The sequence below is a fragment of the Phascolarctos cinereus genome, unplaced genomic scaffold, assembly GCF_003287225.1.
Source record: "Phascolarctos cinereus isolate Bilbo 61053 unplaced genomic scaffold, phaCin_HiC Scaffold_726;HRSCAF=1367, whole genome shotgun sequence".
Taxonomy (NCBI): domain Eukaryota; kingdom Metazoa; phylum Chordata; class Mammalia; order Diprotodontia; family Phascolarctidae; genus Phascolarctos; species Phascolarctos cinereus.
Genome location: NW_027556098.1, coordinates 128,850,159 through 128,922,247, shown reverse-complemented (window position 1 = coordinate 128,922,247; position 72,089 = coordinate 128,850,159). Strand labels below are relative to the sequence as shown.

The 72,089-nt window shown below is 36.7% G+C and overlaps 1 long non-coding RNA gene across 1 annotated transcript; it reads left to right on the top strand.

Annotated features, from left to right (window-relative positions):
• Nucleotides 1–37,275: 37,275 nt before the first annotated feature.
• Nucleotides 37,276–57,796, top strand: LOC110208227 (uncharacterized). Its single transcript, XR_002324430.2, has 3 exons — nucleotides 37,276–37,375; nucleotides 39,744–39,825; nucleotides 57,413–57,796. It is a non-coding gene; the product is annotated as an uncharacterized LOC110208227 (long non-coding RNA).
• Nucleotides 57,797–72,089: the final 14,293 nt, after the last annotated feature.

Below are 72,089 nucleotides of genomic sequence, written 5' to 3'. Positions count from 1 at the left end.
TACTATTCACTGGATTAGAAATGGTCTTTAAAGGATCATTCAGACTTTATCAAGAAAATATTGGGGGAAAGGGAGCTATCATTTCATACCTCTTTCCTCTTCCTTACCCAGACTTCTGAAAAAAAAATGGTCTATACTCATTGCCTCCATTTACTATCCTTATTCACTTCCCACGCTTTTGCATTCTGTATTTAGGCTACTTCACTCAACTGAACCCTTTCCCTCTAAAGATACCAATGACCTTTCTGCTGTATTTGACATTTCATCATCCTCTTCTCCTGGTTATTCTCTCCTCTCTGGGGTTTCATGTCACTATTCTTTCTTGGTTCTCATCCTCCTTTTTTGAGTACTCCTCATTGTGTTTTGCTGGCTCATTGTCTATGTTAAGTTCCCCAAGTCTCTTTCTTGAGCCCTCTTCTCTCCCTACATTCTCTCTTTTGATGATGTCAACAATTATCATGAGTTTAATCATTATATTTATGCAAATGACTCACAGATCTATATGTTTCTTATTTCTCCCCTAAGCTTCATCACAATCTGCACATTAGACATTTCAAAATGGATATCCAAGGACATCTCAAACTCAACATGTTCGAAACAACTTACTGTCTTTCATTTCAAATTCACTCATTTTTCACACTTTCCTATTTCTGTTAATGGTACAAAAAATTTTTCACTGATTAGTTTTGTAATATCAGTGAAATCCTGGACTGCTTACTCTCCTTTACTCTCGTTTATTTAACCAGTGGTCAAGCCTTGCCATTTCAACCTCTACAACATCTTCCTCATCAAACACTTATTCCCTACTCACATAACAATCACTTTATGAACTCATAATCCCTTGCTTGGATTACTCAAACTATCTCCTTTTTTCTCACTGCCTCAAATCTCTCTTCACTCCAGTCTATCTTCCATGCAATTACTAAAGTGATTTTTCTTAGGTACAAATTTGACTAGGTCATTCCTCAAAAGCCCCCAAAAGTAAGTTTTCTGTTGCTTATTCCCTCCCTCCCTATATTGAATTGCATTTAACTGCCTTGAATTTATTATTTCATTTATACTTATTCTCTCTCTCTCTCTCTCTCTCTCTCTCTCTCTCATATATATATATGTACACACACACACACATACACACATATATATATGTATGTATGCATGTATGTATATCTTTATCCCATAAAACATATTATGTCAACACATACTGGTTATATGACCCTGAGTAAGTTATTTAACTTCTCAGTGCTCTAGGTAATTCTTTAACATTATAAGTTTCAGAGAAGGCACCAACCTGCATTGGTAGAAGGTCTTTGCTTACTTGGGAGTTACCTACAGAAATACCAAAGAAAGTACCAAAGAATACCAAATACCAATACCAAAAGTACCAAAGAAATCATGGGTGCAGGCTTCATTCCTCTCAGAGTTTCACTCTTGGCTCTTCAGACTTTCTCCAATATGCAGCCTTCTCTGGAATTTCATCTACCTCTGGCCTTCTCACCCTGAAAGGTCCTTTGTCTTTTCTTTTGTATGATTGGATGATTCCTCCCAGGTCCTCTGTTTTAAGGAAAATGCCCAGGTAGCTATATCTTCGTTTCTCTTCAAACTCTACTCCTCACTCTTTGACTTTTCTCCTGCATGCCCTTGTGCTACAACTTTCTCCAGACCCTCCCACCCCCATCCCACCCCTCATTTTTCAGCTTTCTTTGTTATCTTTCACCATTAGATTTCTAAGCTCTTTGAGGATAGAGACTATCTTTCTTTCAGTTTGCATTTTTATTCCCGGTATTCAGCACTATGGTATACTGCAAGTGTTTTACAAATGTTTCTTAACGTGTCTTATTTGCCATATGCTTATATATGTACATGTTTAGAATGTAAGCTCCTTGTAAGAATTTTTTCGTTCTCACAATTTCTATTCTTATTACCTAGTACAGTGCTTGGCACATAATAAGTACTTGATTAATTGATGAATCAGCCACGTGTCATTTGAATTACCATGATTTAATCTTATCCTGGGGGGGGGTGTTATCTTTTCATGAAGAGTTCTATATCTTTGGGACCTTGTAAAACAAATGAATGAGAAGAAATAACCACAATTACAGTTCCACTCTTTCTGTAGTTCATCTTCTCTAGTAAGGTGGGGACATAGACCTAGATATCTGCCTTATGATTTTTACATGCAGTTTTACCCATCAAAGCCTGCATAGCTTATGTATCCCATGGGGGAGCCAGTGAATGCTTGCATTGAGTTTTGCCTAGAATCTGTCCTTCCCCTTCCCATCTACCATGCCTTAAGATTTCAGCTGAGATGTTAATATCTATTTCCTTTGATCTCTTTTGTCTCTAAAATAGAAGTGCTATTATTTGCCTTTTTTTCTGTTTCATATGTATGTCCGAAGTGATCTAGCCTGTTCCCTTGCTTTTGGGAAGGAATGATTGTCTGTCCATCTGATACAGATGGTGGTATGGTCTACTTTCATGCTGCTCTGGGGAAAGGGATTTCACTACTGTCCTTCATAATACCTGTTCTAGTCTCACAATCCTTGCAATAAGAATTGCTCTCTTATTGTTAGTAAAAATTTCCCTGGCTGCAATTTAATTTCATCTCCTTAGAGAAAGGCAATATATAAATTGAAGAAATAAATGAGTATGTAAAATGCTATAGAAATCTAACATAATTTATAAAACTTAAATACCAGGATTTTCCATGTCTTATAATTATGTCCCCCATGTTAATTCTGTCTAGCTTTCAGTGTAAGCCTCTCAGTATAAATACCACTTATTGTATTTCTTTCCTAAGAGACACTATTGACAAGGCCATCAAGTGGTTAGATTCCTCATTGGGAAGGGAGATCAAGGATTTTCTCAAACAATTCAGTCCTTGACTGCTAAATTCACATTCCCTATTCATTTTCTGTTTCCAAGTGAACAAAACTATTATGGGCGCTATTAGAATATGAAAACCAGCCCACAGACCTGGCTTCCGTAGGGTAGGGACCTGGCACTGCCACCCAACCCCATCTCAAATCACAGAATAAGAATCACAGAATCTCCAATTTGGGAGGGACCTTGAGGCCAATCCAATCAAATTCATTGCACTCACTCCCTTAATTTAGTGATAGATACTGTGCAAGAAATAAGAGAAGATGATACATTCCCTGCCCTCAAGGATTTTACATTCTAGCTAGGGAAGGAGCCAATTCACACACATGCAACAGATCAAAATGAATAAGAATAAGCATGGCATTTTGGCAGCACTAATGAAGAGACTTACTGGGTTGGAATAGATGGTCTTGATCAGGGAATAGTGGAAGGTGACATTGTCAGATAGGTTGTACCCAAATCATGAATGACATGAAGAGTTTGTCCTTGAGCCTATGGGCAATAAGAAGCTAATAGAGATTTTCCTTTGATATACAAGCATATTAAGCCAAAGTGATTTAGGGAATCCTAAATCTCCAACTGACATAACCATTTGTCTGTAATTTCTAATCTCAGAGGATCCTAACTTACTAGCTTAATTTCTCTTACATTTTTTATGGAAAGGGATTTCTAATGCTCTAGCTTTATTTTTCTGTTCCTCAAAACCCCTGTAGAATGGGTGATGATGTGTAAACAAGCACCCAACATTTCTTTACATGTCTATAAAGTAATTTAAAAGGATTTAGTCACAAAGGTCCAATTAGTTTGAATACCTAGCAGAGGTTAATAGATACCCCCAAAATTCTTTTAATATGTCAGTCTTTTGACTTACTTCTGATGCTTCATGCTATCTCGTTGAATCATTATGTTTGTTTAATTTAATTTTCATGGATTACACTACTTAAATCATTTTCCACATTTTCTTCTAAGCTATTTATTCACCATCCAATTTTTTTCAAGGGCTCTAATTTCACTTTGTATCACTTGCTTCAAATCTTCCATTCATTTGAATGCTTGTAAACAACTTATCTCTTTTTTCTGAGGTTCTACTTCTTCTTTTAATGGATCTCAGTCTCTTCTTCTGGATTTATCTCTTGAGCTCTTAACCCATAATATTTCTTCAGTAGATTAGGATTTTTTTCCTATTTACTCATGTCTCCAGCCTCAGTTCCTGGACTGGGACTATATGCTTAGGTCAGATTCTACCCTCTCTCAGATTCTTGAATGGGATGCCACTGCCCTACTACAGTTCTGCAAGGGGTGATTGGCTTCTATTCTCACTTTCAAACTTGTTTAAAACTTTTTTACAGTTAACAAGCATTTATTTTTTTCTCTATCCCACTACTCTTACTTCATTCAGCCTTGAGCTGGTTCATGAACTGAGACCACATTCCTACATTTGCCTTAATCCCTGGCTTCTGCTCATGTCTTTTGGTTACCCAACATAGAGACTAGTCTTGGCACCATCTCAGTCTTCTTGTACAGTCACCAACAAAGACTTGACTTTCTCCTCTGCTTCAGTTCCAACAGGATATCCAAAGATCACATTCATTTCAGAATGCCTAGCGAGGGGCGTAGGCATGCATGCACTACTAAGGCCCTGTCATCCCATCCCTAGCTCCTTGTACAGTGATTTGCTGAGAGGTGGCTTTGTCCTCTTCTTAGATGTGACACATCAGAGCTAAGATTCTGCTGGCTTGAGGCCCTCTTTAATGGGAGGTCCCACAGCATTTTGGCTATTAAGGGAGCTAGCTCAGTTGTAACCTTTTACTTTACCATCCCCCCCAACCCCTGGAAGTCTCAGGTTTGGTTTTCATAATGCCAAATAAGGGTTTAGATTCAGTTTTTCACTATTTTCAGGCATTTTGGAGACAGGTGCTACATTTTGGCCAAGAGTGATAGGATTTTGTCCTCTAAATTCTTTGGAATACTGCTGTGGAGAGAAGCTCACCTAGTTGACTAGAGGCTTCATTTTGTTGGTGGAATCCTGATGAGATCATCCCCTTGCTCTAAATTAAATCCTCAGTTTTCTTTCACTTTAGCATTTGTAAGACTTTTTCAAAACTGTTTCTTTCAAATTAATCCTTATAGCCTTCTGAAATTCCTCTGACTTTTCTTGTTTAGTGTTGTGCTACTTTCCAGGGAGTCCCAAACTGAATTCTGATCTCCAGTTTGAATTTCACCAGGGTGGCAATGTTCCTCTAAACCACCAGACTTTGTAGCCTGATAAATTCTTATGATGACAATTTGTGAGTTCTTAGTCTGGACACCATCTCTAATCTCTTTAGGGATACTTACTTCTGTTGCTTTCTCAATTTCACCACAGATCTATATGTCTCTTTCCCTGGATAGCTTTGCTTATATTTTATCCAAGGTAATTTTCCCCCCATTTCTTCTTGCCCTGCATCCTAAAGAGTTTAGCTCCTGGCATAGCATTTCTATCCAAGCTGATGTTTATTACACTCACCAATGTCATTATCAGAAATACAACAATGGTAGATTTGCAGCCTCATTATACACAAGGTTCTGTGGCATCGAAGAAAGAATGCCAATGGCATCCTACTCTCATTATATAGTGAGTTAGAAGCCTGGCCTTTCTCACCACGTGTAGTTTGTAGGATTGTGAAAAATATTGAGCCCAGAGACTGGTACTCTCTTATAAGCCAATTTCAATTAATTTTCCACCTTTTTGAAAGATGCCAAATGCTTCCTCCTTCCAGGCATACCTCAAACCTAGCACAGAGCCTTGCATGTGGTAGATGCTCAAGGAATTTTGAATTGAGTTGAATTGACAGAACAACGGCTGTGATCCTGAAAAGTGTTTGCTCGTTCTTATTGTTTGCTTAAAGAAATCATATTAAAAATGTTAGGGAACCTCACTATTTAAAGAAACCCCATGGCAAATTCATAGGATCACAGTGTTAGAGTTGGGAGGGATACTAGAGATAATCTAGTCTAGACTCCTCCCTTTACAGATAAGGAAACTGAGGCCCAGAGAGGTTAAATGACTTGCCCAAGCTCACAGAGGTAGTAGATTGCAGAACAGGGATTAGAACCCAGGGCTTCCAACTCCCAAATCCAGAGTTCTTTCTATTACACCATTCATATAAAGTCTGCCAAATCTAATGTAAGAACACTGGATTTGAAGTCAGGAAAATTGGATTGAAGTCCCAGGTCTGAATGTTTTTAGCTAAATGACCTTTCTGATCCTGGGTTCTCTGACCTCTCTGACTTCGTATCTTGAAGAAAATGAGAATACCCTCTGCCTAACTCACTGGATTGTTGTGAGGATGGAATTTTGCAAATGTTGGAGTACAATGTAAAAGTGAGATACTGTTAATAGGAGCATAGAATGTGAAACTGGAAGAAATCTTGGGGATCATATACTCCAACTCCCTCACTTTACAGATGAGGAAACTTAGGTTCAGAGATGTTAAAATGACTTATCAAAGACCACTCTTGTACTACTGTAAATAGCAGAATTGGAATTCAAACCCAGGTCCCCTGACTACAAAGCCAATGTGAAATTAATAATAGTTCTTTAATTTTTTTTAAAAAATTCAAATATGTATCCTTTCATATGTCAATTTTTAAAAGAGGTTTTAAAAATAATTCAAATTAATTTTCCCCAGTTGTACTTTTTGATCTGCACCGAAGTATTTGTTTCTTCCATTGCAGTCCTCTTCAAGATCATTTCTCACTAAAGAAAAAGTAAGAACTTAATCAGGAGGAAAGGATGAAATAAACTGAATCATCTTTACCTAAGTGGACCTCAATGAAGTAGATGAGTTAGACTACAAAATCACCTCCTCAAAGAAAGAGTTAAAGAATTAAATCCTATCACATTGCCTTTTATTTTATATTGTTATCTTTTTGATGCATTTCCCCCCATTTATACTTTTCTTTCTCCTTTTACCCTGTCCCTACTCACCAGTGTTTTCCTTCTGACAATCATCTCATTCAATCTTACCTCCTATCTGTCAACCCCTCCGTTCTCTTTTCTTTTTCTTTTCCCCTCCTACTTCACTATAGGATAAGATAAATTTCTATACCCAACTGAGTGTGCATATTGTTCCCCCTTTAAGCCAAATCCGATGAGAGTGAGATTTGAGCAATGCTTACCCCCTCTTTTCTTTCCTTCTACTGCAACAGGTCTTTTATAGCTCTTCATGTGATGTAATTTACCTTATTCTACCTCCCCCTTTCCTCTTCTCCCAATATAATTCTTTTTTTACCTCTTAATTTTTTGTTGCACTACATCAAAGTCAACTTATGCCCACACCCTCTGTCTATGTATACTCCTTCTAACCATCATACTAAAGATACAGATCTTAAAAGAGTTACAAGTATAATCATCCCATGTAGGGATGTAAATAGTTTAACCTTACTGAATAACATGTTTTTTTTTTTCATTCCTGTTTATGCTTCTCTTGAGTCTTGTATTTAAAGATCACATTTTCTGTTCAGCTCCGGCCTTTTCATTGGGAAAATTTGAAAGTCCCCTATTTCATTGAATGAACATCTTTTCCCCTGAAAGATTATGTTCAATTTTGCAGGCTACTTGATTCTTGGTTATAATCCAGAAGATCATATTCCAAGACCTCTGATTCTTTATGGTAGAAGCTGCTAAGTCCTGTGTAATCCTGACTCTGGCTCCTTGGTATTTCAACTATTATTTTCTGGATGCTTGCAGTATTTTCTCCTTGACCTGATAGTACTGGAATTTGGCTACAATATTCCTTGGAGTTTTCATTTTGGGTCTTCTTTCAGGAAGTGATCCGTGCATTATTCTTTCCATGACAATTTTACCCTCTGGTTCTACGATATCAGGGCAGTTTTCTTTGGTACTTTCTTGAAAGATGCTATCAAGGCTCATTTTTTGATCATGGCTTTCATGTAGTCTAATAATTCTTAAATTATCTGTCCTGGATTTATATATGTAAAGGAGGATGGATTAAGGGAGATGGTGGTTAGAAGCAAAATTGTCTTTTGGAGGAATGGGATAAAAAGAGAGAGGAAGAAACAGAAGATAATGGGATGGAGGGAAATACTCAGTAAACATAATTTTAAATGTGAATGGGATAAGCTCGCCTATAAAACAGAAATGGGTAACAGACTGGATTAAAAATGAGAATCCAACAATGTGCTGTTTATAAGAGACATACTTGAAGCAGAAAAACACAGAGTTAAAATAAAGGGCTAGAGCTGAATCTGTTATTCTTCAGCTAAAGTTAAAAAAAAGAGGCAGAGATAGCAACTATGATCTCAGACAAAGCAAAAACAAAAATAGACCTAATTAAAATAAATAATCAGAGAAACTACATTTAGCTAAAAGGTACCATAGACAAAGTAATATAAAACAGTTCACACTAAGTTTCTCTGATAAAGACCTCATTTCTGAAATATGTACTAATTATAGAATGGAGTCAAATTTATAAAAATAAAAGCCATTCCCCAATGGATAAATAGTCAAAGGATGTGAACAGGAAGTTTTCAGAAGAAGAAGACAAAACTATCTAGAGTCATATAAAACTGCTCTAACTATTAATTAGAGAAATGCAAATTAAAATAACAACTCTGAGGTACCACCTCACATCTATCAGAAATGACAAATTCTGGAGTGAATGAAGGAAAAATAGGTACAGTAATATACTGTTAGTGGAGTTATGAACTGGTCTAACCATTCTGGAAAACAATTTGGAAATATGCCCAAAGGGCTATAAAACTGTGCATACCCTTTGAACCAGCAATAACATTACTAGGTCTGTACCCCAAAGAGATCAAAGAAAAAGTAAAAGGACCTATATATCCAAAATATTTATAGAAATTATTTTTTGGTGTCAAAGATTTAGAAATTGAGGGAATACTTATCAATTAGGGCATTACTGGACAAGTTGCAACATATGATTACAATGGAGTGTTATTGGCTGTAAGAAATGACACAGGGGGTGGTTTCATAAAAACTTGGCAAGACATGAACTTATGCAAAGTGAAGTGAGAAGAACCAGGAGATCATTGTGCACAGTAACAACAATGTTGTAACAATGAGCAACTGTGAAAGCCTTGGCTGCTCTGATCAATACAAAGGTCCAAGACATTCCAAATGATGAAAAAAATGATATCCACCTCCCGAGAGAGAACTGATGAACTCTTAAATGTGAATTGAAGCATAATTTCTTACTTTATTTATTTTTCTTGCTTCCTTCTGAACCAATTCAGATAAGAGCAAGGTTCAAGTGTTTTCTTCCCCCCTCGACATTTTCCCTTTCACTGTGCTTTTTTTTTGTGAGATGCTTCTTTTTACGTGAGATACTTTTCCCCATTCTTCCTCTCCCTTCCCCCTTCTCTCAGTGCATCCCACTTTCTCACCCACCCTTTTCTAGATCATCCTAACATGATTGACTCATCACCATGACCTCTTCAAACTGCCCTAATAATGATAGAGTTGTTAGGAGTTACGTGAATCATCATCCCATATAGGAATGTAAACATTTTAACCTGAGTCCCTTATGATTTCTCTTTTATATTTACCCTTTTATGCTTCTCTGGTGTCATGCTGGAAAGTCAGATTTTTTTTTCATTCATGTCTGGTCTTTTCATCAGGAATGCTTGAAAGTTCCCTATTTCATTAAATATCCATTTTTCTCCATAAGGATTTTACTCTGTTTTCCTAAGTAAGTAATTCCTAGTTGAAATTCTAGCACCTTTGCCTTCCAGAACATTATATTCCATACCCTCTGCTCCTTTAACATGGTAGCTACTAAATTTTGTGCAATCCTCACTAGCTCTGTGGCATTTGAATGATTTCTTTCTAGCTGATTTGACCTAGAAACTCTGAAATCTGGCTATAATAATACTGGGAGTTTTAATTTTGGGACTTCTTTCAAAAATCGAACAATGATTTGTTTCAATTTCTAGTTTACTCTCTGGTTCTTGGATATCAGGACAGTTTTCCTTTTTAATTTCTTGAAGTATTATGTCTAGGCTCTTTCTTTGATTATGGTTTCCAGGTAACCCAATAATTCTTAAATTATTTTTCAGGTCACTTTTTATGATGAGATATTTTACACTGTTCTATTTTTTTCCATTTTTTGACTCTGCTTTGTTTATTGCTGTCTCATGGAGTGATTAGCTTCCACTTCTCAAATTCTAATTTTTAAGGAATTATTTTCTTCAGTAAGTTTTTGTACCTTTTTTTTCCATTTGGCCAATTCTGATTTCTTTTTTTTGCTTAGTTTTATTTTTATTTTCTTTTTAATTTTTTTTCCATATGCTTTTGAGTTGAAATTTTTTTCTCCCTTTTTCTCCTCCCCCCACCCTCCCCAAGATGGCACACAATCTGACATAAGCTTTACATTTACATACCCATTAAACATATTTTCACATTAGTGAAGTTGTAAGTAAAAATTAAAACCAATAGGAGGAACCATCAGAAAGATGAAACAAAACTCAACAGAAGGTAAAAATAAGTGAGAGCGATTCAACTTCCATAGCTCTTTCTTTGGATGTGGACAGCATTTTCCATCCCCAGGCTTCTGGAGATGTCTTAGATCCTCATAATGCTGAGAAGGGTTTAGTTTAACATTCTTAGTCACTGCATAACGTGGCTGCTATTGTATACAAAGTCCTCTTGGTTCTGCTCACTTCACTCAGCATCAGACCATATAAGTCTTCCCAGGTTTTTCTGAAGTCAGCCTGTTCATCATTTCTTATAGAACAATAGTATTCCATTACATTCGTATACCACAACTTGCTCAGCCATTCCCCAATTGATGGCGTCCTCTCAATTTCCAATTCTTTGCCACCACAAAAAGAGCTGCTATGAATATTTTTGTACATGTGGGTCCTTTTCCCATTTGTTCGCTCTCTTTCAGATATAGTCCTGGAAGTGCTATTGCTGGATCAAAGGGTATGCACATTTTTGCAGCCCTTTGGGCATAGTTCCAAATTGTTCTCCAAAATGTTTGGATCATTTCACAACTCCACTAACAATGTATTAGTGTTCCAATTTTCCCACATCCTCTCCAACATTTATCATTTTCCTGTTTTGTCATGTTGGCCAATCTGATAGGTGTGATGTGGTACCTCAGAGTTGTTTTGATTTGCATTTTTCTAATCAATAATGATTTAGAGCATTTTTTCATATGACTATAGATGGCTTTAATTTCTTCATCTGAGAACTGTCTGTTCATATCCTTTGACCATTTATCAATTGGGGAACCAATTCTGATTGTTAAGAAGTTATTTGTATCTGTGAAGTTTTGTATTTCTTTTTACACTTAGCCAATTCTGTTTTTTAAGGTATTTTTTTCAGTATTTTTATGCCTTTTTACCAAGCTGTTAAGTATCTTCTCTAGTCTTCCTTGAGAAGACACTATTAAGGTCTCTGTGAACAACTTTGGAATCAATTGTGAGACATGGGAGACATTGGTACAGAACTGCAAAGCATGGTGTGTTCACATTAAAGAAGGTGCTGTCCTCTATGAACAAAGCAGAACTGAAGTAGCTTTAAAAAACTGAGATGCACAATTGTAGATTCATCCCCACTCCAAATGTTCACATGGATTATATGCACCCAACTAGTGTTAGAGTCTTCCAAGCTCATGTTGGTCTGATCAGCTAGTCAGATACACTGTACCTTGACCCCAACACAGTCATTTTGGGGCTCTTCAAGAATGAACGACAACAAACAACTGTCTTTTCATAATTCTTCTTACATTGCTCTCATTTCTTTTCCCAACTTTTCCTCTACCATTCTTTTTTTGATTTTTTCAAAAATAATTTTAACTCTTTCAGGAATTCTTGTTGTCCAATTAATTTTTTTCTTCTTTGAGGCTTTGCTTCTAGTTGTTTTGATGTCATTGTCTTCTACTGAGTTTGTTTTTTGATCTTCACTGTCACCATAGTAACTTTTTACGGTTGTTTTGTTGTTGTTTGCTAATGTTTGAGCCTATTTCTTGGCTTTGACATTTATGTTAAATTTGGGCTCTAGTTCTAGGACTGAGTGGGAGGGGAACTGTCTCAAGTTTAAGGTTTTTTCATGCTGCTAATTCTATGGGTTTGGAAGTTTTCTCTGCTTACAAAATGGTGTGATCTGGGGAGAAGTGTGGACACTGCTTACCTGGTCGGTGCTCTGGTCCTTACCCAAGAAGGGCCCTTGCTTTCTTGTAGCCAAATGTGATATTGCTCCTCAGGGCCCCTGATCCTTTGTGACTGCAAGTGATCCTCTCTGCCGTGGAATTGTGACCTGTGATCAGGAAGTGGGTATAGACAATAAAGTTGCCAAATAGCACCCTGTCTTACACCCACTGTTAGCACATGGATCCCCTTTAATGTCTATCTGACCATTGCCATATCCCCTTACTGTATCTGGTTTAAGAGATGTCAAAGTTGCTTCTGCTGCTGTTGCTGTCTCTAAAGCCCACAGCTGGTGTTACTGACACATGGACTCTGGGCCAGCTCCTACCCCAGTATCACAGACTTCTGATCTCCTATTTTGCTTGGGCTGGAAAAATGTTTCATCTCAACATTTTATTGTCTCAGTCACTCCAGAATTCAATTGGAGAGGTTATTTTAAAGTTGTTTGGAGGGGAATGTTGGGATACCTTGGCTGTTTCTATTCATTTTCCTAGTTTTTCTTATAGGATAACAATACATATTATTTTCATCAAGATTTCTCCTAGGTCTTGGCCTTTCTCTCACTACCTTTTGTTTTCATATGGTATTAATTTTCTTCTGCTTGTTAACTACTATCTACTACATAGAGATTGTTCAGGAAAAGAGCTACATCATATGAGACAATTCTAGTGTACAAACTCTAGACAGCTGAAGTATGTCAATAATACAACTCATTATTCACTTAACTTTGTGTTAGTTTTATGTACCAAGGAACATTCTTTCCCAGGTACCGTCTCTTGCCACTTTATATGACTTGTATATGCCTCCAATAGGCCTTTACCCTATTCTACCATATTCACACAGCGGTCCTGGTTTGGATACCCTTTTGGTTCTCTGGAAGAATAAAGCATCTTTTCTGTTTGGGTCCCTGTTAAGCTTCTGATCTGAATGTCTTCCAGCATAGCTATTTCTATCACTAACTTAGCTTATCTCTGTCAATTCTCTACATTCCAAGAATCTATCTACTCTCCATTTCTTCTCTCTGTTCTTTTATATGGACTCTCTTCTGATTGTGCTAGACATCCTGTATTCTCCTAACCTTTTCTTTTTCCTATTTTCCAAAAAAAGTATACTTTAGACTTTCACACCTGGGCATCAACCCACCCATCCATACTAATTTGGGACCTTTTCTATCCCCTGCCTGCTCAGCATAGTCTTCATTACAATACTCTTCTTCAGTCATTCATAATGCATATTAGCATGATATTGTCCAGGTAAGTTGTCTTGAACGTTTATTTCTGCCATCACACACACACACACACACACACACACACACACATGTGAATTATCCATGTATGTGTATGTGCACACACACACACACACACACAAATATATATGCATATACATGGGGAGAGAGAGAGAGAGAGAGAGACAGAGAGAGAGAGAGAGAGAGAACTAAATCTTTTATTTGTCTTTGAACATATTTTATTTGACCATTAGAATGTAAGTTCTATAAGCAATAGAACTGTTTAACTTTGTATTTCTATCCCTAAGACAATACCTGGAATATAACAGGTACTTAATAAATACTTGTTAGTTGATTCACTGATTGATGATTCACAAAGAACTTCAGAATCTTCATGGATGATTATTATAAACATTGGCTATTACTATAGTTAACAGAATGTCAGTTTCGATTGGGGACAGGGGATGTTGAATAGAGGCCTAGCATTAAAATCAGAAAGAACTAAGTATAAATTCTGCCTCTGACCCATACTTCCTTTTCTGCTTATATGCTTACTAAATAATATCTTTCATGAGCATTCTCAGATACTCATAATCTTTAACAACATGCCATGGACTACTTAAAACTACCATTCATATTTCTAATATCCTATGGATTATTTGTAATTTTGATTTTGCAGAAAGCATGATGTTCCATAATTCAGAGCCAAATACCTGTATATCCATAATACAAGTAAATACAAGACTCAAAATAGAGCATGTGTTTGCATTCTTATATGATGGAAAAACAGAGTAGATGAAAAGTGCATAGATGTCCCATATCTTGACTATTAAGCAATGTTCAAATAACTTGAACATTCTATTTTCTGGGTTTATCTTAATTCGTATTAATTTATATTTATTCATAAACCATAGAGAAAGCTATCTATGTTCATTGTATACTCAAAGACAAGAATAAGGGTAGTATTAAAGAAATGCCTTTTGGGGATATTAATTTGTGATCTTTGAAAACAGTGCCACTTCTTTCAATCTTAATACATTTGTAAGATATGTTTGTATCTATTCATCTATCCCTTTTTTGTACAAGAATACAAAGCAGACTCTACTTGGGTCTTAACTGTTTAGATTCTAGATGCATAGGGATTTATTGTAACTGAATCAAGATGGTAACCAGAGAAAGGAGATGATAAGAGTCATGAAGGATTGATCTAGGAGGATTTCCTGGAGTAGATATGTTCTGAATACTTTTTAGAAGGAGGGAAGAGATGTAGGTTGGCAAAGAATAATGAAAAAGGAAGTGAAGCATGTACAAAGGGAAGAAGGCAGAACTGTCAAGAAGAAATGTATCTATATAGGAGAAAATATACATACGTATATGTATAGGAAAAAAAAAGATAAACCTGTATTGAGAAGAAAGCATTTCTCCTGCATCTTTCTTGCTTACTGTTGATATATGTTTCATTGTAAATTTAGCAGAGTCCCCATGAAAATGGGGAGGGAATCCTATGATATAACAAATATGTTTCACTAATACATAGTGAATTACATGACCATACCAGAATGAGACTGAAAGATCTACTGGGTTTGCTTTTGCTCCTCGTTAATATCTACCTTGACTCAAATTCTACGAAAACTAGATGTACTAGCTGTGAATGTACTTTAGAAAAGAAGAGAGATTTTTACTTCTTATGATAATTTTAAAAGTATCTACAAAAGTCCTACTATGTTTCTCTGTGGAAGTAATCATTAGTTCATGAAGGCTATTGCAAAGGAATACAAGCTCTGTACTTTCTATCCTGTTGAAAAGTCTGTGACCATGTTCCTAGCCATAGACTATGTCTGTTTTCCAAAGACCAGCCTAGTTTTGTACAGAAAGGCTAACACCAATAGGGTGGCTGGTACTTGGTCATGGCAATGAAAAACTTTGCCTCCCCTTATGTTCTGTTAGTGTCAGAAAAGGGGGTAGAGGATGCTAAGAATCACTATTTTTCACCATCAAAAAATATGAACTTAGATATTACTCTCAAAGTGAGCAGTCTGGTAGCCAGTGAGCACCATAGTATTGGTGGAAATGAATCATATAAAAATGGATATTTTTGATTTAAAAGAAAACCAATGGCTATAGGGAGGTTGCAGCTAAATGTGAATATAGTTCATAGATTCCCCTCATAGAAACCAATCAAGCAGTTGGAAGAGTTGCCTTCATTATGAAGCTGAAGGAAACAAGAAATATCATTTCACAGGACATGTGATCAGCTCACTTTGTTTCTCATGATAAGAATAAGCAGAAAGATCAACATAAAGATGATCTTAGCATGTGTGCCAAAATCTACTTTAGAAAATGAAGAGACATTTTATGAACAACTTGATTAAAAATATATTTTAAATTCAATCAACAAATACTTTAATACTCCATGACAGGTGTGGGGAACCTGTGGTCTTAAGGCCACATGTAGCCCTTTAGGTCCTCAAGTGCATTTGACTGAATCCAAACTTCACAGAACAAATCACCTTAACAAAAAGATTTGTTCTATAAAATTTAGACTCTGTCAAAAGGCCACATCTGAGGACCCAGAAGGCCATATGAGGCCTCGAGGCCACAGGCTCCTCACCCCTGCTCCATGACTTCAATCCAAAGATGAGCATAGGTAGTGCATAAAAAATACAATGGAAAATACGTGTCAGGATCAAGTTTAAAAGAAAAGCTTATAGATGTCACAAATTTCACACATGAATATCATGAATGTGAATATTTCTTCAAGAACTGTAAGAAAGTACTAGACAGTTAATACTGAACAAGATTACAAAAAAAAATAGGCTATATTTCATCAGGCAGGAAATGACTGGTTACATATCTGGGGAATATTTGCAAATCAAATTTATTCATATTATTGACTTATTGGAGTAAAGATCAAAATCAATACCATAAAGAAGAAAGATCATGATAAAAAAAAAAGATATGAATGCAAAACTTCTCCAAATTGACTTAGACACTTTATCCATATTGAAAAATGAGAAATTAATAAAGAAATAAAAATCAATGTAGACTATCATAATTTCCTATGGAAATTTAAGCAATGTAAAGCATTTGTCATAAAAAGGAGGTCAAAAGAGCCTAGAAACCAGCTTAGCCAATAAACAGTTGATATCTATGCCAATCAATAGAGTATGACAATTTCTCTGGTAGTAGATTTCATAATTAAAAGGTTACTGATAACTTTAAAGAAGTTAGTTTCAACTGAGTAATGACGTTGATACATCCCTGGCTTCTCCAACTTATTATATCATATGCCATTTTTGCAATGAGATGATCACATCCCCAGTTCTAATATGATGCCTCTCTTAATGCATTAGCTGCCTCAATAGAAATGTTGGCCACTATACCACAAAATTGACTCATAATGAACTTGAAGTCTATTGGAGAATGATTCTTTTCCCATTATATTTGCATCAATCCCTTATACCATCTAGGAGATTATACTTGTACCAGAGATATTGGTCATGAAGTTTTCCAAATGGGGTCACAAAGAGTCAGACACAACTAAAAATGACTGAACAATAATAACAAAAATTCTTTGTGATGTTCTTTGTCATCACTTTTTTAGATGTTCACTAATGAAACCTCTATATGTTCTAGAAATTTTCTAGGAATCAGAGTCAATCTAAATCAGTAACAAATACAAAACCATAACTAATGATTCAGCACATGGGCAAAAGAGCACAAAATACAATCATCTTTCTCCATGCTGATAAGTCCATATTACCTTTTTTTCTCCCCATACCTTCTAAGTGCTCACCTCTACATAACCATCATTGCTATTATTACTCACCTACTATGAACTACTACAAACTACAGAGGCATAATTCTATTTATAACTCTCAGAGTTTTAAAGGTCAAAGATAATTGCAGCCAAAATCTGCAATCTAATAAGCTGGGAGTGAACATCCTAAGTATTATAATTTGGATTGCAACATGCATAGTGTAGCTTTGGCCTTCCACACCATCCTTGGTTAGTGATAGCTCAATTACCAAATCAACTAGAGACAAAGAAACTTTGAAAATAGTGAGACTGGATGCAGAAGGAGGTAGAAGAAATTCTAGTGTTCACAAGACTAGATTGATATTTGTGACCTTGGTGTGTTGGGCACTTAAAACAATTTTGTTGACTAGATGAATGAAGGCCTGAGCCCAGCTATGAAGGTGCTGCACTCTTAGGGCTCAAGCACCTACATGGGAGGTCCTTCCTGATTTAAGGCCATGTTTGGCTTACATCTTACTAGATACAAGTTGTTCTGAGAAGCAGGAGGGTCTCCAAATAATCCTGATGGATCCATAACCAATCTCACTTGGAGACCAGGCAAGAAGAGAAGTGCTCCCTCTGTAAGGCAAATTCATATCCTAGAACATATCCTTGAATGTTTTACCTAGTATCAACCTCTAATGATAAGAACTTAAGAAGAGGAAAGAGATACTTTTTGCAATGATACTGTTCACCAAAATACATTTTTATGATCACATGATTGCATGGAAGGTACAGAGAACACAAGCTTCCACTTTGCTTTTTGTTTGGTAACTATTAAAAAAAAAAGCATTTTATTAAGTAGAATAAAATGCAGTCTTGTAGGCTCTTCCCCAATAAGGAATCTGCCATGTATATGTTAAGATAACAAAAAATTTCTTGGCAGATGTAACAGACAAAACTTTGTTCTACAGTCTTAGGTTTATTGATACCATAAGGCATAAAAAATGAAGACATATGCTCACCAAAGATGTTTGTATACATTGTGGAGGATATCCTGTACAGAGTCCAAATCAGGAGCGGGGAACCTGTGGCATCGAGGCCACATATGGCCCTCTATGTCCTCAAGTGTAGCCCTTTGAATGAATCTAAACTTCACAGATAATAATAAATAATGTATATGAATATATATAATAAATATAACTAAATTAAATAAATAAATAATTAAAGATGATTTGTTCTGTGAATTTTGGAATCAGTCAAAGGGCCACACTTTAGGACCTAGAGGGCCACATATGGCCTCAAGGCCACAGGTTCCCCACCCTTGGAAATGGAAGAGGGAATTCCTGTGGACAATAAGATCCTCCAGTTATTCCTCTTTGTGGAGAACCTTGTGTTGATTAAATCAAGCCATGAATACTACTGAGTCTCCTAAATACGATTCACAATTGTTTGAAAAAGTGTAGCCTAACCATCCACAGAGGATAATCTAAATGGGTAAAGAATGTCTACTGTCCATCCTGTAATACACATTTGGATGTTTAGCCTGTGCGCTGTTTTGGACAGACACTGCAGACGGACAACAACCTGGCCCAGAATTGCGTAAAAACAAAGTAGCCTGCATTATATTTGGGAAATTGTACTTTTGGTAACCTTAAATGCAAAAAAAAAAAAAATCCATCCTTTCAACACCAGTATTCCTCAGGCATAGGGCAGAGACTAATAGAGTTTTGTCAAGGTAAGTCACTGGTCATAGCAAACACTCTTTTTCAACCACCCAAAAGGTGACTGTACATATGGACATCACCATGGTCAATATAGAAATCAGACTGATTATATATTTTGTAGCCAAAGGTAGCGATGTGCCATACAATCAGTTAAAACAAGACCTAAAGCTGACTGTGGCTTAGATCTGCAAAATTCATACTTAAAATGAAAAAAAGTAAGGAAACCCATCAGAATACATAAGTATGATCTAAATAACATCCTTTATGAATATGAAGTAGAAATAATGAATAGATTTAGGAATTAGATCTGGTATATAGAGTACCTGAAGAACTATGGACAGAGCTTCACAGTGTTGTACAAGAGGCTGCAGTAAAAAACATTCTGAAGAAAGAGTAGAGCAAGAAACAAAATGGCTATCTGATGAGGCTTTACAAATAGCTAAAGAAAGAAGGAAAGCAAAAAGAAAAGGGGAAAGGGAAAGAAATACCCAACTGAATAAAGGGAAAAGGTTTTCTTAAATGAGCAATACAAAGAAATAGAAGAAAACAATACAATGGGAAAGATAAAAGATCTCTTTGAGAAAATTAGGGATATCAAGGGAAATTTTCACGCAAAAATGGTTATGATATGGCCTCAGACACTTGACATTTCCTTACTGTGTGACCCTGGGCAAGTCACTTAACTCTGACTGCCTCACCAAAAATAAAACCGGTTTTGATAAAAAATGAAAATGGTAGGGACTTAACAGAGCAAAAGTGATTAAGAAAAGGTGGCAAGAATACACAAAAGAGTTCTACAAGAAAGATCTTAAGATCACCTTTAACCAGAATGGTGTAGTTACTGATCTAGGCCAGATATCCTGGAGAAGGAAGTCAAGTAGACCTTAAGAAGCATTGCTAATGATAAAGCTAGGGGAGGTAATGGAATCCCAGCTGAACTATTAAAAATCCTAAAAGATAATGCCATTAAAGCACTGGACTCAATATGCCAACAAATTTGGAAAACTCAATAGTGGCTACTACATTGGAAAAGATCAATTTATGTGCTAACCCTGAAGAAGAGCAATGCAAGAAATGTTCAAATTATTGAGTAACTGTGCTCATTATACATGCTTAAGATTCTGCAGGCTAGACTTCAGCAATATATGAATCAAGAATTACCAGAAGAGTAGGCTGGTTTTCAAAGAGGCAAAGGAACTAGAGACCAAATTGTCAACATGCACTGGAATATGGAGAAAACAAAGGAATTCCAGAAAAAACTCTATTTTTGTTTCATTGACTGCACTAAAGCCTTTAACTGTGTGGATCGTAACAAAATGTAGCAAGTCCTCAAAAAGATGGGAGTACCAGATCATCTTACTTGTCTACTGAGGAGCCTGTGTGGGCATCAAGAAGCAACAGAACTGAATGTGGAACAACTGATTGGTTAAAGTTTGGAAAAGGAGTACAACAAGGCTGTATATTGTCATCTTATTTCTTTAACTTATGTGCAGAGTACATGAAATACCAGGCTGGATGAATCAAAACTGGAATTACAAGTGCCAGGAGAAATATCAACAATCTCAAATATGCAGCTGATACCACTCTGACAGCAGAAAGTGAAGAATTAAGAAGCTTCTTGACGAGGGTGAAAGAGGAAAGTGTAAAAGCTGGCTTGAAGCTTAATATAAAAAAAGCAACAACCTAAGATCTTGGCCACTGGTCCCATCATTTCTTGGCAAATAGAAAGAAAAGAAATGGAATCAGGTCAGATTTTATATTGGGGTTCAAAGATCACTGCAGATGGCAACTGCAGCCATGAAATTAAAAGATGTTTGTTCCTTGAAAGGAAAGCTATGGAAAATCTGGATAGCATACTAAAAAGCAGAGACATCACCTTGCTGAAAAAGTTCTATGTAGTCAAAGCTATGGTTTTTCTACTAGCAATGTATGGCTGTGAGAATTGAACTATAAGGAAAGCTAAGTGCTGCAGAATTAATGCTTTCAAATTGTGGTGCTGGAGAAGACTTTAGAAAATTCTTTGGAGAGCATCAGTCAATACTTAAAGAAATTAACTCAAGCTACTCACTGGAAGGTCAAGTACTGAAGCTGAAACTTAAATACTTTGGCCATGTAGTGAGAAGATGGAACTTATTGGAAAAAACCCTGATGTTGGGAAAGATTGAAGTCAAAAGGAGAAGGGGATAGCATAAGATGAATTAGGTGGATAATGTCATAGAAACAACAAATATGAACTTGAGAGTGAGAGATAGTGGAGGATAGAAGGGCCTGGTGTACTGTGGTCCATGGATTCATGAAGAATTGGATACAACTGAATGACTGAACAATCCCTAGGGTAATGATATATGCCTGAAAGTCAATGGAATATACCAATGTCCAAAATATCAGTGCCACAAGGTCACCAAAAAGGCAGTGGAGAGGCACATAATGTATATAAATAAACTCAATTGTCTTATCAACCATGATGCATATAAGATGTGATATGAAATACATCACAAAATAAATGAATAAGCACCACTTAGGTCAACCCCTTCATTTTACAAAGAAAGTGAGCCCTGGGAATTTAAGCGATTTGCCCAAAGTTGCACAGGCAGTAAGTGTCAGAGGAAGGATTGGAATACAGTTCCATTGACTTCAGGGCCAATGTACTTTCCATCATACTACATTGCCTCCATAATACATATAGACTCCTCTGTGGAGGAATCGGAACAATATGTGCAAGAATTCCTCAGGATGAAGAACTATGAATCACTTAAAATCTGCACTTCTGGAGAAAGTACTCAGTCTGTCAACTCCATCTGATTCTCCCATATTTATTAGTAAGCCCATCTTGAATAGCAGTATAACTTAGTGAAACCAAGTGTCCCACTAGATACCTGGAGTTATCACTATAAATCCTCTGATTTAATGCCAATAAATAAAAAAAATAAACATATATCCAGTACTGTGCAAGGTTAGAATAACACTGTACTGAGTGCTAACCAGCTCTGCCTCTGTAGAGCAGTCATGTTATACCTAGAACTTCAAATGATATTTTCCCTTTCAGAAGCAGCACAGAGTCTCTGGATCCCCTCCTTTAGAAGGCATCAGCTCTACTGACAGTTGAAGGCATATTGTTGTGAGGTTTCAATGGCAATATCTGTCATCTTCAAGTAATGGAGGAGTCATAAGAGACCTTAGAGGTCATCTAGTTCTTTAAGATGAAAATATCCTCCAGGGAGGGGTTGACAAGAGTATTGTTATTCAAATTTTATCATGATTTGTTTATGTCAGGTGGCACTTTGCTGAAAATCAAGCTGAAGTTGATCTCACCAAAGACTGGAAATTTCAAGGGACATGATTTTGAGATGTGGGTCACCAAGTAGATGTAGCACTCAAAAGGATCTCAGAGGTCAACTCTAACCCCCTTGTTTTGCGTATAAGGAAACAGAGGCCCTGAAATGTTGATTGTTTTGTCCAATGTCAGACAACTAGTAAGCATCTGAAGTTGTATTTGAATTCGGTCCTTCCTGACTCCAAGTTCAGCACACTCGGCCTGCTCATCATCCTCTCTACTTTTAATTATACAAAGACTGTACAAATTCAGGATGAATTCAACCCTTTCATCCTCATGGTTTTTGCTTCAGAAGGATTCAGCATAGAAATCACTGGATCACTGGGAAATAGAAGGAAAGGGACATCAGTAGAGGACACAATGACTTAGAAAAAAAGGTGGGGGACTAATTTCATTGGTTTCAATTTTACCCAGCATCAACCTAGTCTCCTATGTATCCTATTCCTTTAACATTTCCTCTCTTGTTAATTTTTTCAATTACTCAACAATATCAAAAAGGAAAAAAATTATATTCTAAGTTTTAGTGAAGTTCTACATTTCCCCAACTAATGAGCTCCAGTATTTGCCAGAGTGGTGGAAAACTGAATAGAAAGCTTCCCTATGGTTTCTGGTTTTAAGAGTAATCAAGTATACAGTCATCATTAGGGTCATAAGAGGTGAGACACAGGAGGGGGGAAAGGGAAATGATGTTTATTCTATGGAAAATTTCACAGATTGAGCAAAAAGTAGGGGAGGAGGTAGAGAGAACATTCCACAATGAAGAGGAGCAACAAACTGTCTCATTTATGTGTGTGAAATCAGTCTACCTTCATTAAGATACCAGTCCCATGAAAACTAAAAATAAAGCAGCACGCTGATTATTTAAGAGAAAAAACACTAATTTCAAGTTGCTACTATTTCTAGCTCCTCCAATCTGCTCTGCAGGAAGTGTTTGAGTGTTGATAATTAAAGAATCACTATGGTATACTAGGCAATGATAAAACTGCCTTCAGAATCAGGTTCATGTTGTCTTGCGGCTCAGTGACAATATCAGATTTCATCCTGCAAGAATGTCATGAATACGCTTTAGTACTTCACTCTTAGCTACTTGCCAGGTTTAAATTAACAATGTAATCCTTGTGTTAGTTTTCTATGTAATAAATCATAGATTGTCTGAACCAAAGATAATCATTAAAAAGAAACACCAAACTGCTGCAGACTAAAATAACTTATAAATATCTTTTTCCATGTGCCTTTTTAAACTAAGCTATGTGAGGAAAAAGTTGGGAGCAAGGCAACTACATAGAGCTGACTGGTAGTTGTAGAAACGGAAGATGTAGAAGCAGCTGATCCAACAATAGATTTGGGGTTTAATGTAAAGAGCCTCCTCAGGATTCCAGCTTTCTGCAATAGGAAAGCGCTGCTTTCTAAGGTGAGTTCTTAGCCACTGGTAGCCTTCAGGGAGAAACCAGTGACTGGAGATTGAGAGAAATGATTACTAATTACCAAAAATTTGGGGAGATTCAGAGTGTCCCACTTTTCCTAAAGTCCTGATTTCAAAAGTTCAGTCTCTTGAAGGACATTACTGATAATGAGATTGTATTAACTTTTTTAACAAGCCTGCTTAGACCCCACTGGCAGGGAAGCCATTGTGCTCTTCTCAGGTTTGGGTGGGGATACATTCTTTGAATAGATTTCCCAGCTGGGGGTAATCTGGGTATAGGGATAATCTCTCTTTGACATGGTATCACTCTCAGTCCCTCATTGTAATGTTCATTTTCTCATTAACTGTTACCCAGAGTTGATTGCCACCCTTGGGAGCACCCCTCTTCCAAGGGCATATAAACCGTGAGCCTGCTGCCACAAGGGCTTTTGGCATTCAAGAGTGACACTGGTCCTTTTATTGAAATGCTGGCATTATTAATACAATGATTAGACTACCCAGAAATTACATCTCTTGAACCTTTTAAAGGTCAGATGATAGCGTAGAGTTGTTGTTGTTCAGTTGTGTACAACCCTTCATGACCCCATGGACTGTGCTGTCCATGGGGTTTCTAGGTAAAGATATTAGAGTGGTTTGTCATTTTCTTCTCCAGTGTATTAAGTCAGCAAACAGAGGTTCATAGTTAGCAAATGTCTGAGGTCAGATTCAAACTCAGGTCTTCCTGACTCCAGGCCCAGTACTCATCTACTGAGCCATCTAGCTGCCGCATAGTATGGAATGAATTCCTCTGTTAAAGACAGTTTGAAGCAGATCACTCCCAAGGACACCTTCCAACCTGGATTCTCATTTTATGGATGAGAAAACAGACCCTGAATCCGTAAGTGCCTTGCCCAAAGTCATAGAATTAGTCAGTCTGAAGCTGTGCTAGAAAGCAGGTCTTCTTGACTCCAAGTCCTCTATCCAACACATGACCTGTCTCTGTATAATTCCATGAGGAATGTACAAATTCAGGGTGAGTATGGCCCTTTTAATCCATATGATTCTTCCTTCAAAGGGAAAAACAATGACATTTTCCCCTAAACCAAAATTGGGACTGAAATAAATTTGGGGATTTGAGGTGGAAATCAACTGAATTTCAGAGAAAATCTGGTGAATCCAACCTGTACAAAAATTGAGGGAGGTTGGTTGGAGGGTAGGGGATTGGGAGTGAGGCTGAAGAATCAGGATTAAGTAATTCACAAAATTAATTTCCCTTGCCCAAGGGGACTTCCTTAATACGGCTTCCTTCATTCTCCCTCCTTAGGTATAAAAGTGAAAGAAAGGGAAATGACTTACAAAAAGCAGTGGCATTGTTTACAGAAGCCATGCAGAGAGCTTATTGCCTACCTGCACCCAAGCAAGGAGATAGGACACCATAACATCGTAGGAGCCTAGTTCACCTGACTCACTTTAGCCTTGTTTGGTATGTTCTATTCTAGCTTGATATTAGTGCTTACTCCCAGATTGAAAACTTGCAACGCAGACTTTACATATGCAACCTGTGGTTCAGAATGGGAGCTCTGAGCTCACAAACAGCACATTAAATCTTGCAAGTTTCCCAATAGTTATTATAGAAGCTGCACGGCTTGCTTTGCCTCTAGAGAAACTAGATAGTATCACAATATGGATTATGTCTAACTCTCACTAGGGGTCCTAAATTTCCCCACAAGTATCAAGTTACAATTAACAGTTAAGAATAGAACAGGTTTATTTTTTTTTAATGTAAAAAAGAGAAGAGAGTGGGATGCTAGTTCACTGGAAGACAATTTTCCAATGTTTTCTTCTCCTATCTCCTCCCTTACAGGTTCTGTGTCAGTCTCTGAAAATTCACAGCAACAGCTAATCAAATAATCAAATTCCGGCCTTAAAAACTGGTCCTGAGGCCAGTTCTGTGGCAGTCCCACTCTTCGCTTTCTCTGGGGTCTGATCCTTTCAGCATCTGCTGCCTTTAACCCATCTCTCTGCCACTGTCAGCATTTTTGTATTTGCCAGGTCACTGCTGTCTTCCAGAATTGTCCTACAGTCATTCTGGCTCCCAGAGCTCACGGCTTGTTCCAAGAACTGCTTAGATATGATGTGGATGCTCTTGCCTTTATCTTATAAGCCTAAGGCGCTCTATATAGTACACCTTCTCCTGATGGGTTGCCTAGACCAGGAAGTTGCCAATAAGGAAGCTCCCCTATCCTTTGGCCATTTGCCTTGAACCTCTGGCATTATGAGAAAAGGCTACTGCTCTTTTTGGACCTCTCCTAGGCCATGTCAGTATTTTAAATACTGAATCTTAAATACTAAATCCAAAACTAAATTCTAAGTACTAAATCCAATACTAAATACTAAATCCTTTCAGTGTATGCTTGTATATATATATATATATATATATATATATATATATATATATATATATATATATATATATATATATATAAATGCAGTTCATATATATGTGTATATGTGGACATATGTATAAATATAATACATATACACATGTTTCTATGCATATGTATCTCTATGTAATATGCATGCACTGAAAAGATGTGGGTATATGTATACATATGCATACATATATAAATATATGTATGTATTACATATGTATATGTAAAAGAATAGCACTGTAAGAATTTGGTCAGCAATTTCTTATAATTCTGATAAGGTCTGAAACAGCTGAAAAATGAATTGAGTCTTATCTCATAATATCTGAGGTCTGAGATGCATACAACAGGGAAAGGGGAGATTCCATATTGGTGACCTTACCAGAGGGCTGTAGTAATTGTACTCATCATGTCTTAGAGATTACGAATGTACATAGAAACATGCACATGTACATATATATTTGCATATATGAACATACATGTATGATATGCACATATCATGATATGATATGTATGCATTATAGCTACCTACATTGTATGACTTGAAGAATACTAGTAAGGTTACTACCCCACCTCTATCTACCCCAAATGCTTGCCTAATATATTATTAGCAGTTCCTTCCACTGAGTTAAGCATTGCCATCCTCAGGCTCTTCTTTTAAAATGGAGATAACAGGCAATGTGATTATCAAAGTGGTGGAGTGAATTTTTTCCCTGCAAACATGTATAAACAAAAATCTTCAGAAAAGTAATTATGTCCCAGATAAATAATAACTAAAGCTGAATCCACAAGATAAGGCAGAAACACTGTACAAAGTCAAACAAAATAAAGTAAAACCTCATGAAATAACACAGGAAAGCTTAAATACTTAGAACTCCAACTCATTGTTTCTTACTTTTCACTCTAACCCCCAAATCATAACACAAACCAGGTGCAATCAGTGTAGGCAGTTTTGTAGGTTTGTGTTTTGGGGTTTGGCTGTGAGCTGCTCACTCCATCAACAGGGATTTAATCTGAACTACCCCCTTCCACCCATGTTCCAAAACAGAAGTCAGACACTGATTCTATCCAGCTTCATGAAGGAAATAGAGAGCAATAAGAGGAGATGAGGCAGAAGACACAGAGTACCACAGATTATAGGCCTAGCTAGAAGGGAAAGAACTTCCGTGACTGAAGGAAAAAAGACTAGAAACCCAGATGAGGCCAGGCCTGTTTTCTCAGAACTTATTGAGTTGAAACAGTCCAGGTCCTGACACCCTGCAACAGTGAGGAAGCTGAGGATGTCCAACCTTTGAGGGATCTATATAACAAAAGAGAGGGGAAGCCAAAGAGTTAGAAGGGAAGCCAGTGACAAGGAATTAGTAATGCATGAGAAAGATTGAAAGACCAAAAGCGACCAAGAAAGTTAGAATAAAAATTCAGTTCAAAAGCAGATGAATACAAAAAAAAAGGCAATAGCACAATGAACACATGTTATACTATGAAGGCAAATGAACCAACATTCGTCAGTGAAAAAATGAATCCTGAAGAATCCCTAGAGATCATGGAACAATAGCAAGAAGCTTCAGAATAGTTCAAATAAGAAATGAAACTCTCAAAGAAAAGTTTTAGGGATGAAATCTGATTGGCAGTCAGAGTTCTTAATGCAGAATTTAAGAAGACACATAACAGAAGGGGGGGTGGGGAAAGCATTATGGAAAATCTCTGCAAAGAAGTAAAGGCTCTGAGAGATAGAACAATATATTTACACAGAAACGTGAAGAAGTGGAAGAAAATTTAGCAGAAGAAAAGCAAAGGGTAACAACTAAAAATACACAAATTATGTAAAAGACAAAGCACTTGAACTTGAAATTAAAATGGGCAGAGATAACTCAAGAATGGCAGGTATTCTAGAAGAACATGAATCATGGAAAAACTTGAATAACATATGGTAGAAAATATAAGTGCAATCCATGAATTTTTGAATACCAAAACTAAAAAAACTGATTAATCAAATCCATAGATTGCTGCCAACGAAAATTTCTAAACTTAACACTCCAAATCCAAGTAGTGGTTACATTTAACAATTTCGATAATGAACAACAAATTTTACAGGAAAAAAAGTAGCCAGGAGAAGGCTATGAAATAATGTCATTTTTGAATAACCTAAGATTTCTACATAATCAGAAGAAATCAGAAAATCAATAAAATGACATATTGCAAAAAAAAAAAAGCAAAGGAGCTCAAGTTGCATCAAAAAAAAACACATATCATGCTGAGCTGAATCTAATTATCAATGAAATAAATCAAGCATAAAGCCCCTTCAACAAAAGAGGCTTCTGAAAAATTATGGGGGGGGGTGAAAGGAAAAGAGGTGAATAACATATTTGACTTGCAAATTCTCCAAATGAGAGAAACATAATTATCGAAGAAAAGACTAAATATTAAATCAATTCTCTAACTTTATCAGTCTAATGTTTATAAAAATGAAGAAAAATCAAATTTAGTGATGAAAGAAGAAAAAGGGATTATTAAAGGTCAAAAATGACCTAATGGGCTTAAGATTTAAGCTAAACTTAAATAATCAGGAGAAAGGAGAAAAGATGGACTAGATGCAACAATACCTTAAAGTTAATCAATATCTTTTGTGGAAGAGATAAGATAGTAAGGAGTAGTACAAAGGAGGAGAAAGATAGTAAAAGACAGGATTGTACTCATTAGCCACTTATTTTGGGCAAGTCATTTAGCCCTTTTGAGTATCACTTTTCTGATTTGTAAAATTGAGGGTTTGGACTAGATGCATTTGAGTTCTCTTCCAGTTCTAAATCTATGGTCCTATAAACTGGAGATGCCACTCCAGCAGGTGTTAAACTAGATTTATAGGTGAATAGAGGAGAATCTAATCTTTCAACAACAGGGACTGTAGGAGTCCAGGGTAAAAATAATGAAAGGGAACCATTGTGATCAAGTGAATAGGATATAATTCCCACCCCAACACAAAAAGCAAGCATTCCACTAACATATATTCCCATAATAGATCAGGGTAGGGGAGGTATATTTTGTGAAAAAAGACATGGGGGCCTTATAATGGTTTTTTTAAGGCAATTGGGGTTAAGTGACTTGCTCAGGGTCACACAGCTAGTAAGTATCAAGTATTTGGTCTAAGGCTGGAGTTGAACTCAGGTCCTTTTGACTTCAGGGCCAGTGCTCTACCCACTATGCCACCTAGCTGCCCCGATAATGGGTTTCCAACAGAAAAAAATTTGAATATTGGGAGCTTACCTCATCATTCCTAGATTGTAATTCCCAAGGCTGAAAACCACACCAGGAAAGACAATATATGTATGGTAAAAAGGAACATAAAAACAGAATTAGAGTAACCTGATGTTAGGAGTAGTAAGTGATATTAGTGAGGGAAAAGTACAAAACAACCCTCATGACTCAAGAAACAGAGTAATTCCCACCACACCACACTATTTTCATTCAACATTATTTCCTTTACGAATTGATGTGCTTAAAATGAAGTATGGGAGGGGAGAAGGAATGGAGGAAAAGTTTCTGTAAATACAAAAACATAGTTATGCGATAGAAGAGGAAATTCACATTTGGGAACCCTAAAACTAGATCCTCATGAATTCACAACAGACTATGGGGAAAGAGAAATAAGGAGAAGAACAAAGTAAAAGAAAATTTCTTGAAAAGAGGATTATTGCAATAATGCAATTTACTATAAGGTTGGAGAGAGTGAGAAATCTCAAACTATATTCCTAGCTAGACTGGAAAGAGAAGGAGAAAATTATATATGATAGCTAGCAAGGTTAGTTGCTAATTTAAGAAAATTTAAGGAACTTGATTGGCAGAGGGCAGATCATTGAGAGCAAGGAAAACAAGGAGAGTTTAGGGGACTATCTTAGCATCAAAATAGTATAAGCAATACTACACAGAGGAACAAAGTATTGATTTAGGAATAGGAAATAAATAAATGGAGAAAAATATAAGCCTAATAATTATGACTTTAAATATGAATGGATTGAACTATCTAATGAATGAAGAAAATGGTAGAATAAATAAGAAAATAGTACTGAATAATTTGCTGCATATGAGAAATACATTTTTAAAATGAACACATACAGAATGAAAATGAGTACCTGAAGAGAAAGGGAGTGATAAAAGTGAGAGTGGACAAAGAAAGATAGTGGTCAGAAGCAAAACAAACTTTAGAGAAGGAACAGGATAAAGAGGAAAATGGATAAACAGAAGAAAATAGGATGTAGAGAAATGCGCAGTTAGTAACCATAACTGTGAATGTGAATGGGATGAATTCACTCATAAAATGGAAGCAGGTAGCAGACTGTATTAGAAACCAGAACCCAACAATATGTTGTTTATGAGAAACACACTTGAAACAGAGAGACACATACTGAGTTAAAATAAGAGGCCAGAGAAGAATCTATTATGCTCAAGCTAAAGTAAAAAAAAAAAAAGTAACAATCATGATCCTAGACAAAGCAAAAGCAAAAATCATTGTTGTTGTTCAGTTGTTTAAGTCATATCCAACTCTTATGACCCCATTTGGGGTTTTGTTTTGGCAAAAATACTGAAGTGGTTTGCTGTTACTTTCTCCAGATCATTTTACAGATGAGGAAACTGAGGCAAATGGGGTTAAATGACTTGCCTAGCGTCACATGGCTAAGAAATGTCTGAGGCCAGATTTGAACTCACAAAGATAAGTCTTCTTGACTTCAGGCCCAATATTCTATCTACTGTCCTACTCAGCTGCCCTAAAAAAGCAAAAATGAACCTAATTAAAAGAGATACACACAAAAACTACATCTTCCTAAAAGGAACCATAGACAATGAAGTGGTATACACTAAATGGCACAGCATCCAAAATTTGTAAGTTAAATGAATTACATGAGGAAATAGACAGTAAAACTATACTAGTGGGAGGAATACAACTTTCCCCTCTGAGAGCTAGATAAATCTAACTATATAATAAATAAGAAAGAAGTTATGGAGACTAATAGATTCTTAGAAAAGTTAGATAAAAATCACTGGAGAAAATTAAATTAGAATAGCAAAGAATAATCCTTTTTCTCAGATGTACATGGGACCTTCACAAAGACTGATCATGAATTAGGGGACAAAAACCTCACAGCCAAATGCAGAAAGACAGAAATGTTAAATGCACCCTTTTCTAATCATAAATCAATAAGAATTACATTCAAGAAAGGGCCATGGAAGCATAGATTAAAAAGTAATTGGAAACTAGATAATCCAATCCTAAAGAATGAGTGGATTAAAGAACAAATCATAGAAACAATCAATAATTTCATTAAAGAGAATGACAACAATGAGACAACATACCAAAATTTGTAGGATATGTACAAAGCTGTACTTAGGGGAAAATTTATATCTCTAAAAGCACACTTCAATAAAAGAGAGAAAGAGTAGATCATTGAATTGGGCATAAAACTAAAAAAAAAAAACTAGAATAGAAACAAATAAAAAAATCCCCAATTAAACACTAAAATAGTAATCCTGAAAGTCAAAAGAAAGATCAATAAAATTAAAAGTAAAAGAACTGATTGAACTAATAAACAAAACTAGGAGCTGGTCTTATGAAAAAAAAATAAAATAGATAAACCATTAATTAATTTGATGAAAAAAAGAAAACTGAATTACCAGTATTAAAAATTAAAAGTGACTGTACCACTAATAAAGATGAAATTACAGTAATTATTAGGAGTTATTTTGCCCAATTACATGTCAGTAAAATTGACAATCTAAGTGAAATGTATGAATACTAGCCAAAATATAAATTTCCCAGATTAACAGAAAAGGAAATAGAATACTCAAATAACCATATCTTAGAAAAAGAAATTGAACAAGACCTAAATGAGCTCCCTAAGAAAAAATTCCCAGGACCAGATAGATTTACAACTGAATTCTATGAAACATTTGAGGAACAATTAGTTCTAATACTATAGAAATTCTTTTTAAAAAATAGGTAAAATAGGAGTACTACCAAAAAATTGAATATAGTTTTGATAACTAAGCCAGGGAGAGCAAAAACAAAGAATGAATGAATATTGATGCAAAAATTTTAAATAAAATGTTAGCAAGGAAATTACAGCAACATATCACAAAGATCATAAACTATGGCCAGGTGGGATTTATACAAGAAATGCAAGGCTAATTCACTATTTGGAAAACCATACATAATCAACCATATCAATATGAAAAACAACAAAAACCCATGATTATCTCAATAGATACAGAAAATTTTTTGACAAAATACAACAACTGTTCCTATTAAAAAGATTAGAAGGCATAGGAATTGATGGAACCTTTCTCAAAAAGAAGTAGAATCTATCAAAAAACCAACAGCAACCATTATCTGTAATGGGGATAAACTTAAAGCCCTCCAAATAAGATGAAGGGTGAAGCAAGGATGTTCATTATCATGAATATTATTCAATAGTGTAGTAGAAATATTAGTGACAGCAATAAGAAAAGAAAAATAAATTTTAAAAATAAAAATAGGCGATAAGAAAACAAAATTATCACTCTGCAAAAGATATGATGATATACTTAGAGACCCATAGAGAATCAGCTGAAAAAAAAAAACTAGTTGAAGTAATGAACAATTCTAGCAAAGTTTCAGGGTATAAAATAAACCCACATAAATCATCAGCATTTCTACATAATATATATTTCTATAATATATAATTTCTACATTATATACATATATATATTTTTATATTTCTATATGATATCAACAAAACCCAGAAGAAAGAGATAGAATGAGACAATCCATTTAAAATAGCTACAGGAAATATAAAATATTAAAAAATTTACTTGCTAAGACAAATTCAGGGACTATATGAACATAATTACAAAAACTTTACACAAAGAATGCCAGATCTGAACAACTGGAAAAAAGATTAATTGCTCATGTAGGCTGTGCCAATATAATGAAAACAACAATTCTACCTAATTTACTTGTTCAGTGCCATACCAAACAAAACACTAAAAAAAATTTTATAGAGCTAGAAAAAATAACAACAAAATCCTTCTGGAAAAACAAAAAGTGAAGACTATCAAGGTAATTAATAAAAAAAAATGTGAAAGAAGGTGGCCTAGCAGTTCCAGATTTCAATCTATATTTAAAAAAAAACACCAGTAATCATCAAAACAATCTGACTAGCTAAGTAAGAGTGGTGGATCAGTGGAATAGATTAGGTCTACAATACACAGTTATATATGACCATAGTAAGTTTGATCAACTTGTGTTTGATCAACCCAAAGACCTAAGCTTTTGGGGTAAGAACTCACCATTTGACAAAATTTTCTGAGAAAACTAGAAAGCAGTTTGGAAAAAAATAGTCATAGACCAACAACTACTACCATATACCAAGATAATGTTGAGATGGATGAATGATTTAGAAATAAAGGGTCATATCATAAGTAAACTAGGGGTCCACAGAAAAAGCATACATGTCAGATCTATGGATAAGAGAAGAAATCTTGACCAGACAAGGAGAAATAGAGAGGATCATGAGAAGCAAAATGGATACTTTTGATTACATGGAATTAGAAGTTTTCATACAAACAAAACTAATGTAGCCAAAACTAGAAGGAAAAAAGGAAACGGGGGGGGGAATTTTTACAGCAAGTTTCTCTGATAATCTAATTTCTCAAATATATGGAGAACTGAACCAAATTTGTAAAAATGAACAAGTCTAGCCATTCTGGAGAGCAATTTACTTTGCTTGCCCTCCATTACTTTTCAGCTATGGCCAAAGTGCTATAAAACTAAAAGGGAAAGGCTCTATTTGTTGAAAAATATTTATAGCAGCTATTTTTGTGGAGACAAAAAATTGAAAATCGATAGGCTGTCCATCAATTGGGTAAATGGATGAACAAGTTATGGTATGTGATTGTGATGAAATACTATTGTGCTATAAGAAATGATGAGCAAGGATGGTTTCAGAAAAATCTGATATGATGTATATGAACTGATGCAAAGTGAAGTGAGCAGAACCAGGAGAACATTGTATATAATAACAGCAATATTATAACAATGATCAACTGTGGAAGACTTAGTTACTCTAATCAAGAAAATGATCCAAGATAGCTTCAAACTACTCATGATAAAAAAAAAATCCCATCTATCTCCAGAGAGAGAACTGAAGAACTCTGAGGGCAAATTGAAGCATATCTTTTATTACTTCCTTTATTTTTCTTGTATTTTAATGTGTTTTATTTTACAACATAGTTAATATGGAAATATGCTTGTATGATTTCACATGCATAATTAATATCACTCAAGGAGTGGGGGAGGTGTGGAATGGAGAGAATTTAGAACTCAATTTTTAAAAATGTTAAATTATTTACATGTAATTGGGAACTATTTAATGAAATAAATCAAAATACATGTAAAAAACCTAAAAAATAAAACTAGTTTCTGTAACAAAATTTACTATATATCAAATAATTTTTAAAAAGAGAAGTTGCACTCATCCTCTTCAATAAATTAAAAAATAATTGTGCAATGTCAAGAAATATAAACAAGGGAATATTATTTATTTTATGCTTAAATTATAGACAATGAATATCAATACTAATGAAATACACAGCAAATGGGACACCTAAATTCATAAAGGAAAAGTGAACTGAATTACAATGGGAAGGGGAGGAAGGATAGAAAGGTATATGACTAGAAAGGTACAGTGTAAGTTTATGAGGGGCTTTGAGAGCCAGAAGGTTTTGTATTTGTTCCTTGACATGATAGGAGCCTACACTGAGTAGGGGGTGACAGTCAGGCCAGCACTTTAGGAAGATCACTTTGATAGTTTAATGGAGTATAGACTGAAGTGGGGGAGAGACCAACCAACAGCTTGTAGTAAAAATCCAGGTGTAAGATGATAGGGCCTGAACTAGGTTGGTGGCAATGTCAGAGGAGAGAAGATGTATTAAAGAGGTATTCCAGAAGTAAAATCAATAGGCCTCAGCAACAGATTAAATAAGGGGGCGACAGAGAGTAAAGAATCAAGGAGGAGATGATAGCCTGGATGTGGTACCTTGGTATTAAGGTTAAGAAGAGAGAGGGCTGGGAAGTAGGGTCAAGATAAAGAGATAACTTTTGAATATGTTGAGTTTAAATGTCTACAGAACATACAGCTTGAGATATTCTGCAGGCAATAGGAGATAGGAGATTGGAGGTCTATAGAGAAGTAAATAAATCAGTCTGAGAATCCTCACCAAAGAGATGATAATAGACTCCATGGGAATTGATAATGATGAAGTTAATGATTGCTAGCATTCACATAGTGCGTACTAAGTACTAGGTACTGTGCCACACAATTTACAGATATCCCACTTGATTCTCATAACAACCTTAGCAGGAAGGAACTATTATCTCATCTTTTTTTACCCATGAGGAAACTGAGACAAACGGGTGATGTGACTTGACCAAGCTAGTCAGTGTCTGAAGCTAAATTTGAACTTAGATCTTCCTGACTCTAGGCCCATCTCTCTACAATTGTGTCACTTTGCTCACCAGATGAAATAACGTAGAGAAAGAACAAGGCCCAGGACAGAGTCCTCTAGGACACCCATTGTTACTAGTCATGGCCTAGAGGAAGATGCAGCAAAAGATCTTGAGATGGAGTAGTTAGAGAGATAGGAGGAGAGTGAGGAAATGGTAGTGCCCTAAAAGCCTAGAGAGAAGAGAACCTCTAGGAGAAGAGGGGATCTTGTCTGTTACAGACTACAGAGAAGTCATGAGGGATGAGAATTGAGAAAAGATGAATTGGCAACTAAAAGACCAGTTTCCATTGAATGATGAGGTTGGAAGCCATGCTATAGAGATAAGAAAAGAGTGATAGGGAAGGAAGTGGAGACACATTCTCTTAGCCACGAAAGACAGGAGAGACACGGGACAATAATTTTGATGGCTGACGGCAATAGATTGATCAAGTGAAGGTTTTTTGAGGATAGGGGAAAGATAAGCATATTTGAAGGCAGAAGGGAAAGTCAAAAGACAGGGAGAGACTGAAAATAAGTGAGAAAGTAGGGATGCTAGAGTGGAAGAACAGAAAGAATGAGATCACTTGTACATGAAGTGTGGTTTGCCTTGGTCAAGAAAAGGGCCACTTCTTAATATTAAATAGATGAAGGAGGAGATAGTGGCAAAAGATGACAATCAGGTACCATAAAATGAGAAGGACTTAAGAATGGGGAACTCTGATGAATGGCCTCAATTTTTTCAGTAAAATGAGGGAAACTTTGTAGCTGAGAATCCGTGGATAAAGGAGAGGGAACCACATCCAGTCTGAGAAGGGATGGAAAGGTTTGGAAAAACCACTGAGGTGAGTAAAATATTGAGTTAATCAGGGAGATGTTAAAAGGATTTCCTAGCAGCAGTGAGGAAACTGAGCCCTCAGAGGTTACATTGACTTGCTTGGGGCCATAAACATCAGGGACAGGATTTGAAGTCAGGTTCTCTGTCTCCTGAGTGGATCCTCTCTCAATTGTACTGCACTGGATCATAAGATCATAGAAATTTAAAGCTGAAATTTACCTGAATGGACATCTAATTAAACCTTCATTATTTTTACAGATAAGAAAATTGAGAACTTATGAAATGTCACAAGATAGTGAGTGACAGAGCTGAGATTTGGACTTGGGTCCTTTCTCAGTGTATGGTTTTTATGTGTGTGTAAGTATCCTATTAAACATCAGTTCATAAGTTTTTACATCCATAGTGACTCAAAATGAGTCTTCTAAAGCAAAGAGGGGTCAGGTTTTGCATCAGTGAGAAGGGAATGCCCACACCAATGAAATCACAGGCCCTTCTAGTACTAAAGTAAATACATTTTACTTCATTCTACTATAGGAGTTTTCTGCATTTAAAATTGTCCTCTTGATAGAATCAATGCTTGGTTTCTAAACTTTTCCAAACAGGACATAATAATTGTAATCATCGATGACTGCTTGGTGTTCAAAAGAAATGAGAGACAAATCAATTCTGGCATGCCATCAGCTCAGAGGCAAGAAAATCACTGGCTCAAAATAAAAACAAAAAAGGATATTTCAAAAGAAAAAGGAAGTTCACAAATATTAAAAGAGGCCAAGGATTTGGAGGAAGTCCCTTTCTCCTCTCTTCTACTTAACATAGCTATGACAATAATCACTGACCCACCATCTGGGCCTATGACAGACAAAGCTAAGCCTAATATAAATTAGGAATCAGACAAAGGGCAATTTCCCTGACCTTAACTCCTTGTGGGTGGTTCCCATGGGAACCTGGGAATGTGGGTGACTGAGAGGTTCTGGCTATAGGTAGAGGTTTATGTCAGCATCCCTTCCACATTGTCATATTATGGGCAGATGGGAAAGAAAGTTGAATGTGGGTGGGAGCAGGAGAGAGTTGGGGAAAAAGCAGGAGAAACAGAAAGAAAAAGAAGCAGCCATCAGTGAGTATGAGTGGATTCAACACAAATTTAAGCAATAGCACAGACTTTTTGTGGACTTCCCTGAGGAATTTTTGAAGTCTATTCATGAAACTGAATTGTGATCACTTTTAATCATAGGGGAATTTAGTATTCAGAAAAGCTGGTACAGGGGCAACAACTTTTTTTAGATAAACAAATGAGATAAATAAGTTTAAAAAAAACTTTAAACTTTGATGTTTCCTTAAAATAAACCGGGGAAAGAAAACAGTGAAGGGAATTCCAGGCTGCCCTAGGCCCTGGCCCCCACCCTATCTCTCAACCTCAGGGAACTTAAGAGAGAATAGGAACAAGACCCTGGTCTGGGTGGTTTGAAAGGACTTAGAAAAAAAAGTTAGAGAGAGTTGAGATTACTGCCACATGTCTTTTAAAATAAGTTTGCTGATAGTAATGGTTTCTCTTTTTGAAGCTGTAACGTCAAGTGACCCTTAGACAAATTGAGATTTAAGTATTTTGAGTACTGATTCTAAAACCAGATTTCATTTGGTATGAAATATGTCCTGAAGCTAAATAGCTAAATCAGAATGTGTTCTTAAGTGTGTCCCTCTAATAAGATAATTATGGTAGGTTAGAACCCAAAAACAAACAAACAACCCCCCCCATTGACACTTTATATTTTTGCCAGAGGATTAGCTGAAAATTGTAGTGCCTATGATGTGCTTGAAATAAATAGGCTTTGTAAAGAACAATAGTAAATAATTGAAATTATTACTATATTCCCAGGGAACAACTTTTTTTTAAACAAAGTTTTCTTAAGTACCTGCTAGGTGCCAGGCACCATGCTAAGTGCTAGGGTTACAAAGAAAGACAAAAATAGTCCTTGCTCTCAAGGAGTTCACGATACAATAGAGACATAGAAATAAGTTTGTGAAAACCTTGTCAATGATTGAACTATATGTGGAAGCCAGACTTAAGGAGGTGAGTTAATTGACTTCCCCACTAGCACTATGCCTGCATTCTCTAAAATGTGCCCTCAAGTGAACGGAAATGACTGCTTATGGTAAATTATATTTAAATAATTTTTATTTGAAGAAACAAAACATGCACTCTTAGTTTCTATCTTACCTGACAAGTACCTTAAAGTAAGGGTAAAAAGCAAACAAACTTAGATACCATTCTTCTCTTGACCGTAACTGTTGATAGTGTTTCTACTCCCTATATGGCATCGCATTTCCTGCCTCCAGGCTTTTGCATGCTCCCTCCCCCCATGTCTAGAATACATTCACCCTTCTCCTCAGCCTCTTAAAGTCCCTAGCTTCCTTCACATCATAGTTCAAGTATGACCTTTTACACTAAACTTTTCCTGATTTCCCCTACCCTACTGTTAGTTTTTTCTTCCTCTTAAAGTAATTTCATATAAACTTTGTTTATTACTCACCTCTATATATATGGTATTCTTCAAGTAGCATGTAAGCTCCTCAAGGGGAGAGGCTATTTAATTTTTAGTCCTTGTTGCTCCAACTCTTAGTACAATGACTTAAATATAATACTACCTAATCAATATTTATTCAATTTAATTGGACAGTGTTTAACATTTTTATTTGTTCCTTCTTTATGCACAGTCCCAGTTTTTCATGAGCTTATCTTTAGCTTCTTACAAACTCATTCTTAGCTTCCTGTTATGGTATAACTTGGGTGAGATCAAGTCGGACAGCCTGGGTAAGAATTCAGGTGGTAGAAAGGGAACTGAATCTGCAGTCAGTTCAAATCCCAGCCCTACCATTGCTACATTTGGCAACTCATTAAACCTCATCTGTATATTGGCCAGGGAGGTGTTAGATTAGGAGAGTTATGAGGTCTTTTTCAACTATAAATCTATTATTCTGATTGGGGAAACAAATAGAAGATTGTTATAGATGGCAGTTCACAAGTTCAGAATTCTATAAGCAAGCCAGAATCAGGACATCCCTGAAACGTAAGAGTAATAATGGGAGTATCCTCAAATTTGCTTTGCCTGGTGGGTTATAAAGTATGTAAGCAGATAGTCCCTAACTAGTTCTAACCCATCAAATAGAACTTCAAAAGCTTCTTTCTGGCCATTCATGACTTATGGGGTGGTCCTGTGTAAAGATGAAGGTCTTCGAATTAATTTTCAATGGAGCCAGGAGAACTGATGGCTCAGAAGTCTTGGGGCTAGAACAGAGTGGGTACGAAAATGAATTACTATCCCTTTGTTACTTTTTATCCTTTTGGTTGTAAGGATGCAGGACTCCCTTGAGCTTCCTCCCCATAGCCAAGTTAGGGAAGAGACACTGTCCTGTCTGTCACTTAGCCAATGGTGATTTTGAGCACATGACCATGCCTGTCTTTTTGTGTTTGTTTCCCTGGGCAGGTGGCCAAGCAGAAACCTAGTGATGGGCATGTTCAGGAAGCAACCTGATGAGTTTGGGATCTTATCAAGGGTTCTATCAATGGTAAGATCTAGGTGGCAACAGTGGCAATGTCCACCAGAAACTTTTGTGGCCAATGGCAGCAGAAGTACCTGCAGTGGATGTGGAAAGACAGTTACCTGAGGATGGTTTCAATGATAGGGAGCAGGATCTTTTGTGGTGGAAAGAAGCTACATCTGTGGATTCAAGAAAGTCATGAATCCTGAGGGACAGCAGAGTGGCTCATCTGGTAGAGATATGGACCTCAAGTCAAGATCCTCTGATCTAGTACTCCCTTTTCATTTTACAAATGACAAAAATGAGGGCCAAAGAAGTTAGCCAGCTTTTCAAATATAAGAGTTAGTGGTAGAGCAGGGAATGGATGGAGTATTTATCCACAGGTAGGCAGTTAGTGCAGTATATAGAGTATTGGGCTGGGAGTCAAAAAGATCTCAGTTAAACTCTAGACTCAGACTTTTACTAGATGTGTTACCCCAGGTAAGTCACTCAACCTCAGTTTTCTCATTGTAAAATGGGTATAGCACAGACTTCACATAGAAGTTGTGAGGATCAAAGCAGATAATATTATAATTGCTTTGTACATAGTAGGTGCTTAAGGAATTCTTGGGGGGTTTTTTCCCTTCCTACAGAGATAAGATGTAACCTGTGTGGCACTGAGCATATCAATTAACCTCCTTGTGCCTTGACTTCTTTATCTGTAAAGTATGAGGAATGAGCAGTTTCTTCCAGCTCTAGATCTATGATCTTAAGTGCTTTAACATATGGAGATGAATAATATGCGCGAATGGAGCTAAGGAAATGGGTTATAGAAGGCCCAGTTCTTAGGTTCTGTGTGCACTTGGGGAAAGTTTATTTGCTGTGCTCAGTGGTAGCTGTATCTTTCTGATTCTTGTCTGTTTACTTGGCTTCTGGCTCACTTGCCTTGACCCTTTCTTACTTTTCATGTACGCCTTCATTCTGTCTTAGCCTCCCCTTATTTTTTTTCCTTTTATCTTTCCTTGCATTTTTATGTATCAGTGAGTGGGGCTGAGTGGGAAGGGTTGAGAAGAGATGGATGGGATTAAAAGAAGGGTGGGGGGAAGAGATAGAGAGACAGACACAAAGATAGAGACAGAAAGACACTGACCCAGAGATGGAGAGAGAAAGATAGAGATAACCCCTTCCCTCACTTCCAGGCTTCACATCTTATTAATCTTTATTCTTTCTCTCTTAATGCTTCCTCCATGCTTAAGGCAGTATCTACAGAATAAATGCTCCATAAATGTTTTTAATTGAATTAAATTAAATTAAAGAATGACTTTCTCTCTACTGTATAACACCTAGTGGTTTTCTAAAGGAGACAGGCCTTTTTATTTCCAAATTGTTTCAAAAAATTTTCAAATACTAGCTTGGCATAGGGGTAAGAGGACTGGATTATTCAAAAGTTTTGTTGTCCTTCAGTTGTGTCCAACTCTTTATGATCCCATTTGGAGTTTTCTTGGCAAGGATACTGGAATAGTTTGACTTTTCCTTCATAAGGTCATTTTGCAGGTGAGGTAACTGAGGTAAACTGGGGTTAAGTGACTTACCTACTGTCACACAGTGTCTGAGGTCACATTTGAACTCAGGTCTTTCTGACTCTAAGCCTGGCACTCTACCCACTGTCCCAGCTATCTGCCCCTTCAGTCAGAAGGCCAAGTTCAAATTCTGAGTTTGCCATTCACTTTCTTTGTGATTTTGGACAAATGGCTTAACTTCTGCAGGCCCCAGTTTTCCTTGTCTGTAAAACGATGGGTTAGATATCCACTAAGGATATCTAAATTTATGATCAGTACCTGACTCATGGTCTTCCTTTCTAATCCTTGTCCTCATTCTTAGAGGCATTAAGAGTCAGATAGTTGACCCTTTGAAGTCCCTGGCCTTCTTTCATCAACTTCCTCAGCTACTGTGACCTTTATCTTTATTCTGCCTGGAGTTGTAACCGGGGTAGGGTGGCCAGAGTTTTGTCTTAAGTAACTGAAATTTCATGCTGGCAGCACCTGTTCTGCTTCAACAAGTAGAAACAACTGAGGTGTGGCACCTAGTTAACAATTAGTTAAAATTAGAATAGTATTAATTATTAATTAACATGAGTAGTTGAAATAGGAATAAGCAGATGGTGGACTTCCTGCCCTCTCTAGCTTGGGTGCTTTCTCTTATCTTCCACATTGGAAGTCTCCCCAGCAGTGACCTCAAAGTGTCACGAGGTCTCTCTCTGTCCCATCATAGGCCCCAAGATGTCTCCTGCCACAGGGCTTTGGAATTTCAGTAAATGCATGCTGATTCAATTTCTTTGCAAAAAGGAGAGCTTTATAATGGGTCTGTTAAGGAGCCATAGCCAAGTTTTTCGGGGGTTTATGTGTAATCTCAATGGTGGATATCCAAGAGTACCATCATTATTCCTCTCAAGCTAGCCCTCAGAAAGAGAGTCATGGAGATTATGGGAGTGACCCTGCAGATCACTTGGAATATGCCAGTGGAATGAAAATTCTTGAGGAATATGACTGTTTGTTTAATTATTTGGATCCCTCGTGTCTAGCAGAGTTTCTTGTCTAAAGCAGATGCTTAGTAAATGTTTGTTGAATTGAGTTGAATTGAATTCCTTTTCCCAAATAAGTCACATGTCAGATTGTTACATTTCTTGGAGGTTTGCTGGCACCCTGAGCTGCCTTTTCCCTGGAAATTTAATTTTTTGATGAAAACAAAGGGGGAAATCACAAATGAAACCATAAATCAAAATTACAACTCCTTCGTTGAGTGACACATTTTTGCTACTAATTTCCACAAAACTCTTGGCGAGACTACTGAGAAGGCCATATGTAAAGGCATCAGGTTTTAGCCCCTGAAAATGAACATTTCGTCTTTTATAACCTGACCCAAAGCAGAGCCTTAGGGAGACAATAACTCTCTGGATGACTGCACCACAGGCTGGTGTAGATCATGGAAAAAGCCTCTCGGGACAGCAAATTGTTTTAGAGAAAATAAGAGAAGCTCAGAAACCACCACCATTTCCTGAATAATGCATTTTGATTTTCACTTTCCAGCCAGGATCAGGAAACGTAGGACTCTTCAGATAGAGTATGCAAGAGGTTAGAGGCAATAATCAAACTCGCCTGAACCAAAAATGAACCCTGAGACAGCAAGCGGCTCTCACAGGCTGCAGCTGCTTGCCACTGCCTATTAGGAACCTTTTCTGCGGGAATTACCAGAAGCGGGTTTGAAAATTGTTATTGAATGGCAAACCACAGAAATGGAAAAAGGATGTAATCATTGGGCTAGGCAGTTGAGCTTAATTAATTTTTTTCAGAAAGTGCTTGGAGATGGGTGTGATTTGTTTGGTGAAGATGATAATGATGATGACTTTTACAAAATAAAATAAAATATGTGGCACTCCTAACAGAAATAACAGTATGTCTGGGGTCTTTTGGGTCATGTGTTTGAATTGGAGAAGTAAAACAATCTCTGCCTTAGGAAGCTTTGATAACCTAGTATGGACTCCTAATTTGATGAATAGTGGTCTCCCCCCCTTCCTACGGAACTTCTTTTTACCTGGTTAAAGAGAACTGGCTTTGAGGTCACATGACCTAGGTTTGAATTCCAATTCTGCTAATAATAATATTAATATCTAACATTTATATAGCACCCACTGTGTGCCAAGCACTTTATAATTATTATTTCATTTGATCCTCACAACACTTCTGTGAGGTAGGTGCTATTATCCCCACTTTACAGGGAAGGAAACTGAGGCAGAGGTTAAGTTATTTGACCATAGTTACACAGCTAGAAAGTGTCTGAAGATAGATTTGAACTCAGGTCTTCCTGACTCTAAGCCAGGTACTCTATCTTCTATATCACCTAATTATCTCTAATTAATCACTATGTGATTTAGAGGAAGTCACTTCTCTCTGGGCCTCAGTTTCTGCACCTGTAAAGTAAGGCAATTGGCCCAGAGAACCTATAAGCTCCCTTCTAATATTCTATGGTCTTTCAAACTTGACTTTTCCCCCACTTAATGTGGTTGACTGCTGCAACAGGGCAGACCTCCAGATGCTGCAGCATGAATGTACGTGACTCATGTCTCTCTGTATTATGGGATAACATTGACAGGGCCTGATTACAATCTAGGCTCTCCTTGGTTTTACTGTAAAATAAGATTCTCCTACCTTTCAAACTTGGTTAGTTTGATTTCTATCACTGTAGCTCTTACAGTTTTAGCGGAGATGTTATATAATTGGACTTCTCACAATCATTAAAGAAAGACTGATTTGATTATGCTAAGATGAATTCTATGTCTTCCAAATATATGGAGTTTTAGGCTTTTAGATTTTGAATGGACTTTAGGGATCACCTCTTTCTAACCCTTCCTTCATGGATGATAAGATTTGGACACAAAGAAGTAAGTGATTTTACTCAAGGTCATACTGGTGAGAGCTAGGCTCCAAGGTCTTTATAGGCCTCAATTCTCTGCAGAATTTGAAAGGTTCCAGTAATAGGCTTTCACAGTGAGCTTTCTGATTACACCAGATTTGCTGTTGGGTGTAATTTTTTTTAAAGCGTTCAACAAGTTCATACCTAGAAATGGAGGAGGATTATGGGTATGGAATACTGTGTACATGCCATATATTCTTGATGTATTAGTTGGTTTTACATAATTATTCTTCCCTTGTTACAAGAGAAAACTCACTGGAATGAGGGATATATGTGGAAATGCCTGAAGCAAAAAAAAATTATCAAATTAAAAATAAAAATTTGGAGACAAGATTTGTGATTTGATTGGTATAAGTAGCTCCCTGTCTGGAAATTCCCTTCACCAATGCAGTTTGGTGCCTGCTCTGCAACCTTGAGAAGTGAAATGGTTTGCCTAAGGTCAGATAGTTTGTGTCAGAGGCAAGACTTAAACCATAATATCTCTCAAAAAAATAAAATTTAATTTTTTTTTTTAAATTAAAAACATTGGGGCAGCTAGGTGGCACAATGGATAGAGCACCAGCCCTGGATTCAGGAGGACCCAAATTCAAATCCAGCCTCAGACACATAGCACTTACTAGCTGTGTGACTCCGAGCAAGTCACTTAACCCCATTGCCTAGGCAAAAATAAATAAATAAATACATTAAAAACATGGTTAAATAATAGAAGCAAACACTGAGACAAATTATTTCATCACAGAGGACTACAGTTTCCCTATCCATAAAATTACAGAATCATGCTAGGTTTTTTCTTAGATCTATGCAGACTCCCACCATCTATAGATAGCTCTTTCTAATTAAAGTAATCTTAATACCCAACTCTCCACCTCAAACTACAGGTGAAATTTATAAAAATTAGGTCCATCAGGTTTTCAAGAAAACAATTGTATTCAAATATCAATTAAATCTTCTTTAGTTAGAATCATATATATTTGCTTCTGGAAAGACATTGAAAGATCTTGGAGTCCAACTCCCTCATTTTACTGATTGAAACTTGCCCAGGGTCATTATGAGACTAAATAGCAGAGCTGGGATTTGAACCAGAACTGTCTGCTACAAATTCAGCCATGCCCTTCATTGTGTTGTAGCATCACCCCAGCTGTGCCACCATGGGTGCCATATACATCGGGAAGCTGAGTAAGGGAACCACTCACTAAAAATTGTCTCCCAAATCACAAGAGTGAATGGCTTTTTTTGTAAGATGTTGATCTCAACATAGGGCAGCTAGGTGGTAGGATAGTGCATAGAGCACTGGGCCTGTAGGCAGGAAGACTCATCTCTCTGAGTTCGAATCTGGCCTCAGATATTCACTAGCTGTGTGACCCTGGGCAATTTCACTTAACCCTATTTACCTCTGTTTCCTCATCTGTAAAATGAAAGAATTGGATGAGATATTAAAAGCAGTGAGCATTTCTGTAAGTCTTTAAGGTTTGCAAAGCACTTTACACATGGTATCTCATTTGATCCTCACAACAACCCTTTGAGGAAGGTGCTATCATCATCTCTGTTGTATATTTGGGGAAACTAAGGCACAGGGAGTTTAAAGGATGTCCTCAGGGCCACAGGGCTAGTAAGTAGTGTCTGAGGCAGGATTCAACCTTGGGGATTCTTGACTTTAGCTCCCAAGCTCTAGCCAATGTACCACCCAGCTGCCCAAGGAACTCTAAGTCCTGGGAAAGATTCAGAAGAGCTGCCCCGAAACATGCTGTTTGCACACTGTCATAAGACCTGACATTTTTTTAAAAGGTACATTCTCCTAACAATCAAAGCTATCTCAAATTGGAATGGGCCTCTCCATTTGAAAGTGAGTTCTCCATTATTGCAGCTATATTCAAGCAGAGGCAGGTTGATGTTGAAGGGATGTTGCAGAGAGATACATACATAAGGAGTTTGGACCACATGACCTTTAATGTCCCTTCCAACTATAAGAGTCTATGACCAGATACCTGCCTTTTTTGCTCTGATTATGTTCAGGTTGGAGGCAGATAGGTGGCATAGTGGATAGAGCATCAGATTTGGAGACAGGAAGATGCAAGTTCAAATCTCACTTCCAACACTCACAAGCTGTGTGACTTTCAGAAAATCCCTTAACTTCTCTCACCTTGGTTTCTCCAACTGTAGAGTAGGGATGATAATAATACCTACCTACCTCACAAAGTTGTTGTAAGGGTCAAATGAGATAAAATATGTGGAGTTCTTTGCAAAATTTAAAGTGCTTTATAAATGATAGCAATTATTAAGTACATAATGAACTTCTACTCAAAGAAAATTTATATTTTAATCCATTTAAGGATTAAAAAGAATAATACCAACTAGTCAACTCACATTTCTATAGGCTTTAAAGCTTTACAAAGAGTTTGCCTCACAATCCTGTGCAGTAAGTTGTTTGTCTTTTAGAAGAGGACCAATGACATCATGGAGTAATGTCTTGACTTGTGCTTGCATTGGATTTAAGTGAGGCAGAGTTCCACAAAATCATCAGCCTCACTTTCTCTTCTAGAGTACTAGATGTTGAGTGGCAGGACAAAAGTCAAGATGAATAGTGATGGCATAGGAGGCAGTGGATGACCTTGGCATCTTTCATGTCTGACCAAGCTGTAAGCACCCTGCAGCACCTGCTTCAGCCACCTTCATAGCTATTGGAACAAATTGTTCTCATCCACCCATTCCTTTGGGTGAAGTTTTCACATTCTTGGGGTAGACATCTCCCTAGTTCATCAATGGTTCTGAGGCCTGTCAGTTAAACCAACCTAGTTTAGCTTATCTGCCAAGATGGTTTACCATGATGTGGCCACTGCACATGCTACAGCTTTTTGAAGCCACAGGTGAGAGTGGGTGAAAGGTGGGCACCCAAGGTGGATGAGCAGCCCCGAAAAGGGCTCAGCAAACCCTCACACTAGAGGTGCTGGTCCTCCTTAAACACCCTAGACACAAGTAGTGGAGGTTTCATTACCTACATTTTACAAATGTGGAAACTAAGGCTCAGATTAAGTGACCTGCTTAGGGTTGGTAAGTGACAAATATGGGGCCTGAATCTCATCCCAGCTCTAACATTATGTTATGCCTGAATCCATCTGTTGTCTCTATAGTGCCAGGCTGAATAATGAAAGCAATTAATCTGCACTGTTAAAAAAAAATCTCCAGGAAAGCTAATCTTTCTTGAAATACCATCTACGAAATAATATTTAGGATTATAGACTTAGAATTTGAAGGGACATCTGAGATCACCTAATCCAACTCCATCAATTTGCATGAGAAAAAAAAGATGCAGAGAGATGAAACTACCTGTTCAATTTAGGGCTCAGCCAGGAGGGCTACGACTTGAATCCAGGTGCTATATCTCCAAATTCGGCATGCTTTTTACACTGCCTACTTTGTCTCTCACTCCCCATATGTCATCTGATGAAGGTGCTTCATCTAAAAAAGAAATCTATGATAAAGACAGGCAGCAGACACCAAGAAAGGGATAGGAAGAGCCTAGCCTAAACAGGGAAAGAGGGAAGACGAATGGCAGGAAGCACAGGCAGAAGGAACCTTGGAAGAGAGAAGCACAGTATAGGTAAAAGGAGTAGAAAGGATTGGTAGGCGGAGGGTGGGAAAATCCAGAGATGTGAAAAAGAAGATTCAAAAAATTAGGAGAAAAATTAACCAGCCCTAAAATTAAAGATTGAGAGAGGGAACTGAGATTGTCTCAGGTTCTCGTGCTCTTAGTCATCACTTTCTCCTTTGGTTTTCATAGAGTAATTTGTGTATATCTCTTCTTTGTCCTCCCTCCATCCCTCTCCCTGCCAGTTAGATTGGAAACTCCTTGAAGGCAAGGACATTTTTTTTATATTTGCTTATCCAATGCCTATCTCTGTGCCACATTCTTCCAAATCCCCTTTTTCTTTCTCTTCAAAAAACAAAATAAGGGAAGCAATTAATGCGTATGAAGTGTGTAGGAGCAGACATGGTATGCATTGGAAACAAAGATCTCTTTCCCAGAATGCTGTGGGCTTAATGCACCATGCAGAGTTTGGGAAGTGGCTGGGAGACAGGATGGCATGGAGGGAAATGCCATTAGGAAGAAGAGGGAATAAAAGAAACTGTGTGTGCACTGTGAGGGGGCAGGGAAAAGGAAGTGCCACGGAGCTACAGGATTTCAAGTGGTGGCATGAGCAGCAGTAGCAGCAGAAAATGGAAACTAGAAAGATCATTGATGCTACATAGCTAGTCCCTGAGAGAGAATAATGGCAGCACCAGCATTGGCGGCAAAAGATACTTGCCATGGGACCAGTGATCACAATACACTCAGACTACTGTGATCTCACCTACACTTTCCCTATGAGGGGATGAGTTTTCAGATACTGAGACCAAACCAGCCTGGGAGCATTAGGGGTAAGAAACAACATTCATACATGTCTTCTCCTCCCTCTTCGGGCCTGGACTATTGTCACGGTCTGCCGTTTGGTCCCCCTGCCTCAAATCTCTCCTTCCACTGCATTCTATCTTCCACTTAATTGTCAAATTGATCTTCCTCAAGTACATCTGACTCTGAGCCTTCCAGGGGCCTCTCCCTCCCCCCATCCTCTCCCTACACACACACCCATTGAATAAATCTCCAGTGTCTCCCTAATGCCTTCAGGATCACATATAACATCTTCTTTGTGGCATTCAAAGCCCTTAATAACTTGCACCTCTACCTTTCCAGTCTTCTTATACCTTACCACCACCACCACAACCCATACATACTCTGTGACCCAGTAACATTGGCCTTCTTGCTGTTTTTCAAACAAAACACTCCTGTATCCTAAATCTAGCTATTTTCACTGGCTATCTCCCATTCTTGGAATTGTCTCTTTCCTCATCTCTGCCTCCTGACTTTTCTGGTTTCCTTGAAAACTCAGCCAAAGTCCCATCTTCTGCAAGAAGTTTTTTACTAGTCCTCATTAATCTTAGTGCCTTTCCACAGAGATTATCTCTAATTTATCCTGCATAGAACTTGTTTATACATAGCTGTTAGCAGGGTGTCTCTCTCATTAGACTATGAGCCCCTTGAGAGTAGATTTTTTTTCTTGCCTTTCTTTGTAACCCCAGCTCTTAACACAGTGACTGACACATAGTAGATGTTTAATACTTATTGACTTCTCTTGAATTGTTGAACAGAGCACAGAGAGAAAAGTTCCTTTGCAAGTATTTGCATTACTACTAGGCCCTCTTCACCAGCATCATCATTTGTCCAGAGATGGGAAAAGAGCACTTGTTTTGCTGAGCACATTTGTGTTCTTGAAAAGAGTACAAATCCTCAGGCAAGATTTGAAAACTGCACCTCTAACCCTGCCTCTCGGGTCTGAAAAGATTGCACTTTGCAATTTAGTTTTGGTTTAGAGTTGTGACTTCATCAGTGAAGAATTCCCAGTATGGAACCCCACCCCACTTCACCAATGCATTGTAGAGAAGAACACTGAATTTGGAGTCAGAGGACCTGGGGTAGAATATGACCCCTGCTGCCTACTCCCTGTAAGACCTTGCACAACACATTTAACTTCCCTGGGCCTCAATTTCCTCATCCTGCAAGTGAGTGAGTAGAACTGGATAGCATCTAAGGTGCTTCCTCTGATGTAAATAGGCAACTTGTCTGCCAACTGCCTAGCAGCAACGAGAAGTTTCTAGAGTGTCAGAGATAATACTCAAATGTGTGCTATACCATACTGTTACTTTATACATGTAATTTATTATTAAATAAACCCTTATATGTCCTGGAAATGAGGGCAACTAGGAGGCACAGTGAATAGAGTGCAGGGCCTGGAGTCAGGAAGACTTCTCTTCATCGGTTCAAAACTAGCTTCAGACACTTATTTACTAGCCATGTGACCTTGCACAAATCACTTAACCCTGTTTGCCTCAGTTTCCTCATCTGTAAAGTGAGCTAGAGAAAGGAAATGGCAAACTACTCCTGTATCTTTGCCTAGAAAACCCCAAATACGGTCACGAAGCATCAGACACAACCGAAAAATGACTAAACAGTGAAAAGTCCCAGAGACCAGAATTTTCTGGCATTATAAATAGGCGTGTTTATAAGAAGCCATATTTTAAAACGTTGCTTGTTGCAGTTGTCTGCTCATTGCACTCTAGACAGCTGCTTTCCTTGCCTATCCCCAGTCTGACTCTATCTCTATCTAACTATAAAAACAATGACCGTATTTCCTAGGTGGAGGACAATGGTCCCTCCCCACCCCCTTTCTCAGTGTAGGAATGAAAGGTAAACATATGTGTCTAATCCTTAACCATAATTTTTATTACTGAGACCCAAAACTCTCCAGTGGAGGAGAGAGAAGCATAGTGTAGCTACACGTTCTGCATAAGCAAGAATATATTTATCTTAGCCAGGCACCAGGAATGCAAGGACAAAGGATAATGTGGTCTCTAGGCAAAGCTCCATTAAGAAGCCATTATTTTCAGATTCCAGTTTCTTGAACTAAAAGCTACCTTTGTGCTATTCAAACCAAGGAAGCTTACTGTCCTGTTAGGTTGCTTTATTCTCAGAGGCATTTTTTATGCTTGCCATTATTCTCCAGTGAGAAGTGTTAATTAGGACAGAGAGAAAACAGGGAGACTTGAATATTCTTTGTTCTAAGGAGGTTTCCATTAATCTCAGGTGAGAGCTTCCACCTCTCTTTGCAGCTTTGCATCTCCCTTTATAAGATCCGCTCAGTAATCGGACTAAGGAGGAAAAACCCAGTTGCCCCATATCATTGCTTTGCCATGGCACCCAACCCTCAGGCCGTGAGTCCACCTTTCCCTCCTCCTCCAGCCTTGTATCTCCTGTTGCTCCTTCACTTTGTTGTTCTGTCCTACCTAAAAGATGCAGAATACAGAGTTGTCTATAGAGACAGCCTGCTTTGTACCACATGAGATTTGATTCAACACTGTCATATCTCATTCTATAATTATTCATAAGATCATCAATTGTTGAGTTAAAAGTGACCACACCGTCCTACTCCATATATTTTTAAAAACTATGCTTTTTAAATGCCATAGTCATCATCTGCTAAATGCCCCCCAAAAAAGAAAAAAGTTAAGCAAAGTTGGCCAACAAAATAAGTATATCTGATATCATAAGCAGCATTCTACACCCACAGTCTTTTCCCTATCTACTGAGAGGGGGAATTTATAGGATCATAGGATAAAGAGCTAAAATGGACCTCAGAGGCCATCTAGTGTATTCGGTCATACATTTTTGAGGACCAAGACTGGTCACTGCAATTAACCTGAGTTCAGCTGCCTCTAAGCGTTGTTTTCTTTTATTGTAGTTGATGATCATATTATTTTCCTGGTTCTGCTTATTTTACCCCATGGAAGTTCATATAATTCTTCCTATGTTTTCCTGAATTCCTCATTTTTATCATTTCTTAAAGTACAATAGTATTTTATCACCTTTATATGTCACTTTATTGGACATTGCCCAATTTGTAAGTACCTGCTTTGTTTCCAAATTATTGCTGCATTAAAAAGTATGGTCATAATTTTTTTTTGGTGGGGGAGGGTTAGACTCATGATTTCACTAGTAATTCCTATTAGTATGCATCAGTATCCATCTACTAATAAAAATCAGTAATTCATTTGTAAATTGTCATAAAGAATTTCCTAGGATACCAACAGTTTAACTGACTTGCCCCTGATCACACACAGTTAGTATGTGTCAGAGGCAGGACTTAAATCCAGGTCTTAACTCCAAGGTCACCCCTTTATCTACTGAACCACACTACTACAAGTATTTTGGTATATATTGGGACCTTTCTTTCTGCCTTTATCATCCTTGGGCCAGCCACATCAAATTAATGATTCTGGAATGTTATAACTACTAATTATGGATTTTTATACCTCTTCCCCAGGTGCCTTCTCAACCTAGTGATGTTTCTACCACTGTAATTCCTTCTTCTGTTCCTGCTCAAAACATCCATTTGAGGAATTGCCCAAAGGAGCCATGCTCATCTCTAATCTCTGGACTTTTATACCTTGGCCCCCACTGGGTACTTTCTCCTTCTCCCTTCAGCTCTCTTTTCTGTGCTGTCTTCATCCATTAGAATATAAACTCCTTGAAGGAGTCTCTTTTTGCTTATATTTGTATTTCCAGTACTTAGCACAGTGTCTGGCACATATCGAGTGTTTAACACATGTTCCTTCTATCTATATATCCATCCATCTAATCTATTCATCTAACCATCGACCTATCCACCTATTCATCTAGCTAGCTATTCATCTTTCTATTTATCATCTGTCTATCTATCTACCTATCTATCCATCTAGCTAGCTGGCTACCTATCAAGAGCAAAGAAGAGATCTGGACCAGGGTCCTTGGTGCTCTTTCCAGGGCACTGTATTGCATTGTTTCATGTTTTAGTCATAGCTCCCCACTTACACTATAATCTTCATATCAGAATTGGTCATTGTGAATCTGGTGAAGTCTATCCTCCTAAGCTTCTGTGTGTGTGTGTCCCCTTTTTTTCCCTTTTCTGAGTATCTCTTCTCATCCTTCCCCTTCAACTACATGAGACTTCACATTCTTTTCTTGAGACTCCTCAGTGAAAATCTCAGAGGAATGAATCTGATATTAGTCATTTATAACTTCATGTGAAAATGAGTAGCTTTGCTTTCTCTCCTCAGTAAGACATACTAAACCTTATATCTGAAGAAAAAAAGAAAGGCCTCTTTTTCCTTCATAAAATAATTTCAAGCACAATGAAAACTTCCGGCAAAGTTTTTTTTGGACAAGGAACCCTTTGCTTATGTCCTACCAAATCACACCAGTTTGGGCAATTATTGTTTCTGTTTGCTCACAAGGAAAAGACATGGTAAGGAAAATTCATGGGACGGAAGAGGTCACATGCTGAAAAGAGCACTGAATCTAGAATCTGATGAGCTAGGTTTGAATGCCTCTTCTGCCTCTTACTTCCTTTATGACTTTGGATGAATTTCTTAATCTCCCTGGATTTTAGTTTCCTCTTTTGTGTAGTGAGGGGTTTGGACTAGATGACTTCCCTTCAAGCTCCAAATTGACAATTCTACAAAACTCTATGTCTACTGTTAACCGAAGTAGGTAGTACAACTAAGTGGTAAAGGTAGAAAGGTAGCAGCAGCTATTATCAATAATTCCAATGAGATCATCAGCTCCTCCCTCATGCTGGGACTGCTCATAGGTAGCAAAGTATTGAGGTGTTTAACAGATGCTGGTTGAATTAAGTAAAAGTAGGGGAAGTGAGGCTTTCACTTCTGGTATTTAAAGGCTAGTCCAATCACACTGTCTTTTTAAATGGGATAATGCTTAGGGCAAGGAGAAATAAGGAAAAGGGTGAGACAATGGCTTTGGGAGTAGAGAGTCCTTGGGTGACTTTCACCATATGCCTGTGGGTGGGTTTCCCCTTTGCTGGAAGTATTTCCTTAAGAGTGTTGTGTGTTGGGCCATGTTGAGCTATGGAAAATTTTGGGTGGGGAACACCAAAGAAACTCAGCTGTGATGGGCCTCTTTGGCAAAATCAGTCTGCTTCCTCGACAATACCTTTTGAAACATTCCCAATCCCTTAGGGGTCAAGCCAGGCAGCCAGTCAGCAAAGGACTGTAATAGCTGGTGAGCTTTATATCCTCTCCTCAGAAAATCACTGGAAAATTTAAGAATGAAAGGGGTAAGCTACCATACCTTTCAGGATTCTTGCCCTACTTAGGACTCTGGGAGTACAGAGGTAAGTAGATCAGTTTCCCCAGATTCCATCTTCTACTGACCTCCAACTCATTGCAGACTTTGGGAATGGCTAGGGAGATCAGGGAACTAGTTCCATAATCCAAAGGCCTCTCTATCAGCAGTATATAAACTCACTGAAGGCAGGGACTATTATTGTAGTAAACAAACAAATATAAAGCATTTTGTAAACCTTTAAATACTCTATAAAGGCTAGCTATAGTCCTATGTTTGTTTCTCTAGCACCTAGGACAGTGCCTTGCACATTTTTACACCTTCCCTCTCAAATCACCCCTCCCTCCCTTTTTGGTCAGGACCTTCCAATTCATTGGTATAGGGATCTCCTAGGGAGAAATTTGTGGATCAGTTAGTTCATTCGTATGCAACTCTTTGGGACCCCATTTGGGGTTTTCTTGGCAAAGATACTGGAATGGTTTGTCATTTCCTTCTCCATCTGATTTTGTAGATAAGGAATTGAGGCATACAGGGTCAAGTGACTTGCCCAGGGTCACACAGCTAGTAGGATTCTGAGGACAGATTTGAACTCAGGAAGATGAGTCTGCCTACTTCCAGACCCAAAATTCTATCCATTGCACCACCCAGTGGCCTCACTAGAAAGAAACCTCTTATTAATGCAAAACCACAACTGTTCTACAACTTACAGTCTTCAAGAGTCTGGGATGTTGAGAGATTGAAGGACTTGCTCAGGGTCATGTCATAGGTATATATGACCATGTTACTGTGTTGAAAAAAACTAGGTGGCATACAGTGTTAAATGTGTAGTCAGGAAGACCCAAGTTTTAATCCTGCCTCAGTTACTTCCCCTTTGAATAACTACCCTGTGCTAGTGAATTAACCTCCCTGAACTTCAATTTCCTCATCTGTAAAAATGACCTAAAAAATAATAGCAACTACCTCACAGAGTTACGGTGAGGTTCAAATCACATAACATGCAAACTTAGAGCACTGCATTAATGCTGCCTATTACTATCTTTATGTCTCAGAAGTGGGTCCCACACCCAGGTCTCATGACTCTGAGGCCAGGCCTGTGTCCAATATGCCATATAGGCTATCAGACAGAAGACATTTCATAAATGCTTGTTGGATTTAATTAATTCTCATGCAGGGCAACAGCATCCCTATTCCACACATAATAACAGCTGGCATTTATGTATCACTTTTAGGATTGCAAGGCACTTTCCACATATTACATCATTTTGACAGTATATTTAAAGTATGGCTCCCAGAGAAAGAAACAGAAGGAGAGAAGCTCAGATAGATTCCCATTAGGATTCTAGGCATTAGCTGAGAGTAGATAATAATAAATGTAATAGTAATAGCTGACATTTATATAGTGTTTACTATAGCAGACTCTGTGCTAAGTGCTTTTTACAATTACCTCATTTGATCTTTACAACAACCCTGGAGGATAAATACTATTATTATCCTCATATTATACATGAGGAAACTGAGGCAAACAAAGGTTAAGTGATTTGCCCCAGGTCCCACAGCTGTTAAGTGTTTGAGACTGGATTTGAACTCAGGTCTTCCTGACTCCAGGACCAGATATGATAAAGGGCCATAATGAGGGATTATAGATTTATGCACCACATCTTGTACACTAAGATAAGATGTCATCCCCAGCTCCTTTTAGGGCTCAAGACAGTTAAGAAAAAAAGATGTCATACTGCCTAGGGTGCATTTATAAACCTCATTACCCTCCCAAGAGGCAAAACAGACTAAAATTATAATTGAGTTCAGAAAAAAAATTATATACTCAATTTGATGTGTTATTGAACACCAATTTTTTTTTTGCTTAGAAATATGTATTCCATAATGTATTACTAAGGGAATTAGTATGTTTTGGGAACATCTTTTGTCTGTAAGTTTAACCACAAGGAGATGAAGAGTGATCACCTTCTAAATTTACCTGGATGCCCCTATCAGATATCATAAGGTGGTAGGCCATGGAGTTGATGCAGTGTGACACTTCTAATGTTCTGGCTACCCAGACTTTTCTATATTTCTCCCCTAGTAAAACTCCCACCCTGTGTATTTCATTTTCTTGGTGCCCAAACTGACAACTCCGTAGTCTGATCAACTAATCCATACCCATATGTTATATGTAAATGTCCTAGAGTCCTCTTTCTTTTCCCCATTTATGCCCATACTTTATAAAAGGGGTTCTTTTGGTGATTATGTTCCCATTCTTGACCCAGATCCCAGCATAACTGGTATAATTTAATCTATTGTCAATCTACAAGCAATCAAATGGCCAAGAGTTTTCCTACCCATATCTTAAGCTTTGGGTTCTCCTGACTAGCTCCTGGTTTCCTGACTGCTGGCCTCCAAATTCTGATATCATTCATATTTATTCTCATATTCTCTCTCTCTCTCTCTCTCTCTCTCTCTCTCTCTCTCTCTCTCTCTCTCTCTCTCTCTCTCTCTCTCTCTCCATATCATATAAACATATATGTAAATCTATATTTGCTGTTTAGTCATGTCAGTCATGTCCTTCTCTTCATGATAATGGAGTGCTTTGCCATTTCCTTTACCAGTTTATTTTATAGATGACAAAACTGAAGCAAAAAGGGTTAAGTGACTTGCCCAGGGTCACCCAGCCAGTAAGTGTCTGAGGCTAGATTTCAACTAATGACTTTATGACTCCAGGGGCTGAGCTCTATCACTGAACCATTTAGTTGGAACACACACACACACCCCACACACATGTATATGTATATATGTAGAGAGGGAGGGGGAGGGAGAGAGGGAAGGAGAGAGAGATCTGTTTATCTTACCTTGACATGCCTTATATCTTGGTATCTGTTCCTTTGTCTATTCACTTGGCTTTGGTATTCCACTTTACTCCTTTGGCAATGGATTTATATGAAGAATCATAGGATTTTGAGTTTAAATAGTTGAAAACATTCTATAATTAATGGGTGAATTATCAGTGCTTAAAACATACACAACACTTTCTAGTTCCAATTCACATGGAGATTTAGTGAATCTATTTCTGTGCATGCATAATAGATATGCCTTCCCCCTTTTTAGAGGGTGCACAGGTATCCTCTGAATGTTACTTGTTGATTTACCTTGAAGTCATGAAAAAAAAACCTTTTTGGTGGTTGCTGAAGTGGAGCTGAGTGTGCATTCGGGTTATTAAGTGTCTGAGGTTGGATTTCAATGCAGGTCCTCCTGATGATAGGGCCGGTGCTCTCTTCACTGAGCCCCTAGCTGTCCCTCAAGTGTATATCTTTATCTCCTTCCCAGTGGCTTTCTAGTGAGAAGGTTTTCTGAGAATACCCATCGGAGAGAAACTTCAGGCTCTGTCTCAAGCCCCTGCATGCCATTTGTCTGTGAATACAAGATACCTATCTTTGTTTTGTCTCTTTTGTGTTTATTCTTTAGAGTTCATAGATGAACGAGTACCTTGAGATGGAAGGTGTCCAACAATTGGTGAGACTGAGAGATCCATCAAAGCTATTTGAGGTACCACCAACAAATGGAGTCCAGGAGCTACTGGAAGCAGTAGCAGTAATCTAGTGAGGAACCAGCCCAGTAGTGGATTGCTGTAATAGCTGAGGCATTTGCTCTCACAAGGATGGATTGATCCAGTCCCACTGAACATGAAAGAGTTATCGAGCAGCCTTTCCATACTCAGAAGTGGACTTAGTGAGGTCTCCAAGAAGGAATAAAGTGATTCCCAGGGAAAGGAGGTGCTCCTCTACTGCATATGTTCCCTGGTGGGTAACTCAGTACTTTAGCACTTAAACCCACTCTCCCCAAGGAGGAATGCACCATCCTGGTTTGGGAAAAATTCTTTTTTTGTGTTTCTATTCTTGTTATACATTCTTAGTAAATACTCTTTTATAAAATTTAATTGATATAAACTGCTTGATAAATATTGGGGCAAGCACACCAGATGGAACAATGGTAATAGAATTCCCCCAAACCTCTGTTACTCTTAGAATCTGGATTGGAGGAGCAGTTAGTTACTCTATGGGGATCCAATCAGCAGCTGGTGGGAATGGGAGTTGGGACAGTGAAGCTAGGGGGGATGTTAAGCATAGATAAGGAATGATTTTTCAGTTACCAATGTAGCTGGCACTGACCTGATGAATCCTGGCATTCCTATTGTCTTGGGCAGCTGGCTAATAAATTCTTCCTTCCCATCACATCTCCAAAGAGATCTACAAGAATTTTCTTTGTTTTCTAATCATTAATGACTTGAATGGTTACAAATTTCTGGTCAGAGCTTATGTTGGGAGAGCACCATGACTTGCCAGTCAGGGAAGTTGGGAGAGCCATATGAGAACTGATGTAGCTCTTCAAATCATCAGATAGGTGGGTGGTTATAACAAAGGGAAGAAAAAAAAAACATGAAAGTAGAATGAGACCCAATTGTTTCAGCTGCATTGGGAATTCCCCTGCTACATTGTGTACATAGCCAACAGCTGTGCAGGGATTAATTCCAGGGCTCAGAGCACCTGGAAGAAGTAGAAAGTTAAGCCCTCCCACCTTCCCTAAGGGGGCAGAGTTGGTTCTCTTACTGGGTCTCTGAACAGGTCTCATGTGGGTCTCTGAAGCTTCCTTCTCACAAGGAAATAAACCCCAAGTGAAAATGAGAGGGAAAGAAAATCTCTTTTTCTTATCCCTGAAATAAAAATCCTTTTGTGCAATTTCAAAAGTTGGACAACATTCTATCAGACACCTCAGCCTTTGCTTTTTAGGGCAGTTATTTGAAAGGGGATGGTTACCTGACTTGCTCCTTAACTGAGTTAAAAGGGTTGTACCTTGAAATGATGTTTGGGTAAGAATTCAACTAAACAAACATTTATTAAATGCTTTCTATGCATAAATATTGTGCTACTGAACTGCAAGGAAGTTGTAACCTGAGAGGGGCCTGCTAGCAGCTGGCATCTTTCTGAGTTCTCTTGGGAGCTTGCTGCTTTTATGTTACAGGTATGCTGATTATTCACCTCTTTTAAGATGTTTTATGCACTATAAAGTGATATGGCCACCACTCCCCAGGAAAACACTAGAGGACATATGAGCTCAGAAAATATCTTTTGCGGTCTCTTGTTACTTTTGTATTCCAAAGCCTGGATTTTGAATAAAAGTCATGGCTCTCTCCAGCCAACCCTTTCTATTCTCTGGCTAGGCCACTCCATCTTCACATGATACTAGTCCAGAGTTTTAAGCAGGATAGGTAGATCTGAGAATCATCAGCATAGAGATGAGCACAAACTAAGAGAGAAAAGAAAGGCGACAGATGAGGCCAGCAAAGGCTCTAGAACAGGGTTTTTTAAATCTGTATTAACAACTACATTTCAGTTTAATCAGGTCCCTTTGTAATTCTACGTATTTTATTTTATACATTTAAAAACATCTTTCAGAGAAGTGGTTCTTAGGCTTCATATGATTGGCAAGGGGTTCCGTGATTAAAAAATATTACGAACCCCTGCTCTATATTCTATGTAGCTATGTGTTTGGGGGAGGGTGAGAGGAAAGTTTTCTAAGTTCAGAGGACCATAAAACCTGAAGTTATCTTAAAGGTAATCTACAGCATTATCCTTTATTTTATAGATTACAACAAAAAAAAAAAACCTGAAACCCAGAAAGGTTAAGGGACTTGTCCAATGTCAAACAGGCAATAAGAAGCAGAGTCCATATACTTTTTTGGAAAAAAAATTACCAATGTACTTAAGTTTTGTTGATGTGTTTTGTTTCTATGTTGCAAACATTTACAGATTACTCCCACTTCTTGAAGGTTATCTTGTAATAAAGTAAAACAATTAAGTAAAAATAATAATACAGTGACACCATTTGAAAGTGCATTCAACATTTCACATCTGTTACCACCCCCACCTCTCCATTAAAAAAAAATAAACAGAAATCTACTTTCTCCTTGCCCCAACCCAAATAAAAAGACAAGAAAAGAAAAAACAAATTTCTTACAAAAATAATCTAGTCAAGCAAAACAAATTCCTCTAATGGCTGTACACAAAAACATGTGCCTTATCCTGTAACCTGAATCAATTGCCTCTCTGTATTGGATAATATGTTTCACTATCAGTCCTCTGGAATCATGAAAGTTATTGTATTGATCATAGTTCTTAGAGCTTTCAAAGTTGTTTGTTTTTATAGTACCATTATTGTATAAATGGTTCTCCTGATTCTGCTCATTTTATTCTTTGGATTATAAAAGGTTCTCAAAATTATTCATTTTTACAGTATTGGTATTATAACATAAATTGGTCTTCCGGTTCTGCACTTCACTTTGCATCAGTCTATATGTTTTTTCATATCTTTTTGAAATCATCAATTTCTTCATTTCTCACAGCACAGTAGTGCTGTTATATTTATATACCACAACTTATTCAGCTGTTTCTCAAATGAAGACCATCCCCTTAGTGCCCAGTTTGTTTGTTTTTACCAATACAAAAAGCAGGTATAAATATTTTGTACATAAAGGGTCTTTTCCTCTTTCTTTGTTCTCTTTTGTGTATAGGTCCACCAAAAGAGCATAAATGTGCCTGTTTTCCCACAGTCCTTCCCACATTTAGCATTTTCTTTTTTGCCATCTTTGCTACCCTGATGAGTGTCAGATAGAATTTTAGGATTCTTTAATTTCCATTTCTTTAAATTTAGCAGCAATTTGGAGTATTTTTTCCCCTATGGCTATAAATAACCTAGATCTCAGCTCTTGAGAACTTATTTACTTAAAAATGAGACCTTTATCAGAAAAACACTACAAATATTTTTTCTAGTTAATTGCTTCCCTTTTAATCTTAGCTTTATTGGATTTGTTAATGCAAAAACTTAAAATTTTACATAATTAAAAGTATTCATTTTATTTTCTGTGATCTCCCTATCTCTTGTTTAATTATGAACTTTCTTTCTATCTATAAATCTGATAGATCATTTTGAAATTTGTTTCTCTAATTTACAATGTGACCTTTTATATCTTGGTTATATTTACATACTGCATATATGATACGTATATATATATATATATATATATATATATATATGTATACACACAGGTAGCTAGATACATACATCTGTTTATCTGTATATGTGTATACATACACACATACACACACATATATGGCAATTTGGAGCTTTTCTTTGTATAATGTATGAGATATTTGTCTAAATAGAATTTCTTCCATAGTACTGTCCAATTTTATTAACAATTTTTGTCAAATAGAGAGTCCTTATCCCCATAGCTGGACTCTTTATAATAATCAAATATTTGTGTGCCTAATCTATTCTACTCATCAAACTCTTTATATTTTAACCAGTATTAAGTTGTGTTAATAAATACCGCTGTGTAGTATGGTTTGAAATCTACCACTGCTGGGCCCCCTTCATTCCCATTTCTTTTCCTTATTTCTCTAGAAATTGATGACCTTTTCTTACTTCATATAAATTTTGTTATTATTTTTTCTAGTTATATAAAGTAATCTTTGGTAGTTCAGCATGGCATTGAATAAGCAAATTAATTTAGGTAGTATTGTCATTTTCATTATATTGCCTCATCCTACTCATGAGCAACTAATATTTTCTCAATTATTTAGATATGTCTTTATTTCTAGAAATTGTTATTTGAAATTACATTTATATAATTCTTGTTTCAACTTTGGAAGGTAGACTCACAAGTATTTCACAAATTCTGTGGTACTTTTAAATGGAATTTCTCTATCTTTTCCTGTTGGGTTTTATTAGTACATCAAAATACTGATGATTTACATATATTTTGTCTAAGTTCTATAAGTTTGCAGAAGTTATTGTGTGCATTTTTTAGTTGATTCTTTAGGGTTCTCTAAGTAAACCATCATATCATCTGCAAAAAGGGATAATTTAATTCCTTCTCTTTTAAAATTTTTATTTATTTCATTCTGAACTTAAGAAATAAGACAAGCACTTCCATAACATAGTAGAACAGGAAAAAATATATAATTGTACATCAAACTGCAAATCTATTATGTACAATTTGCTATTCCTTTTAAATATACCTATGGCTATTCTCTCAATTTCTTTTTCTTATCTTATTGCTATAAGCAGTGCTCTAAACCCACCATTTCTAGTACTATGTCAAATACAAGTGATGACATTGAACATACTTGTTTCACTCCTAAATTTATTAGGAATAGGAATGATTCTAGTTTATCTCTGTTACAAATAACAGTAGATTTTGGTTTTAGATATATCCTATTTATCATTTTAAAGAAAGATCCATTTAATATTATAATTTCTAGTGTTTTCTAACAGAAATCGGCATTTAATTTTGTCAAAAGCTTTTGCTGAATCTATGAGTATCATGTTTTTGTTACTAATATGGTTAAGTTTCTAGTTTTCCTAATATAGAAGCAGCCCTGCATTTGTAGAATAAATCTGCCCAGGCCCTCTGGCTCCAAATCTGGCACATTTCCACTGGCCCACCTTCACAACCCTTTCAGGTTTGTAAAGGGCTTTACATACATTAAGACATTTGATTCCAACTATATAGTAAGGGGGGTAGGGAAAGAGAGGCATGTGAACCTCTGATTCTGGCTTGTTATCCTAACTAGAGATAAGGACATGGTCCCTACACACAAAGGTCAACTGTAAGAAAGATTTGAATTGCTTCAGGAAGATGTTCCTAGTCCAGGGATTTATTATCTGTATAACCTCTAAATTTGGGATTTGTAGGTTAGAAAGGTTTAGGAATTTACCCTAAATCAGTCTTCTTGGGCACATTGCCCAGGGAATCTGGCAGGGGAGCTGGGCTGAGTATAAAGAGGAACAATGTAGCCTAAATTAAAATGTCCTAAGTCCTGCTAACTACTAAGATGTTTTCTGTCACTTTAGAGGTTATGGGTTATAAAGCTACATTGCTGAGGTTGTTTATCTCTTCTAGGTTGTAGGTCTATAATTCTGATTAGCTTCTACAACAGGGATCGTCATACCAGCCTCATATGCTAGTTTTATTCATATGTAAAGATAACTGAAAAACATTTGTAAATGTGCAGTTTTACTTAATTTACGTGAAAACAGCTAAGAATAAATGCTAATTAGTCATGACAAAGAAGAAGGCATATTATAGTGAAATACACACTGCTGGCAGTCAGAACAGCTGGGTTTGAGATCTAATTCTACCACTAACTAGTTGTGCAATCTGGGGCAAATCCCTTAACCTCTCAGTTCAAACTCAGTTTTCTCATCTGTAAAATGAGGCAGCATTGCACAGAGCTCAGGGACAAGAAGGACCTAGATGTAAGTCCCACCTGTAACACACACTGCCTTTATTGCTTAACTTCTTGGTGTCAATCAACAAGGAACCCTTATTCAGTCAATAAGTGTTCTACGTAATTCTCTAAGACTAGGAGTTACAAACCACTGGTAGAAGGAGATCCTTGTACTTGTGAAATCACTGGTCGTCCATTCCATATTTCCAGTCCTTAGAAAAGTGCCAATAAAATGTTGCCCACTCCTAAATCTAGGGCACACTTTCCTACAAGTACACATATCATCCAATGGGAAGAGTAGACATGCCTAAGGAGTTTATGTGGAGGGTTGCACATATAGGGGACATGAACAGCTACTGTGTATATGTAGAGGGGAAACTTAAACTTCTGGTACTGCCTTTCAGAAAGGGAAATCTATGTAATATCTGAGCTGGTTAATCAGGATACAGTTAGGGGTGAGCGGTAGCCAGCCAATCAATAGGGATTCTGCTGAGCATTAAATATGTACTTTTCAGGGAAACTGCATGTGGAAATTTGTTTAACCTGTTATGCTTACTTTTGCTTGTTCTTTGTTAAAATGCAAATACCCCTGGGTAGGGTAAAACAATAAATTATTATCAAGCATTGAAATGTATAGATGCATTTTTCATGTCTTTTGTAAGGGTACTACAAACTGAAGGCAGACTTTGATGGGGAGAAAGAGTAGGTTTATTACTGGGTATCTGGAATAAGGAAGAACATAGCAAGGGAATATGAAAAGGCTCATACTTTACCTACTTCAGAATGGTGCTTGGGAGTCAGCTTTGCACAGCATATGTGTTCCTCAGTTGTATTTCTTCCCACAGTATTTAACACCTTGTGTAAATACATTCCTTATAACACAGTTGTAGGATCATAGGTCCAGAGGTGGAAGTGACCCTAGAGATTGTCTAGTCCAAATTAACTTTGTTTTTAAAATTAACCTTAATTTTCTTCATTTATGAAATTATATTTTCTCCCCCTCTCAAAAGCCTTCTATTGCCCTTGACCAAAACAAAACCCTTAAAGCAAATGTGCATAGTTAAGTAAAACTAATTCTTTCATTATGTGTTTCAAAAAAAATGTGTTTCAATCTGACTTCTGAGTCTATTTCCTCTCTGTTAGGAGGTGGGTAACATGACTTATTATGGGCACTCTAGAATCATAGTTGGTCATTGTGATGATCAGAATCCTTAAGTCCTTCAAAGTTGCTTGTCTTTACAATGTTTGGACTTTATAAATTTCTCTCGGATTCTGTTCAGTCCATGCTGTGTCAGTTTATACAAGTTTTACTAAGTTTCTCTGAAATGTTCCCCATGACCATTTCCTATGGCACAGTTGTATTGCAATAAATGTACATACCTTTCACACAAATAAAGACAGATCTAAACAACTGGTGAAATATTATTTGCTCATAAGTAAGCCAAATCAATATAATAAAATGCCAATTCTAACTAAGTTAATTTACTTAGTCAATGCCATACCAATCAAATAACCAAAGAATTATTTCATAGAACTAGTAAAAATAGTAACAAAATTTATCTGGAGAAACAAAAGGTCAAGAATATCAAGGGAATCCATGTGGAAAATGTGAAGGAAGGCAGGCTAGCAGTTCCAAATTTCAAACTATATTACAAAGCAGTAACCATCAAAACAATCTGGTTCAACTAAAAAAGAGTGATGGGTCAGTGGAACAGATAAGGTAAACAATACATAGTGGTAAATCACCATAAGTAACCTGGTGTTTGATAAACCCAAAGATCCAAGCTTTGGGGATAAAAACTCAACATTTGACAAAAAATTTCTGGGAAAACTGTACAGCAGTTTTGCAGAAGCTAGGCATAGACCAATGTCTCATGCTATACACCAAGATAAGGGCAAAATGTATAAATGATTCAGACACAAAAGGTGATATCACAAGGGAGCATAGAAAAATGTACCTGTCATATCTATGGATGAGGGAAGGCTTTATGACCAAATAAGAGATAGAAATAATTATGAGGAGCAAAATAAATCATTTTGATATAATAAATTAAAAGGCTTTTGCACAAACAAAACTAATGTAGCCAAAATTAGAAGAAAAACAGGAAAATGGAAAGATATTTACAGCAAATCTCTCTGATAATGTCTTCATTTCTCAAATATATAGGGAACTGACACAACTTTATAAAAATGAAAGCCATTCCCCAGTTTATAACTGGTCAAAGGATAAGAACAGGAAGTTTTCAGGAAAGGAAATCAATGCTATCAGTAGTCACATAAAAAAATGCTCTAAATCACTATTGTTTAGAGAAATGCAAATTAAAACCACTCTGAGATACCACCTCAGACTTATCAGAATCGGCTAATGTGACAAAGAAAATAATAAATCTGGAGGGCATTTGGAAAATTGGGACACCATTGCACTTCCTGATTTGTGAACTAGTTTCACCATTCTGCAGAACAGTTTGGAATTATGCCTAAAGGGCTATAAAACTGTGTATAAACTTAGACCCAGCCATATCACTATAAGGTCTATTTTCCCCCCAAAAAAAAAATCAAAGAAAAGGGAAAAGGACCTATTTATAGCAGCTCTTTTCATGGTGGCAAAGAATTGGAAGTTGAGGAGATGCCCATCAATTGGGAAATGGCTGAACAAGTTGTGGTATGTGATTGTGATAGAATACTATCGTACTATAAGAAATGACAAGCAGCACAGTTTCAGAAAAACCTAGGAAGACTTCATGGAAAGTAAAGTGAGCAGAATCAGAAGAGTCTACACAGTAATAGCAATATTGTAAGGATGATCAACTGTGAAAGACTTAGAAACTCTGATAAAAACTGTGATCCAAGACAATTCTGAAGGACCCATGATAAACAATGCTATCCTTCTCCAAAGAGAGAACTGATGAACTCTGAATGCATATTAAATATACTTTTTTAAACTTTCTTTATTTTGTTGTTTTTATTGTGTTTTATTTTGCAATGTGGCTAATACAGAAATATGTTTTACATAAGGTGACATGTATAATTGCTATCAAATTCCTTGCCTTCTCATAGTAGAGGAGAGAAATTGGAGAAGGAAAGGTGAGAATTTGGAATTCAATACTTTTTAAAATAATTGTTTTAAAATGCACCTGCTATTGGGAAATATTTGATGAAATAAATAAAAATAATTTTTTAAAATTATATACCATGAATGGTTTGGCCATTTCCTAATTGATGAGTTCTCCCCCTCCCCCATTTTGAGTTCATTCAATCAGTCAATAAACATACTAAACACTTACTATGGGAAACAGATCATGTTAAGCATTTTTCTTTGCCCTGCAAAAATAGCTGCTGATCCCTTTGGGGTATATGGCATTGCTAGGTCAAAAAATATCAGAGTGTAGTTATCTGGGAACAAAATTCTAAATCGCTTTTCAGAATGGTTGGATCAGTTTACAGGTCTACCAATAATGCATTAACATACCTATTTTCCCACAGCCTCTCCACATTTGTTATTTTTCTTTTGTTTTCCCCCCAACTTTGATAATACAAGTGCAAGAATGAAACTCAGAGCTGCTATAATTTGTACTTCTCTGCTTATTAGTAATTTGGAGCACTTTTTAATATGGCTTAGATTTTTCTTCTGAAAATTCTCTATTGTTACCTTTTCATCATTTATCTCTTGGAGAATGGCTCTCATTCTCTTCAATTTTAATCAGTTCTCTATATATCTCAGAAATGAAACCTTGATAAAAAAAACTTATTATGAAGATTTTTCCCAAACATCTGCTTAACTTCTAATTTTAGCTGTATTGTTTTGTGTGGAAAAAAATTAAATTTTAAACAATTAAAATTGTTCATTTTATCTTCTATCATTTCAATCCTTTGGTCATGAACTCTTACCCTTTCCATAGATCTGAAAGGTAATTTCTTCTTTACTTCTCTAACTTCTTTATGTTATCATATTTCATGTTTAAGTCATGTTTCTATTTGTAGCTTATTTTGGTATACAATGGGAGATGTTGCTCTATTCCTACTTTCTGCCAGATTGCTTTCCAGTTTTTCCAGCAGTTTTTGTTGAATACGGACTTCTTACCTACTGGGATAAGCTTGGGTATTTCAGTTTATTAACTGTTAGGCTACTGTACTTCTTCACTTTTTTTTCTTAGCCACTACCAAATTGTTTTGATGATTGCTTAGTAATCAATCATCATTAGGTAAGGTAGTATAGTTTGAGATCTGGTATTGGTAAGTCATCTTTCTTATAATTTTTTCTCTTTGTTTCCCTTGAGATTCTTGGCCTTTTGTTCCTCAAGATGAATTCCTTTATTGTCTCTAGCTTTATAAAGTAATTCTTTGGTACTTTGATTATTATGGAACTGAATAAGTAAATTAATTTAGATATTATAATAATTTTTATTCTATTGACTCAACCTACTCATGATCGATCAATTAATATTTATCCTATAATTTAGGTTAGTCTTTATTTGTGCAAAACATGTTTTATGGTTGTATTCATATAGTTCTTGTTAATCTCTTGGCAGGTAGACTCCCAAATATTTTTATTTTCTATAGTTATTTTAAATGTAGTTTCTGTCTCTTCTGCTTGATTTTACTGGAGTATACAAAAATGCTAATCATCATTTACATGAGTTTATTTTATATCCTGAAACTTTAATAAAGTTGGTTTCAATTTATTTTCAGTTGGCTTTATTGCTTTCTCTAAGGAAATACTCATATTATTTGTAAGAAGCAACAATTTTGTTTCCTCTTTGCCTATCCTTATTCCCTCAATTTCTTTTTCTTGTCTTATTACTATAGCTAACATTTTAAGCCTGTCAAATAGTAGTGGTGATAATGGACATCCTTGTTTTACCTTTCTTAGTGAAAAGGACTCTATTTACCCCTATTAACTATATTGCCGGTTCTTAGTTTTAGATAGGTACTACTTATCCTAAGAAGGAAAGATCCATTTATTCCAATATTTTCTAGTGTTTTTAAACAGTAGTGGGTGTTATATTTTATCTAAGGCTTTTTTTCTATATTCATTGATAGAATACTTTTTTCTTGTTATTAATATGATCTGTTATGTTGATAACATTCCTAATGTTTAGCCAACCCTGCATTCCTAATATAAATACAACCAGGTCATAATGAATAACCTTGTTATATCTTGCTATAGACTCCTTGATAATATTTTTAATTTACATTTTTGCATCAACGTTTATAAGGGATATCAGTCTATAATTTTCTTTCTCTGTTTTGGGCCTTAATTACTAAGACCATATTTATGTCAAAGAAGGAATATGATAGGACTTCTTTTTCTGATTTTTTAAGCAGCTCAAATAATATTGGAATTAATTGTTCTTTGAAGATTTCATAGAATTAATTTTTAATTCTATCCTGTGTCAAGATTTTTTTTTCCCTTTGGAATCTCCTTTATGGCTTATTCAATTTCTTTTTCTGAGATTGGGTTAAAGTCCTCTATTTCTTAGGATTTTATATTTTTTATAAATAACCATTCATTCGGATTATCAATTTTATTTTCACATAATTAGGCAAAATAATGTCTAATACTTCCTTTATTTATTTGTTATACATCTACTTTTTAATTTTAAAAATCAGATTAGCTATTGGTTTACTTTATTGGTTTTCTGAAAATAAACTATTTCCCAGTTTTATTCATCAATTCACTGGCTGATTTTCTTTTCCAATTTTGTTGATCTCTTCTTTGATTTCCAGGATTTCTGTTTTAGCTTTTATTTGAATTTTTTAATTTATTGGATTTAATGATTTTTAGTTGCATTGATCTCTTTTCAGTGATCTTCTCCTCTTTTGTAGGTCATAGTGTTTAGAGACATAAGTTTTCCCTTAAGGACCGCTTTGGCTGTATTCTAAACATTTTGGTTTACTATTTCATTTTCTTTAATGAAATTTGACTCTCACATTTTTAAATATCAAATTATTTAGTCTCCAGTTAATTTTAATCCTTTCTTCAATGTCCCTTTGTTGAATAGACTTTTATTGCACTGTTATCCATACTATGTGTGTTTAATATTTCCTACTTTTCTGCACTTATTGGGATTTCATGCTATAATTCATGATCAATTTTTTTTAAAGATACCAAATGTTCTGGCATGTATGCATCTTTCTATTTTCATCAATAATTTCCAGAAGTCCATCATATCTAACTTTTCTAAAATCCATATTTGAGTCTTTAACTCTTTTCTTTTTATTTATTTTTTGGCACTTTTCTAGAGTACACTGAGTTCTCTCACTATTGTAGATTTATTATCTGTTTCTACCTATAGCTCATTTAACTTTTCCTATAACTATTTGAATGTTATACCATTTCTTGTACATGTTGTTAGCATTGATATTCATATATGTTTAGTATTGTTACTAATCTATTGTCTATGGCACCTTTCAACATAATACAATTTCCCTGTTTCTCCCTTTTAAACAAGTATATTTTTGCCTTGACTGAGATCATACTTGTTTCTTTACTTTTTTTTTTACTTCAGCTGGAGTATAATCGATTTCACTTCAGCCCCTTATTTTAACTCTGTATATCTTTATTTTGCAAGGATGTTTCTTGTAAACAAAATATAATTGGATTCTGCTTTCTAATCCATTCTGTTAACCTTTTCCACTTTATGGGTGAGTTCATCCAATTCACATTTGCAGTTATGATCATTAACTCTGCATTTCCCACTATCCTATTTTCTGAAATTATTCCTCTCATTGTTTCTTATTCCTTCTCTGCACCATTGCTCCAGGCTTGATGCAATCTGCCTCTGCTCCCCTGGTCCTCTTTGTCCTTTCTTTCCATTTAAACCTCTATTTTCAATCTACTTTCCATGTTTAGAGAGTGTTCTTTTTTTGCTTATGACTAATCTTTTTCCTTTATCTGTGATTCCTCATGTTCCCCTTTTCTTGCCTTTTCCCTTTGCTTTGTATCTCTATTAAGCACAAGGTGTTTCTGCACCCAACTCTCTGTGTGTATTTTTCCCTAAGTTCAAATGTCCACCACTCCTGCCACCCCTTCTTTCTTATTTGCATTGTTTTCTCCTTGAGCAATCTGGTTATTTGAGATAATATCATGACCATCCTCTCTTTTCCCTTCAGTTTATTCCTTTTTTCCTTCCTTTCCTTTCTTCTTTTGGGATCATCAAAACAGAACAAAACTATTTCCAGGCCGTCTGTCTTTTTTGATTCTTTCTATGGTACTTCATGATTCTAGTGTTGTGAGGATCCACTTATATTATCTCCTTCTATTACAATGTCAACACTTAATCCTAATTTATCCTTTCATGATTTCTTATTTCTATTTACCATTTTATGTTTCCCTTCATGTCTATGTTTGTTTTTGCTGTTACTATGTATAATTATCTATTGGTTCTGCTTACTTCATTTTGCATCAGTTCATGTTTTTTTTTCTGAAACTGTCCCCATCATCATTTCTTCTAACACAATATTACTCTATCACAATCATATGTCACAATTTGTTCAGTCATTCCCCAATTGATAAATATCCTCTCAATTTCCAATTCTGTTCCAACACAAAAGGAGCTACTATATAATTTTGTGCACATTCATTCTTTTCCTTTTTCTTTGATCTCTTTGGGATATGGACTTAGTAATCATATTGCTCAGTCAAAGGGTATGCAAAGTTTTATAGCCCTTTGGGCATAGTTCCAAATTGTTCTCTAGAATGGTTGGACCAGTTCACAACTCCATGAACAGTTCATTTGCGTACCTATTCTTCTTCATCACCTCCTTCATTGTCATTTCTGATGAGTTGAGGTGGTACCTCAGAATTGTTTTAATTTGCATTTCTCTAATCATTAGTGATTTAGAGCATTTTTCATAAGTTATAGATAGTTTTGATTTCTTCTTCTGAATACCACCTGTTCAATTGCTCTGACCATTTCTCTGTTGGGGAATGGCTCTTATTTTTATAAATTTGACTCAGTTCCCTATATATTTGAGAAATGAAGTCTTAATCAAAGACACTTGCTTGGGGCAGGCAGGTAGCACAGTGGATAGAGCACTGGGCCTGGACTCAAGAGGACTTGAGCTCAAATTTGACCTCAGACACATGATACTTACTAGCTATGTGACCCTGGGCAAGTCACTTAACCCTGATTGCCTCACCAAAAACAAAAAGACACTTGCTATAAAAATATTTGATATTACTGCATTATCTATGGCAAGTTTTAGCAAAATATAATTTTTCTTATTACCTCTTTTAATTAAGCCTATTTTTGCTTTTTCTAAGATTATGATTGCTATCCCTGTTTTATTTCTTTTTATTGCAGCTGAGTCATAACTTCTGTTCCAGCACCTTATTTTAACTCTGTGTGTGTCTTTCTGTTTCAAGTGAGTCTCTTGTAAACTACATATTGTTGGATTCTAGTTTCTAATCTATTCTTCTATCTACTTCTGTTTTATTGGTGAGCTTATCCCATTCACATTCACAGTTTTGATTACTGGGTATTTCTCTCTCCATCCTATTTTTTTCTGCTTATCTTTCTCACTCTCTTTTTATCCTGCCCCTCCTCTAAAGTCTGTTTTGCTTCTGACTACTGCTTTCCTTTACACATGCTCCCCCTTATCACCTTTCCCTTTCTCTTGTCCCTTTCCCATACTATTTCCTTGTTGGGTAAGAGAGATTTCTATACCAAATTGAACATATGTCCAGGTATATGACATATACATACAAACATAAGTGTGTATGCATGTGTGTATTCTTCCCTCTTTGAACCAATTTGATAAGAATGAGCTTCAGTCATTACCTGCCCCCACCATTTTCCCCTCCACTGTAAAAGCTCAGCCTTGCACATCTCTTTTATGTAAGAAAAATT